Below are 72,089 nucleotides of genomic sequence, written 5' to 3' on the forward strand. Positions count from 1 at the left end.
CAGAGAATCCCCTCTCTATAAAAACGGCATTATGACACTCTAGTGGCCGCCCACTAGAGGCAAGGAATGTTATCATTCTTAAAGCCCCGCTGCGGAGGGGACGTCTAGAGGTCATCTAATCTATCCCCCTGCGTCTTGGCAGAGTTGAATCTGAGCCAAAACAGGGCAAAGGAGTTTAATTCATTCATTCATTCAATAGAATGACTCTGGCTGTGTGCACAGCACTGTACTAAGCGCTTGGGAAGTACAAGTTGGCAACATATACAGACGGTCCCTACCCAACAGCGGGCTCACAGTCTAGGATGGGGAGACAGACAACAAAACAAAACATATTAACAAAATAAAATAAATAGAATAAATATGTACAAATAAAATAAATAGAGTAATAAATACATACAAACATATATACATATATACAGGTGCTCTGGGGTGGGGAAGGAGGTAAGGTGTGGGGAGGGGGAGAGGAAGGAGGGGGCTCAGTCTGGGAAGGCCTCCTGGAGGAGGTGAGCTCTCAGTAGGCATTCAATAATAATAATAATAATAATAATGGTGGTTATGTTAAGCGCTTAATATGTGCCATGCACTGTACTAAGCACTGAAGTTAATCACTGAGGTTAAGCACTAAGCACTGTACTAAGCACTGAGGTTAGTCACTGAGGTTAAGCACTAAGCACAAGTTAATCAGGTCCCTCATGAGACTCCCGGCCTAAGTAGGATGGAGAATAGATATTGAATCCCCACGTTGCAGATGAGGGAACTGAGGCACAGAGAAATGAAGTGACTTTCCCAAGGTCACACAGCAGGCAAGTGATGGAGGCCGGGTTAGAACCCAGACCCTCTGACTCCTAGGTCCCAGTTCTTTCCTCTAGGCCACTCTGCTTCCTCAACCACTCCATAACCACCCTGGATTAGGCAACCCAGTGTCACAGATTTAAAGCCATTTTTGCAGGATTTTTTCTTGCTCTCTGTGTGACCAGTTACGCTGTGGGGCCATTGAACTCCTAACCTTGGCTCCTATTTTTTTAATGGTATTTGTTAAGCACGTACTATGTGTCAAGCCCTGTTCTAAGCACTGAGCACTGTTCTAAGCTCTGAGCATTAGAGCCACTTTCCATTCACCTAATGTATAGATGGCGGGGAAGTCTAAACCTCCTACTGACCTCCACTGGACTCTCCTGGCACAAAGAGGTCCGCGTTACATCCGCTGTTACAAAGTCTTGAGCTTTTCAACCTTCCTTTCCCTCCCTCTATTCCCTGCTAGAGAATCTAAGATCCAAGCCCTTATTCCAAACCTGAAAGAGCAGGCCCTTGGAAAATATGAGGACCTATGGGAAGCAACGCGGCCCAGTGGGAAGAGCCTAGGCCTGCGAGTCAGGAGACCTGGATTCTCATCCCAGCACTCTTCCTTGCCTGCTCTGTGACCTAGAACAAGTCACCTAACTTCCTTGTGTCTCAGGTTCTTCATCTCTTAAATGGGGTTCAGTATCTGTTCTCTCCCTTCCCCTTAGACTGGGAGCTCCATGTGGGACAGGAACTGTGCCCAGACTGATTTCCTTGTCTTCTGTGTGACCTTGGACAAGTCACTTTTCCCCTCTGTGCCTCACTTCCCTCATCTGTAAAATAGGGATTAAGACCATGAGACCCATGTGGGACCTGGACTTTGTCTATACTGATTATCTCGTATCTACCTCAGGGTTTAGTACAGTGCCTGGCACATAGTAAATATACAACATACATCACAATTATTATCATCCCAATCTCCAGTACTTTCATTTGCACTTCATTTCTACAGTCAACACAGTTGTGTTCATCGATGAGAAAGTGTCTCTGCCACTGAAGAAGAATAGAAAAACTTGAGAAAATGATCCTGTTTTCAAATAAACAATCATGATGTAACAGACCATAATGGCATAGACCATGCTCAGAAGATTGGATTAGCCATATATTGAACAATAAATGGGCCATAAATCTGAACATCACCATGGCCCTGCTTTTTTGTGTGTGAAATGTGTGTGTCAAGAGGTCTTTGACGAATGGGATTTCCATACTTAAATTGAGCCCTGAATTGAAACTAGCAAAAGGAAGGGAAAAGAGAATATATTCTGGAGTTGTCTCTCTTAAATTGCTTTAGCTATTACCAGATCTCTCCCCAGCTAAAAGCAATCCCAGAGACCTAGAAGGCGTGAGCTGAGACAGCGGGTTCTAATTTAATCAGTAACGTCTATCATTTCATGTGAACTGTATGAGTCCACGGTAATCTCTCTGTAGAAAAATTAAATGAAGTTTAGATGAACGTAGGCGGATCGATGGGGACCCGATACTGGCCTGAAAGAGTCCTTGGCACTCCTGAGAAGCACATCTTACAGAGGAAAGGAAATAGGGGCTCTGTGCAAAGGGGATCTTTTTCCAGTAGTATTTCCTACATTCGTGACATAGGATGGATGATCTTAAACTAGATTGATTAGGTTGAAGAAGGACTGACCTTCCTAAATCTGGCTTCTGCCTAAACATTCCATAACAATAATAATAATAATAATAATAATAATAATAATAATGTTATTTGTTAAGGGCTTACTACATGCCAGGCACTGTACTGAGCGCTGGAGTGGATACAAGCAAATCGGGTTGGACACAGTCCCTGTTCCATGTAGGGCTCAAATTCTTAATCCCCATTTGACGGATGAGGTGAGTGAGGCCCAGAGAAGTGAAGTGAGTTGCCCAAGGTCACACAACAGACAAGTGGTGGAGCCAGGATTAGAACCCAGATCCCTCTGACACCCAGGCCCGGGCTCTATCCACTATGCCATGCTGCTTCTAATAAGAATAGCAATAATAATATTTAAAAAGCACCTAAACACCAAACCCTGTACTAAGCACTGGGGTAGACACAAAATAAGCAGAACACTAACAGACCCAGCACCATATAGGGCTCGCAGTCTAAAGACAATCAAAGGGAGAGGAAGAACAGGTACTCGGACAGTAAGGTCCCTGTGGGAAGGGATCATTTCTACTGTACTCTCCTAAGTGCTTAGTACAGTGCTCTGCAAACAGTAAGTGTTCAATAATCAATCAATCAATCAATCAGTCGTATTTATTGAGCGCTTACTGTGTGCAGACCACTGTACTAAGCGCTTGGGAAGTACAAGTTGGCAACATATAGAGACAGTCCCTACCCAACAGTGGGCTCGCAGTCTAAAAGGGGGAGACAGAGAACAAAACCATACAAACAAAATAAAATAAATAGAATAGATATGTACAAATCTATAAAAAACAAATCAATAAATAGCACTGATCTAATCCCCATTGTACAGATGAGATGAAACAGCATGACCTAGTGGAGTCAGAGGACCTGGGTTCTAATCCCAGCTCTGCTACATGTCTGCTGTGTGACCCTGGGCAAGTCACTTTGCTTTTCCATGTTTCAGTTACCTGATCTGTCAAATAGGATTAAGATTGTGAGCCCTATGTGGGACAGGGACCGTGTCCAACTTGATTAGTTTCTATCTGCCCCAGTGCTAATTACAGTGCCTGGCACATAGTAAGCACTTAATAGATACCACTAAAAAAAGATGAGGAATCTGAGACACAGAGAAGTTCAGTGACTTCCCCAAGGTCTCTCATCAGGCAAATGGAGGAGCGGGAATTAGAACCCACATCCTCTGACTCCCAGGCTTGTGCTCTTTCCGCTAGGCCATGATGTAAGATACCTCCATGCAAATACAAAAAGGGATGAGATCTTACAGAGGGAATTAAGGATGAGACAGCCAACTTTGGCATTTCGCCTCCTGAAGTTCCCAGACAAACTAGATTTGCTTATCGTCCATGTGGGCTTCTGGAAGGGAGAAGAAGGGGGAGTTCACAATCCACAAACCAATTTGTGTTGTTTCTGCAACACTGCAAAAGTGCAATTCATGAATATGCTAATGAAATTGCAATGAGAGCTTTGGCACTATTTCATCTCCTCAACTAGATTAGCGAGTAATAGCACTACTGGCTTACCTGGCTTCAGAAACTGCTGGGGTAGTGGAAAAAAAAAAATTTGATCTGAAATATTTATAATTCAACAAAAATTACAACAGCACTATCATAAAATGATGATAATGATTTCATTTGCACAGAACAGGTTGTAGAGTGTTTGAGCGGGGAAAGAGGATTTGTCTCAAAGTTGGGTTCTACTGCAATTGCACCTGGGCATGACTGTAAGTCTAGTAGCTCCTTTAGGTCAGTGATAATATCTTCTACTTCTCTTGAACTCTCCCGAACACTTAGCACAATGTTCTGAACACAGTAGATGATCAAGAAGTACCACCGATGGATTGGCTGAAAGATTCTTGTCAGAAGGTGGGCAAAAGGGCATTAATAAGGGCAAACATGGAAGTTTGGGGAATGCTTGCTTCTTGCTTTGTAAAGTGCCATGGAAAGATGGGCTTGTAGTGGAAGCTGTTTGAGTTTGGTGTTTGGGGTTAATAAAGGAGCAGTGTGGACCAGTGAAAAGGGCACAGGCCCGGGAGTCCAAGAACCGTGGTGACTCATAAGGTCATCGCGGGCAGGAAACATGTCTACCAACTCTTTCCTCTCTCTCTCCCCCCATCCCAGCCCAATCCAGTCAACACTTCACTCTGCTGCCTTGCTCATTTTTCTACAAAACAGTTAAGTCCATGTTTCCCCACTCCTCGGGAAGCTACAGTGATTGTCCATCCACTTCCACCTCAAACAGAAACTCCCTACCGTCTACTATAAAGCATTCCCCCTACTTTACCTCCCTGATTTTCCTCCACAAGCCAGCCCATGCTCTTCTTTCCTCTAATGCCAATTTATTCAATGTACCTCCATCTCATCTGTCTCTCCACCGACCTCTCTCAACTCCATCCCTCTTCAAATCCTACAGATCAATCAATCAATCAATCAATCATATTTATTGAGCACTTACTTTGTGCAGAGCACTGTACTAAGCGCTTGGGAAGTACAAGTTGGCAACATATAGAGACAGTCCCTACCCAACAGTGGGCTCACAGTCTAAAAGGGGGAGACAGAGAACAAAACCAAACGTACTAACAAAATAAAATAAATAGAATAGATATGTACAAGTAAAATAAATAAATAAATAAATAGAGTAATAAATATGTACAAACATATATACATATATACAGGTGCTGTGAGGAAGGGAAGGAGGTAAGATGGGGGGGGGATGGAGAGGGGGGCGAGGGGGAGAGGAAGGAAGGAGCTCAGTCTGGGAAGGCCTCCTGGAGGAGGTGAGCTCTCAGAAGGGACTTGATGAGCCCTCTCCACATCTTTAAAGCCTTATTCAATCAATCAATCAATCAATCAATCGTATTTATTGAGCGCTTACTATGTGCAGAGCACTGTACTAAGCGCTTGGGAAGTACAAATTGGCATCACATAGAGACAGTCCCTACCCAACAGTGGGCTCACAGTCTAAAAGGGGGAGACAGAGAACAGAACCAAACATACCAACAAAATAAAATAAGTAGGATAGAAATGTACAAGTAAAATAAATAAATAAATAAATAAATAGAGTAATAAATATGTACAACCATATATAGATATATACAGGTGCTGTGGGGAAGGGAAGGAGGTAAGACGGGGGGATGGAGAGGGGGACGAGGGGAGAGGAAAGAAGGGGCTCAGTCTGGGAAGGCCTCCTGGAGGAGGTGAGCTCTCAGCAGGGCCTTGAAGGGAGGAAGAGAGCTAGCTTGGCGGATGGGCAGAGGGAGGGCATTCCAGGCCCGGGGGATGACGTGGGCCGGGGGTCGATGGCGGGACAGGCGAGAGCGAGGTACAGTGAGGAGATTAGTGGTGGAGGAGCGGAGGGTGCGGGCTGGGCAGTAGAAGGAGAGAAGGGAGGTGAGGTAGGAGGGGGCGAGGTGATGGACAGCCTTGAAGCCCAGGGTGAGGAGTTTCTGCTTGATGCGCAGATTGATCGGTAGCCATTGGAGGTTTTTGAGGAGGGGAGTAATATGTCCAGAGCGTTTCTGGACAAAGATAATCCGGGCAGCAGCATGAAGTATGGATTGAAGTGGAGAGAGACACGAGGATGGGAGATCAGAGAGAAGGCTAGTGCAGTAGTCCAGACGGGATAGGATGAGAGCTTGAATGAGCAGGGTAGCAGTTTGAATGGAGAGGAAAGGGCGGATCTTGGCAATGTTGCGGAGCTGAGACCGGCAGGTTTTGGTGACGGCTTGGATGTGAGGGGTGAATGAGAGAGCGGAGTCGAGGATGACACCGAGGTTGCGGGCTTGTGAGACGGGAAGGATGGTAGTGCCGTCAACAGAGATGGGAAAGTTAGGGAGAGGACAAGGTTTGGGAGGGAAGACAAGGAGCTCAGTCTTCGACATGTTGAGCTTTAGGTGGCGGGCGGACATCCAGATGGAGATGTCCTGAAGTCCCATGTATTGATGTATTGAAGTCCCATCTCCTCCAAGAGGACTTCCCTGACTAAGCCCTCCTTTCTTCTTCTCCCACTCACCTCTGCATTGCCCTTGCCCTAGGATTTGTACCTTTTATTTACCTCTCCCTCAGCCCCATAGCACTTGTATACAATATCCATAATTTATTTCTATTCATGCCTGTCTCCCCCTCTGGACTGTAAGCTCATTGTGTTCAGGTAATGTGCCTACCAACTCTCTTATATAGTAATAATAATAATAATAATGGCATTTGTTAAGTGCTTACTATGTGCAAAGCACTGTTCTAGGTGCTGGGGAGGATACAGCGTGATCAGGTTGTCCCACGTGGGGCTCACAGTCTTCATCCCCATTTTACAGATGAGGGAACTGAGGCCCAGAGAAGTTAAGTGACTTGCCCAAAGTCACACAGCTGACAAGTAACAGAGTGGAATTAGAACCCATAACCTCTGATTCAAAAGCCCAGGCTCCTTCCACTGAGCCACACTGCTTCTCTATAGTACTCTCCCAAGCCCTTAGTACAGTGCTCTGCACATCATAAGCACTCAATAAATACTACTGATTGATTGGAACGTGTCTTCCAACTCCATTGTATTGTATTCTCCCAATCACTTAATACAGTTCTCTGCACTAAGAAATTGCTCAATAAATATCATTGATTCATTCATTCATTCACTCATTCAATCATATTTATTGAGCGCTTACTGTGTGCAGAGCACTGTATTAAGCGTTTAGGAAGTACAAATCGACAACATATAGAGACGGTCCCTACCCAACAACAGGCTCACAGTCTAGAAGGGGGAGACAGACAACAAAACAAAACATGTAGACAGGTGTCAAAATAATCAGAACAAATAGAATTAAAGCTATATGCACATAATTACCAAAATAAATAGAATAGAATGTGCAAGTAAAATAAATAGAGCAATAAATCTGTACAAATATATACAAGTGCTGTGGGGAGGGGAAGGAGGTTGGGCGGGGAGGATGGGGAGGAGGAGAGGAAAAATGGGGCTCAGTCTGGGAAGGCCTCCTGGAGGAGGTGAGCTCTCAGTAGGGCTTTGAAGGGAGGAAGAGTGCTAGCTCGGTGGATGTGTGGAGGGAGGGCATTCCAGGCCAGGGGAAGGACGTGGGCCGGGGGTCGACGGCGGGACGGGTGAGAATGAGATACAGTGAGGAGGTTAGCGGCAGAGGAGCGGAGGGTGCAGGCTGGGCTGTAGAAGGAAAGAAGGGAGGTGAGATAAGAGGGGGCGAGGTGATGGAGAGCCTTGAAGCTGAGAATGAGGAGTTTTTGCTTGATTCGTAGGTTGACAGGCAGCCACTGGAGATTTTTGAGGAGGGGAGTAACATGCCCAGAGTGTTTCTGCACAAAGATAATCCAGGCAGCAGAGTGAAGCATAGGCCTAAGTGGGGAGAGACAGGAGGATGGGAGATCAGCGAGGAGGCTGATGCAGTAATCAGGCTGATGCAGTAACATACACCACGAGATGCCTTTATGCAAGGTACTTTTCTTTTTAAATTCCCAGTTTCCATCCTCCTCAGTTCCCATTTCAGGGTTCCATGCTCAGATGAGGAACACAGATCCACACAGATGGGGGATAGGGATGTTATGACTCCCTAGCGAGAGTCTGTGTTGGGGTGGGGGGAAAAAGGGGTTGTTGGGGTGTGCTTTCGGGGGCACACAAAATTTGGGTTGGTTCAAATGGACTTTCACAAAATGGTGCAGATGATGTACTGTACTCTCCCAAGTGCTTCATACTGTGCACTCTGCACAGTAAGCGCTCAATAAATACCATCGATTGATGGTGCCATACATGACACAAGTGACATGACCAGTATCTGTTTCTGGTATCCGCAAAGGTCACGTTAGTTGAAACCATCGATCCATCAGTAGTATTTATTGAACACCTCTTGTCCACACAGCACTGTACCAAATGCTTGGAAGAATACAATAGAAATTTAAGAGACATGATTCCTCCCCTCAGGGAGTTTCCAATCAATCAATCACTTACTTGATGATTTTTATTAATTGTCTAATGTGTGCAGAGCACTGTATCAAATACTTAAGTGAGTATAGTAGAATTATCTAATTGTAATTTGAAAGGGGCTTGAATCATTCTATCATATCAGTAGGAATACTTCAGATAGTGCAGAGAGGAGGTGTTCAAAGTTAACTTTGCAGTGTTATCTCAAATTGAGAAAGTGTTGTAAGAAAAATACCAGCAATAAAATTCAATGAGGCTGTCAGAAAATAGTGCTAGAAGAAGAGCTTTGTAGCCGAGGAAGGCTGGTCTCCCAGATACCTGGATTCTAATTCCAGCTCAACCACTTGCCTGCTGTTTGACTTTGATTTTGTCACTTAAATTTTCTGGGCCCTAGTTTCCTCATCTGTAAAATGTGGAATAAATACCTGTTCTGACTTTGAGACCACTGTGGGACAGTATCTGCATCTAACATTACCTTGTATCTACCCCAGTTCTTAGTACAGTGCTTAGTATAAAGTAAGCTTTATTTTTACTGATGGTTGTTTACTTGTTTTGATGTCTGTCTCCCACACACACACCCCCAAGACTGTAAGCCCATTGTGGGCAGGGATTGTCTCCCTTTATTGCTGTATTATAGTTTCCGAGAACTTAGCACAGTGCTCTGCACACAGTAAGCGCTCAATAAATATGATTGAATGAATAAATGAATTAGTAGACATGCTCCCTGCCCTCAAGGAGCTAAAAACTCAGGAGGGAAGACAGACGCTTAAGTCAATTAGAGGTAGGAGGACAGCTTGTACAAGATATTTCCACTGTAACCTCCTTATGGGCAGAGATTGTACCTACCGACTCTCTTATACTCTCCCAAGTACTTAGTACAGTAGTAAGTGCTCAGTAAATATCACTGATTGATTGGTGCATAAGTGCTGCAGGGGGTTGTAAGTATTTAAGTGCTTAGGTGGCACAGAAGTGCTGATAAGGGACTTGGGGGAAAGAAACTGGGGAGATTAGAGATTAATTGGGGAAGGATTTCTGGAAGAGTTGTGATTTCAGAAGGGTTAAATGACCTAATTTTCAATCAGCCTTACATCCGTGGAGATAAAACAAATCATTTAGCCAAGCCTAATACAATTGCTTCATTCTCAATATGCAGGGTATGACAGTCATTGAAACAAATAGCAGATCTTTAAGCCAATCAATGTAATCACATCCCAAATGAGACAAAGCACTCACACACCCACACACATACATATACACATGCACGCGCGCACACACACACACACACACTCATACACGCACTAAATGAAGGTCGCAGCTCATCATCTCTGCTGAATTGCATCAAGGAGCAGATGGTCAGATTCAGTAGAAAGGCTGACTCCTAGAAAGCCAATCAATCAATCAATTGTATTTATTGAACACTTATTGTGTGCAGAGTACTATACTAAGCGCTTGGGAGAGTACCATACAACAGAGTTAGTAGATACATTCCCTGTCCACAGTGAGCTTACAGTCTAGAGGGGGAGATAGAGGTTAATATAAATAAATAATGTTCCCCTCCCACTGTGGCACTGGCTACAGAAGGAAATTATCCTCGGTTTATTTACTAGCCACTGGAGCTATTCTTTCATTACCTCCCGAATGTAATGGTTATTTTATGGAAGCTCATTAAATTTAATGAGACCCAACAGTGTTTATTGCCTTCAAATAAAAGGAGCAGGGGGGGCTGGGGGTGGGGAGGAGGATGTTTTCTTCCTGGTTCCTGCTTCCCAAGGGCCCAAAGATTCAAGTTGAGGATTTCATCCCTTAGTTATCACCTGGAGGAATTGGGAGGTTAGCAACAGTATGGCCTAGTGGAAAGAGCACGGACCTGGAAATCAGAAGTCGTGGATGCTAATCCCGGCTCCACCACATCTGCTGTGTGACCTTGGGCAAGTCATTTTCCTCCTCTTTGCCTCATCTATAAAATGTAAAATGAGCCCCCTGTGGAACAGGGACTGTCTGTGTCGGGCCTGATTACCTTGTGTCTACCCCAACACTTAGAACGGTGCTTGGCACATAGTAAGCATGTAACAAATATCACGATTATTATTGTTTGGAAACACTCAGTCCTCAGGAAGGTGGGCTACAAGTTCCAGAGGCTACTGAGTAATCTTGGTGTAAACTTGGCCTCTCGGTGCTTGATGGTTGAGGGACGCAGGCTGGGAACCCCCTCAGAATCCCGGATTAGCCTTGACATCACCCTGCCCGATCCGGGTGGCAACAGTTACCGGGAGACGGCCGAGCCTGCAGCCCCCTTAGAACTATGCACCTGTTTGCCCTAAAAAAAGTCCAGGCCTTGGGGCAAATCCTGGGGGAGCCAAAATCCAATCCTCAATCAGTGCTATTTCTTGAGTGCCTTCTAGGAGCAGGGCACTGTTCTAAGCACTCAATCGTCATGCCTCTTCCTACCTCGCCTCACTGCTCTCCTACTAGAGCTCTGTGCTCTCCACGCTAGAGAAGCAGCGTGGTTCAGTGGAAAGAGCACAGGCTTTGGAGTCAGAGGTCATGTGTTCGAATACCGACTCCACCACATGTCTGCTGTGTGACCTTGAGCAAGTCACTTAACTTCTCTGAGCCTCAATTACCTCATCTGTAAAATGGGAATTAAGACTGTGAGCACCACGTGGGACAACTTGATCACCTTGTATCCCCCCCAGCGCTTAGAACAGTGCTCTGCACATAGTAAGTGCTTAACAAATGCCATCATTATTATTGCTATTATTACTACCGGCCAGCCAGCGCACTTCGCTCCTCTAATACTGACCTACTCACTGGATCTCAGACCCGTCTATCTCACTGCAGACCTCCCATCCACGTCCTGCCTCTGACCTGGAATGCCCTCCCTCCTCATATCCGACAGATGATCATTCTCCCCACCTTCAAAGCCTTACTGAAGGCACATCTCTTCCAAAAACCTTCCCTAACTCAGCCCTCATTTCCTCTTCTCTCTCTCCCTTCTACATCACACTCACAGTTGGATTTGACCCCTTTCATTCTTTCATTCAATTGTATTTATTGAGTGCTTACCATGTGCAAAGCACCTCACTAAGCCTTGGGAAAGTAAAATAGAACAACAGACACATTCCTGCCCACGACGAGCTCACAGTCTACCTTTATTCCTTCCTCCCTCAGCCCTACAGCACCCAAGTCCTTATCCATGATGGATTTATTTATATTATTGTCTGTATCCCCCTCTAGACTGCCAGCTCGTTGTGGCATGTTCTACCAACTCTGTTATATTGTTGTATTGTACTCTCCCAAGCACTTAGTACAGTGCTCTGCACACAGTAAATGCTCAATAAATACGATTGGTTGAGTGAAGTGCGTAGTAGTAAGGGACCTAATCCCCGATCTGGAGGAGCTGACCATCTAATTGAAGACAGGTAGTGTTTTACAACTATCAAACCCCATGACTTCGCCACAGTCAATACTCAAGTGCTGAATACACTTTTTTTTTCTTTTTGACAGTATTTGTTAAATGCTTACTAAGTGCCAGGCACTGTACTAAGCGCTGGGCTAGGTCCAAGCTAATCAAGTTGGACACAGCCCACGTCCCACATGGAGATCACAGTCCCCATCCCCATTTTACAGATGAGGGAACCGAGGCACAGAGAAGTGAAATGACTTGCCCAAAGTCACAGCAGACAAGTGACTCAGCCAGAGTTAAAACCCGGGTCCTTCTGACTCTCAGGTCCGGCTCTGACTACTAGGCCACACTTTCCCAGCCCCATTTTCCCAGACTGCCCTTCTTCCCCACCTCCAAGCCGGTAATGAACCATTAGACTGGACACCTCTTGAGGGCATGAAGAAGCATTGTGGCTCAGTGGAAAAGAGCCCGGGCTTTGGAGTCAGAGGTCATGGGTTCAAATTCTGGCTCCACCAATTGTCAGCTGTGTGACTTTGGGCAAGTCACTTAACTTCTCTGGGCCTCAGATACCCCATTTGTAAAATCGAGATTAAGACTGTGAGCCCCCCACGGGACAACCGGATCACCTTGTAATCTCCCCAGTGCTTAGAACAATGCTTTGCACATAGTAAGTGCTTAATAAATGCCATTGTTATTATTATTATTATGTCTTGTTTCTGTTTCACTTTTCCAAGCACTCAGTACAGGACTTCATGCTTAGTAGGTGCTCAGTAAATATCACTGATGGATTGTCTCCCCCAAACTTCATGAACCCCAAAGGCCAACGGCTTTGGAATGATCAACAGAAGTACAATGTTGTGATGAAAAAGAATCAGACTGAAAGCATTTCCAGTTTCAGGAAACATTATTAGCAGGGTTGGCCCCATTTTCCTTATCTGTAAAACAAGAATAGTAAGATAGAATGTGAACCTTGTGTGGGAGACTGTAAGCTCATTGAGGGCAGGGAATGTGTCTATTTATCATTGTATTGTACTCTCCCAAGCACATAGTACAGTGCTCTGTACACAGAAAGTGCTCAATAAAAAAATTTGTTTATTAATTTATTTATATGAATGTCTGTCTCCCCCTCTAGACTGTAAACTCATTGTGAGCAGGGAATGTGTTTCTTTATTGCTATATTGTACTTTCCCAAGCACTTAGTGTAGTGCTTTGCACACAGTAAGAGCTCAGTAAATACGATTGAATGACTAAATCTGATTGAATGAAGTGAATGAATGAGTGTCTGAATTGATAACCTGGTAGATACTGTGCCCATAGCAAGCACTTAATAAACGCCGCAGTGATGATAATAATGATTATCTTCACCAGAAAGATGGGCTGATGGGAAGTCCAACAGTGTTGAACTGTTAGCCCAGTACAAACCGGGAGGAATCACTTGAACAAAGTAAACCGAAAGAAGACTGTGTGTTCTGCCCCTGGAAAGATTTAGTGACACCTCAGACGAGGGACAGGTTAATAGCCAGATGAAACAAATAGAAAACAATACAGTGGCTCTCTATCGAGTCTGAATACAAAACTCTTCCAGACTCAGCCAGGAAATAGCCCGGCGGAGAATGTGTTTTTTGGAGACGATTATTAAGTCAGGATTTCCAGCAGGCCAAGAAACGCACTGTGAGTTAACTCAACTGTGCAGGACACATCCCCGGCCAAAATCTGTCTCTGGGAAACAGCGTGGCCATCAGAAAGAGCCCAGGCCTTGGAGTCAGAGGACCTGGGTTCTAATCCAGGTTTGGTTCTGTTTGGTTCTGTTCTCTGTCTCCCCCTTTTAGACTGTGAGCCCACTGTTGGGTAGGGACTGTCTCTATGTGTTGCCAATTTGTACTTCCCAAGCGCTTAGTACAGTGCTCTGCACATAGTAAGCGCTCAATAAATACGATTGATTGATTGATTGATTAATCCCAGCTACACCACGTGTCTGCTGCGTGACCTTGGGCCAATCACTTCACTTCTCTGGGCCTCGGTTCCCTCATCTGTAAAATGGGGATTGAGACTGTGAGTCTCACGTGGAACAGGGACTGTGTCCAAATTTGATTTGCATGTATGCATTCCAGCGTTTAGAACATTGTCTGGCATATAGTAAGCACTTAACAGATACCACAGTTGTTATTGTTATTGTTAAAATGGAGATTAAGAGTGTGAGCCCCGTGTGGGACAGGGACTGTGTTCAACCTGATTATTTTGTATCCACCCAAGTGCTTAGTACAGTGCCTGGCATATAGTAAGCACTTAACAGATACCACAGTTGTTATTGTTATTGTTAAAATGGAGATTAAGAGTGTGAGCCCCATGTGGGACAGCGACTGTGTCCAACCTGATTATTTTGTATCCACCCAAGTGCTTAGTACAATGCCTGGCATATAGTAAGCACTTAACAGATACCATAAAAAGGGCAGAATAACTACAAATCTTTATGACAGTAAGAACCTAAATAAGTATATGCAAAGAGAACACTGACAACAGTGAGGCAGCTTGCATGGATTTGAGCTCTTTGCTGAGAATCTGTACAATGTGCCCAGGAAAATGTAGTATCCATTCAATTCATTCATTCAATTGCATTTATTGAGTGCTGAACACTGTACTAAGCATCTGGGAAAGTAGCCTATAACAATAAACAGACACATTTTCTGTCCACAACAAGCAATGGGAGCCCCATGTGGGACAGGGACTGTGTCTAACCTTGTATCTACCCCAGCGCTTACTACAGTGCCTGGCATATAATAAGCACTTTTCTGACCTTCTGGGCCCTTGCCACTCAGACTGCGCACTGCCCAGACAACTTTGGTTAAGAGAGGAAAGTTATATCATATCATCAACAGGACATGCACTCTGCTTATTTTTGCAGAAGTGGTGATTACTTGCACTGAGCTATCCACACTCTCTGGGCGGTCCTCCTCTGCTTTTCTTTTTATGGTATTTTTTAAGTGCTTACTACATGTCAAACAGTGTTTTAAGTGTTGAGGTGGATTCAAGTTTGGTTAGGTTGGACAGAGATCCTGTCCCACGTGGGTCTCACAGTCTAAATAGGTGGGAGAACAGGAGAACTGAGGCAGAGAGGAGTGAAGTGACTTACTCAAGGTCACCCAGCAGGTAAATGGCAGAGCTGGGATTAGAACCCAGGTCCTGTTATTCCCAGGTCCGTGCTCTTTCCACTAGGCCATGCTGCTTCTCTAGTGTACAATCCCTGTCATACAGATGAGGAAACTGAGGCACAGAGAAGTGAAGTGACTTAATAAGAATAATAATGGTACTTGTTAAGGGCTTACTATGTGCCAAGCACTGGGGTAAATACAAGTTAGTTTGGACACAGTCCCTGTCCCACATGGGGTTTACAGTTTTAATCCCCTTTTTACAGATGAGGAAACTGAGGTGCAGAGAAGTGAAGTGACTTGCCCAAGATCACACAGCAGACAAGTGGCAGAGCCGGGATGAGAACCCAGGTAATTCCCACTCCCAGGACCGGGTTTTATCCACTAGGCCACACCCAGTTCTCCAGTTCACTTTCAGCTTAATGTCCTGCAAACACCTCCGAAGGCCTGCTGAAGGATGCCTGGAGAAGCAGGCTGCTGGCCTAGTCTGCTGTGTGACCTTGGACAAGTCACCTCTCTTCCTCTGTGCCTCAGTTACCCCATCTGCAAAATGGAGACTAAGAACGGGAGCTGAGGTGGGACAGGGACTGTGTCCAACCTTGTCTCTACCTCAGAGCCTGGTTTAGCACAGTGACTGGGCCATAGTAAGCGCTTAACAGATAACATTAAAAAAAACCGAGAAGTTTTGAGATGTCAGAGATGCGTGTCTGTATTTAGTCGAGCAGAGCTGAGTAAAGTCTATTCTTTTAATGCAGTGATCTAATTAACCTCTCGGCAGAATTAAAATGACCTTGAATTGACCTTGTGACCACAACCGCTGAACATGTTGGATTTGAAACGGGGTTTGGGGAGGGTCGAGAGCAGGCATCTGCTGAAATGAGCAGAAGGTCAAATCTATTTCCTTAGGAATAAACGGGCAAATACATTTTAGATCCACGGCTCTGAAAACAGCAGGAAATGCACTCTGGAAGGTATAAAAGGAGGACGCGGCCTAAAAGATCTGTTATCGAGCATCGAATTAAAAAAAAATAAAATAAGTAAATACTCCATCGCCGCCCACCTCACCCTCACGCCCCTTTGGTTGTGACGATTAGTCTTTGGTACCGAAAGGATATTAAGTTCTTCATTTGCTCCCAGTGTAAATTGCGACCAGAAAACGTTTTTTTTTTTTCCATTTTATCTGCCGCTTCGTGATGAATGGCAAACAATATCTCCCATATTACAAAAACCAGCTAACGTATCTCGGAGATGGATCTGAAACTAGGCCACGGACCTCAAACCGTGAAAATGTAAAACAAGCCACCCAACACAGCTGTCGAGATGCAAATGGGAAAATCTGGGAGACGGCGGCTCTGAGAAATATTACTCTAATCTCCTTCTTCGTGTCTGTTATTCAAGTAGCATGTTAGGTGGCCTCGTGGCGGCCTGGGGCCGATCCCTTGACAACGTGCCACTGCAAGTTGAGCTTCGTCGGGGGGCAATAATCACAATTAACCTTCCCTTGGCTCGGTCAGCCCCCATCTTTTCACTGAAAAATTCCATTCATCAACCCGCAGGTCCATTTCCTTGCCCGAAGATCGCCCCAAGGAAGGCGGAAAATAATTGGGGATCTTTCGCTAGCCCTTTATTCGGAAAGAAATCAAGTTCCCACGCCTGCGTGCTACGCATTGTTAAGAAAGATTTATACGGCAACCCCTCATTGGAAATGTATCCAAGCTTCTCCCTCTTCTCGGGAATGATTGTTAAGCTATTTAGTCAATATTTGACTTCTGAAGCTAATTCTTCACATTATGCGGGACCATTTTTGTGTCTGCAATAATCATAGGCGGCCAGCGCTCTACCGCCTGGCCACTCCTCACCGAAACGTTTGTCTCTCCAAAGAGGGATCATTCGGTTATCATTTATACACTTTATGTGCCCTGGGCAGCCTACTCTCCGTCTTCCAGAAATGTATTTATTTATCCCTCCGAGCGTCGATCGAACCTCTTTTTTCAGGGGGATTTTCCCATCCCTCTCCGGTCCCTTCTTCCTGCAAAAAGTCAAACCAGAAATGCCAGCTCTCTGAAGTGCATTAACATAGTACATTAACATTTGTAATGCGCCAATTATTTTACATAATCGATAGCATCAAGTCCCTTTTCCTGGGGACTTCGTGTTTATTTACATTTTATTCCACCGGCGTCAGTTCCCATCAAGAGCAGAAACCGATTTTCTCGTCCTCCATCTGCTCTAACCTTAATTCACCAGAAATCTATCTGGGTTCTCCACGTAGTTAGAGCCCCGTCTATGCCGCTGCTGGGAATTTCGGGGCCAAACGGGTTTTGATCTGCAAAACGAGTCTTTAGCCGAATAAAGTAGGAGGATCTGCCGCCTGCCACAATTCCGGCTGCGATTTTAGCCTTTCCTTATTGTTGCTATTTTGCAGGAGTTTCTGTTTATGATGTGATACATTTGACCTCCAGCGCGTTAGAAGCATTATTCATGGGTTACATTTGTCAGAACATGCATGTGTATAAAGAACTAATGATCCATATTAAATGAATGGCGCTATAAAAAAGAAAAATCCTCCATACATGCATCGATGACGGAAACTTCAGACTTTGATAAACCACGGAGAAGACCTAATCAGATGACGCATTGGACGGTTCCGTCGCGAAAATTACATTTCTCGAAATGTACTTGTACACAATGTTGGTTTTATTAAAACAAATTAATTCAGTCATTAAGGAATCATACGGCAAGTGTCTCATAAGTCAGGACCTCCAGTGTAACAAATTGATTAAATGACTGTGTAATAGTCTCTTTAAACAAATCTAGTGTAACAAGTTAATAGATCTGCTCAATTACCATGCTGGGGTGATGGGATTGTGGGCTGTCCTCTCATTAAATCTGGGAGATTATGCTCCGGAGGCTGGTTTGGGTATTTTTTTTTTTGGTTTCTCTTTTTTTTCTTTTGTTTTTTTTTTGTTGTTGTTGTTGTTGTTTTAATGTCTAGTGATGGGATGGGGTTCTGCTCTTGTATTTGTGTTTTTAGCCCTGCGGACATTGATTTCTGGGCCGCCGATTTGATAAAAAACCGAATTTGATGTCGATTTTAATGGGGGAGTGGATTTCTGCTTCGCTGACAGGGCGGGATCCGGGGGGAGGAGACTCCCCCATTTATTGGTGCCCGGCCATGAGTTCTAATCCCGGCTCTGCCACTTGTCTGCTGTATAACCTTGGGAAAGTCACTTCACTTCTCTGGGCCTCAGTTCTCTCATCCGTAAAATGGGGCTTAACCCTGCGAGCCCCTCGTGGGACAGCCTGATTACCTTGTATCTACCCCAGCCCTTAGAACCGTGCATGGACTGAGAGCCCCTTGTAGCACAGGGACTGCGTCCAACCTGATTTGCTTGTATCTACCCCAGCGCTTAGTACAGTGCCTGGAACACAGTAATCGCTTAACCAATACCAAGATTATTTGTTATTATTATTATTATTACTGCTAATATATACTAGTGCTTCTAGGTGTGATTGTGGAATGGAACAAGGAGGAGGATGGTAAAGGGTAGCATTGCAGTAAAGGCTTAACAAATACCACAATTATTATTATTATTATTATTATTATTATTATTTGCTCTCTGGGCCTCAGTTACCTCATCTGTGAAATGGGGATGGAGACAGTGAGCCCCGCGTGGAACAGGGACTGCGTCCAACACGATTTGCTTGGATCCACTCCAGCGCTTAGTACAGTGCCTGGCACATAGTAAGCGCTTTACAAATACCACAGTTTGTATTATTGTTAGACTTCTGGCAAATCAGGAGCTGTTGCAACGGCAACGGCAAAATGTTTATTGCACGCCTTGTCGCGCGCCGAGCACTGTACTAAGCGCTCGGGACTAGGCACTTGGGAAAGCACAGAGGAAAGACGGAAGCCCTCCAGTTGCTTCCAATCTAATGGGCATAATTTCATCCTGGAACCCCAGGAAGGCGAGTTATCAGGCAAGCTGGGAGCTAAACGGCCCTTTAATGAATAGAATAAGGATCGACGAAGGATAGAAAATATATAAATACATATTGTACGTCCGTGGATGAATAGATAGAGAAGATAGATAGATAATCCATTACCTCTTAGCAAATTCATTTGGCTTTTCTCCCTCAATCAATAAACCCTGAAATCGAAGTTTCTCAAGCTGTTTTTGCTCCAAAGAAAACGCTAACGATTTTCCCGACGGGCCGTCGAGAAAGGGATGGAGGGGAGAGGTGGCGTTAAGATCCCAGGCGGCGATAGACCTTGGGCGGAGGGTCGGGGCTGGGAATGATGCCTTTCCCGCCCCCCTCCCCTCCAAACACTGGGAGAAAATCCCGTCCCCATTTGTTAAGTGTGTGCCCCCCCCCCCCAACGTTATGACCCTGCCATTTTATCCGTTTTGGGGTTTTTTTACTTATATTTTCTGAGTGCGACGTTGCCCATATGTTATTCTAATAGTTGCTATAATTCTTGAGCAATGGGGCTCGTATTTTATGGCGCTGAATTAAAAAGAATGCACTTTAATAAAAACCTGAGCAATACACTAATGGCTTGACATTGATGTATTTGCATAGAGATGAATTATAGGGACTGGCCTGACGTGACTTTTAATAAATGATTGAGGAGGTTATTATAGGGATGCACTTTGGTGTGTTGTTAACAGGTTATTTTAGTACATCCAGCGCCAAATCTGGGAGCGATATAGTCCGGTGATAGAGCCCCTTATAAGCGCGGGGTCCTTTTTGAAGTCTTATATCTTGTGGCATTTATTGGACTGTCTCCATCTCCATATTCCATGCGCAAACTCCATTTTATTAACCATTAAGGACATTAGGCAGGGATGGGATGGAGAAATGGAAGGAGAGGCAAATCCCAGGCGCTCCGCCTTCCCATCACTGGCCATCGAGGGGACGAATAATGGAACGTTTTCCTAGATCGGGAGGAAAGGGGAGGGGGCTCTGGGATGTATTATTATTATTATTATTATTATTATTATTATGGTATTTGTTAAGCGCTTACTATGTGCCAAGCGCCAGTCTAAGCGCTGGAATAGATACAAAGTAATCGGGTTGTCCCACGTGGGGCTCACAGTCTTAATCCTCATTTTACAGATGCGGAAACTGGGGCACAGGGAATAATAATAATGATCATAACAATAATGATGGTATTTGTTAAGAGCTTACTATGTGCCAAGCGCTGGTTTAAGCGCTGGGGTAGATACAAAATAATCGGGTTGTCCCACGTGGGGTTTACAGTCTTAATCCCCATTTTACAGATGAGGTAACTGAGGCACAGAGAAGTGACTTGCTCAAAGTCACACAGCCGATAAGTGGTGGAGGCGGGACTAGAACCCATGACCTCGGACTCCCAAGCCCGGGCTCTTTCCACTGAGCCACGCTGCTTCTTTATATTATTATTATTATTATAACTATGGCTTTTGTTGAGCGCTTACTATGTGCCAGGCCCTGTACTAAACACTCTGGTGGATACAAGCAAATCGGTTTGGATGCAGTCCCTGTCCCGCATAGGGCTCACAGTCTTCATCCCCATTTTCCAGATGAGGGAACTGAGGCCCAGGGAAGGGAAGTGACTTGCCCAAGGTCACACTACTGGCTGTACCTCCGAATCAATTTTTCCAGCCTATCTAGCCCGTGTCTTATTCGGCGGTGTCTCTTATAGTGTGATGGTCCACTCTTCCAAGCGCTTAGTACAGTGCTTTGCAGACAGTAACATCTCCATAAATACGATTGATTGATTGATTGATTGATTGCGGGGGAGCAGGCCGGCAGGGAGTCACGCACCCCCCAATATCCATTAACCGGGTGGGATCGGAAGGGGTTATAGTTAGGACGTGGGTTCTAATCCCGGCTCTGCCACTTGTCTGCTGTGTGACCTTGGGTAAGCCACTTCACTTCTCTGTGCCTCAGTGACCTCACCTGGAAAATGGGGATTAAGGCTGTGAGCCCCACGTGGCTCAACCTGATTATCTTGTATCAACCCCAGGGTTTAGAACAGTGCTTGGCACATAGTAAGCGCTTAACAAATGCCATCATTAGTACTAAGTGCTGAGGTGGGTATAAGCAAATTGGGTTGGACACAATCCCTGTCTCATGTGGGATTCACAGTTTCGATCCCCATTTTAAAGATGAGATAACTGAGGCACAGAGAAGTATTTGTTATGCGCCGAGCACTGTGTTATATCCTGGGGTAACATAGCGGATATTGTCTCCGAAGCTAAATCTAACGGACTACTACTACCAATAATAATAATGATAATGATAATTTTGTTAATAATAATAATGATGGTATTTGTTAAGCGCTTACTATGTGTCAAGCACTGTTCTAAGCGCTGGGGGGGATACAAAGTAATCAGGTTGTCCCACGTGGGGCTCACAGTCTAAATCCCCATTTTGCAGATGAGGTAACTGAGGCCCAGAAATGTTAAGTGGCTTGCCTAAAGTCACACAGCTGACAAGTGGCGGTGTCGGGATTAGAACCCATGACCTCTGACTCCTAAACCCTTGCTCTTTCCACTGAGCCACACTGCTTCTCTAAGCCCTTACCCTGTGCCACACCCTGTACTAAGCGCTGGGATAATAAAAATAATAATGGCATTTGTTAAGCGCTTACTATGTGCAAAGCACTGTTCTAAGCGCTGGACAGATACGAGATAAACGGGTTCCCTATAGAGCTCACCATCTAAGTAGGAGGGAGAGCAGGTATTAAATCCCCATTTTATAGAAAAGGAAACCGAGGCACAGAGAAGTTAAACGTCTAGTCCAATGTCACTCAGCAGATCTCCTGACTCCAAGCTATTTTCACTAAAGCAGACTCCTCCAGCGTTTAGAACAGTGTTTGGCCCATAGTAAGCGCATTATTATTATTATTATTTTATTATTATTCCCACCTGGTCCATCCCTCTGCCTCTGCGCTGAAATGTCCCACTTCCACAGACAATAATAATAATAATGGCATTTATTAAGCGCTTATTATGTGCAAAGCACTGTTCTAAGCGCTGGATAGATACGAGATAAACGGGTTCCCTATAGAGCTCACAATCTAAGTAGGAGGGAGAGCAGGTATTAAATCCCCATTATATAGAAAAGGAAACCGAGGCACAGAGAAGTTAAACGTCTAGTCCAAAGTCACTCAGCAGATCTCCTGACTACAAGCTCTTTTCACTAAAGCAGGCTCCTCCAGCGTTTAGAACAGTGCTTGGCTCATAGTAAGCGTATTATTATTATTATTATTATTATTATTATTATTATTATTATTATTATTATTATTATTCTCACCTGGTCCATCCCTCGGCCTCCGCGCTGAAATGTCCCACTTCCCCAGACAATAATAATAATAATGGCATTTATTAAGCGCTTACTATGTGCAAAGCACTGTTCTAAGCGCTGGATAGATACGAGATAAACGGGTGCCCTTTAGAGCTCACCATCTAAGTAGGAGGGAGAGCAGGTATTAAATCCCCATTTTATAGAAAAGGAAACCGAGGCACAGAGAAGTTAAACGTCTAGTCCAAAGTCACTCAGCAGATCTCCCGACTCCAAGCTCTTTTCACTAAAGCAGGTTCCTCCAGCGTTTAGAACAGTGCTTGGCCCATAGTAAGCGCATTATTATTATTATTTTTAGACTGTGAGCCCACTGTTGGGTAGGGACTGTCTCTATATGTTGCCAACTTGTACTTCCCAAGCGCTTAGTACAGTGCTCTGCACACAGTAAGTGGTCAATAAATACGATTGATTGATTGATTATTATTATTATTATTCTCACCTGGTCCATCCCTCTACCTCCGCACTGAAATGTCCCACTTCCCCAGACAATAATAATAATAATGGCATTTATTAAGCGCTTACTATGTGCAAAGCACTGTTCTAAGCGCTGGATAGATACGAGATAAACGGGTGCCCTTTAGAGCTCACCATCTAAGTAGGAGGGAGAGCAGGTATTAAATCCCCATTTTATAGAAAAGGAAACCGAGGCACAGAGAAGTTAAACGTCTAGTCCAAAGTCACTCAGCAGATCTCCTGACTCCAAGCTCTTTTCACTAAAGCAGGCTCCTCCAGCGTTTAGAACAGTGCTTGGCCCATAGTAAGCGCATTATTATCATTATTATTATTATTATTCTCACCTGGTCCATCCCTCGGCCTCCGCGCTGAAATGTCCCACTTCCCCAGACAATAATAATAGTAATAGCATTTATTAAGCGCTTACTATGTGCAAAGCACTGTTCTAAGCGCTGGATAGATACGAGATAAACGGGTTCCCTATAGAGCTCACCATCTAAGTAGGAGGGAGAGCAGGTATTAAATCCCCATTTTATAGAAAAGGAAACCGAGGCACAGAGAAGTTAAACGTCTAGTCCAAAGTCACTCAGCAGATCTCCTGACTCCTAGCTCTTTTCACTAAAGCAGGCTCCTCCAGCGTTTAGAACAGTGCTTGGCCCATAGTAAGCGCATTATTATTATTATTATTATTATTATTATTCTCACCTGGTCCATCCTTCGGCCTCCGCGCTGAAATGTCCCACTTCCCCAGACAAGGAGAGCCTCGGGCGACAGAAAGTGGTTCCAGAGTGCAACACCTTTGTCACAACGTAGTGGAAGCCCCCTCCCCTCTCCCGCACCTCCAGCCCCCTGGGTTTGGCTCCTGGGCGCGGAATTTCCGCGGGGCGGCTCATCAGCCTCAAAGGGCAGCTCATCAGAGGGCAGCCCGTCCTCACCTGGACTTCTCGCTTCTGCCCCTGGGCCCCTAAATTGATACCGGGGTCGTTTGCCCCCACCCCGGACAATCCCCCTCCCCCCCCCACCCGACCCCCAGAAGAGGGGACCCACCCCCCCAAAAAACAAACCCAGCTGGGCGGGCCCGAAGAGGGCAGAGAAAATTCAGGGGAATAGAGAAGCAGTCTGGCATAGTGGACAGAGCCCGGGCCTGGGCTCAGAAGTCGTGGATTCTAATCCCGGCTCCACCACTTGTCTGCTGTGTGACCTTGGGCAAACCACTTCACTTCTCTGGGCCTCAATTCCTTCACTTGGAAAATGGGGATTAAGACTGTGAGCCTCACGTGGGACAACTTGATTACCTCGTATCTAACCCAGTGCTTAGAACAGTGTTCAGTACGTAGTAAGCGCTTAACAAATATCATAATTATTATTATTAATAGAGTGCCTGGCACATAGTAAGCACTTGACAAATACCATTATTACTATTATTAAACGATTGCAAATAATTGTGACTGGGGCCTGTGTCCTGGAGTGGGCGGATTCATCTATTTAATCTGTCACTCAATCATCAATGACACCTAGGTTGTGAGCTCATCTCTGGCCTGTGAGCTCGTTGTGGGCAGGGAATGTGTCTGTTTGTTGTAGTATTGAACTCTCCCAAGCCCTTAGTACAGTGCTTTGCAAAGAATAACTGTCAATAAATACGATTGCATGAATGAATTTACTGAACCCTTACTCTATGCAGAGTGCTGAACTAAGCACTAGGGATTTGGAAGACACAGTCCCAATCCTCAAAAAGTTTACAATCTGTCTACAAAATTACAACATTTTCTGCCGTTACAGCAGAGTGCTAGTACCTACAGCCTAGAGTTAGAGGGGTAGTATTCATATTGACAGTTTTGTGAACCTATAACAATAATGATAATAATAATAATAATAATGGTATTTGTTAAGTGCTCACTACATGCCAGGCATTGTACTAAGCACTGGAATTGATACAAGCAATTATCAATCAATCAATCAATCGTATTTATTGAGCACTTACTGTGTGCAGAGCACTGTACTAAGCGCTTGGGAAGTACAAGTTGGCAACATATAGAGACAGTCCCTACCCAACAGTGGGCTCACGGTCTAAAATTAGGTTGAACACAGTCCCTGTCCCACTTGGGGCTCACAGTCTCAGTCCCCATTTTACAGATGAGGTCACTGAGGCACAGAGAAGGAAAGTGACTTACCCAAGGTCACACAGCAGGCAAGTGGCAGAGCGGGATTAGAACCCATGACTTTCAGACTCCCGGTACAGACACTAGCCATTACACCAAGCTACTTCCCCTAATATACAACATTTTCTGTAATATGGATTCTGCTGGATTGTAAACTGCTTGAGGACAGGGATAATGTCTACTTACTCTGTTGTACTCTCCCAAGTGCTTAGTTCAGTGATCTGCACACACAGTACACCATAAACTCCTTGAGATCTACTAACTCAACTGCACTCTCCCAAAAGTTCATAGGACAGTGCTTTGCACACACTAAGCCCTCAATAAATTATTATCATTATTATTATCGCATTTGCTAAGAATTTACCAGGTGTTAATTCATTCAATCGTATTTACTGAGCGCTTACTGTGTGCAGAGCACTGTACTAAGTGCTGAGCTATGTAGATACAAGTAAATCGAGCCGAACACAGTCACAATCTAAGTAGGATGGAGAAAAGGCATTGAATCTCCATTTTACAGGTGAATAAACTGAGGCCCAGAGAAATTAGGTGACTTGCCCAAGATCACACAGCCAGCAAGTGGAAGAGCCAGGATTATAACTCACAAGCCCATGCTCTTTCCACCAGGCAACACTGCCCCTGAATAAATGAGTGATCGATTGATTAACATGGCATAGGGTAGTACTTCTATTTGTGCAAGTGTAGTATTCATTCGTTCAATCATTCAGATTTATTGAACGCTTCCTGTGCACAAAGCACTGTACTAAGCACTTGGTAGAGTACAATGCAACAGCAGACACATTTCCAACCCACAAGGAGTTCACAGTTTAAAGGGAGATACAGACATTAATAAAAATAAATAATGAATATGAATAGTATAGCATGGCATTTGTAGAGTATAAAGTTAATTCAGGGTATGTTGGAGAAATATATTAAGGCTGGTATTTGATATTAAATTGCAGAGTTGTCCTCCAGTTTGAAGGAGATGTGATCTGAAAATCAATCAATCCATCGGGGGCATTTATTGAGTGCTTACTTTGAGCAGAGCACTGTACTAAGAGATAGGGAAAGAGAAGCGGCGTGGCTCAGTGGAAAGAGCACGGGCTTGGGAATCAGAGGACATGGGTTCTAATCCTGGCTCCACCACTTGTTGCTGTGTGACCTCGGGCAAGCCATTTCACTTCTCTTTGCCTCAGTTACCTTATCTGTAAAATGGGGATGAAATCTATGAGCCTCATGTGGGACAACTTGATTACCTTGTATCTACCCCAGTGTTTGAACAGCGCTTGGCACATAGTAAGCGCTTAACAAATACCATCATTATTATTAGAAGCATGGCGTAGTAGATAGACCTCGGGCCTTGGAGTCAGAAGGTCGTGGGTTCTAATCCCGGCTCCACCACTTGTCTGCTGTGGGACCTTGGGCAAATCACTTCACTTCTCCGGGCCGCAGTTTACCTCATCTGTAAAATGAAGATCGAAACTGTGAGCCCCGCATGGAACAGGGACTGTGTCCAGCTAGATTTGCTTGCATCCACCTCAGCGCTTAGTACAGTGCCTGGCACATAGAAAGTGCTTAACAAATACCATTAATATTATTATTACTATTATTTGATCTGAGTTGTTAAATAAGATCCTACTGAGTCTTATCTCTTGCATATGGTGTCCATGAAAATACTTTGAGCAGAGCACTGTAATAAGAGATTGGGAAAAGTAGAAAGTTGGTACACAAGATCCCTGCCTTCAAAGAGTTTACCATCTAACGGATGAGTGTGTCTTATTTCTTGTAATTTGGTGCCCATGAAAATGCAGCAGGCCCCTCTGCCTAGGCCCTGGCTATTTGGGAGATGCTAATGGCTACCAGGAGAAAGGAATGCACAACCATCAGTGGGATAGTAGAAGTGACATAGATAATATAATATAGGTGTAATCCAGAAAAGTAATACTTCTTAAGAGAAATAGTGTATGATGTTTGTCCTATTTGTTAAGTGCTTTTTATGGTATTTTTTTAAATGGCATTTATTAAGCACTTACTATGTGCAAAGCACTGATCTAAGTGCTGGGGAGGTTACAAGGTGATCAGGTTGTCCCACGGGGGGCTCACAGTCTTAATCCCCATTTTACAGATGGGGGAACTGAGGCACAGAGAAGTGAAGTGACTTGCCCAAAGTCACACAGCTGACAATTGGTGGAGCCGGGATTTGAACTCCTGAGAAGGAGGGAGGGGGAAGGAGAGAAGGAAGGAGGGGGGGAAGGAGAGGGGAAGAAGGGAGGGGAGAAAGGGGGGGAGGGAGGGGAAAAGGAGAGTAGAAGGAGGGGGGAAAGAGGGGAAGGAGGGAGGGGGAGAGGGAGAGGAGAAGGAGGAAGATGGAAAAGGAGAAGGGAAAGAGGAAGGGGGAAAGAGAGGAGAAGGAGGAAGAGGAAAAAGGAGAGGAGAAGGAGGGAGGGGGAAAAGGAGAGGAGAAGGAGGGGGGGAAGGAGAGGAGAAGGAGGGAGGTGGAAAAGGAGAGGAGAAGGAGGGAGGGGAGAAAGGAGAGGGGAAGCAGGAAGGTGGGAAAGGAGAGGGAAAGAAGGAAGGGAGAAAAGAAGGAGAGGAGAAGGAGGGAGGGGAGAAAGGAGAGGAGAAGGAGGGAGGAGAGAAAGGAGAGGAGAAGGAGGGAGGGGGAGAAAGAGGGAGAGATGGACGCGGGCAGCAGGGCGGGGCCGACATTAAGGGATGGGCCTGCGGGATGGGCCTGCGGGGAGCGAGACCAGAACCTGCTGAGGCGGAAGGAAGCTGAGCTGCTGGCTCTTTGCCCTCGGCTTCCTCCAGGAGGCCTTCCCAGACTGAGCCCCCCATTTTTTCCTCTCCTCCTCCTCCCCTCCCCGTCGCCCCCCCGCCATACCCCCTTCTCCTCCCCTCAGCACTTGTATATATTTGTACATATTTATTACAAATTTACTTCATTTGCCCATATTTACTACTCTATTCATTTTATTAATGATGTGCATATAGCTATAATTCTATTTATTCTGACGGTACTGACACCTGTCTACTTGTTTTGTTTTGTTATCTGTCCCCCTTCTAGACTGCGAGCCCGTTGTTGGGTAGGGATTGTCTCTATATGTTGCCGACTTGTACTTCCCAAGCGCTTAGTACAGTGTATATAGCTATAATTCTATTTGGTCTGATGGTATTGACACCTGTCTACATGTTTTGTTTTATTGCCTGTCTCCCCATTCTAGACTGTGAGCCTGTTGTTGAGTAGGGACCGTCTCTATATGTTGCCGATTTGTACTTTCCAAGCGCTTAGTACAGTTCTCTGCACAAAGTAAGCGCTCAATAAATCCGATTGAATGAATGAATGAATGAAGCCTTGCAAAAAAATCCGAATTGAAGAGAAAATAATAGTCAGGTTTGAGGGCGGCGGATAATCCATCTCTTCTCATGCTCCTTCAGCGTCCTGCTCATTAATAAGTGGTTTTCATTCATTCATTCATTCAATCGGATTTACTGAGCGCTTACTGGGTGTAGAGCACTGTACTAAGCGCTTGGAAAATACAATTCGGTAACAGAGACAGTCCCTACCCAAAAATGGGCTCACAGTCTAGAAACGGGAGACAGACAACAGAAAAAAACAAGTAGACAGGTGTCAATACCATCGTTAACACCCGTGTAGATGAGGCTTCCCACCCAGCCACCAAGACTCTCCGAAGCGCTTAATACAGTGCCTGACACACATGAAGCGCTCAATTAATGCGATCATTATTATAATAATGATGACGGTATTTGTTAAGCGCATACTATGTGTAAAGCACTGTTCTAAGCGCTGGGGGCATACAAGGTGATCAGGTTGTCCCATGTGGGGCTCACAATCTTAATCCCCATTTTCCAGATGAGGGAATTGAGGCCCAGAGAAGTTAAGTGATTTGCCCAAAGTCACACAGCTGACAATTGGCGGAGCTGGGATTTGAACCCATGACCTCTGACTCCAAAGCTCGGGCTCTTTCCACAGAGCCACGGTATGATCAAGGAGAATGATGACGATAGGCAGAAGCAGCCCGGATTAGTGGAAAAAACCTGGGTTTCGGAGTCCGAGGACGTGAGTTCTAATCCTGGCTCCACCACTTGTCTGCTGGGTGACTTTGGGCAAGCCATTTCACTTCTTGGTGCCTGAGTTACCTAATCTGGAAAATAAGGATGAAGACCGTGAGCCCTAGGTGGGACAACCTGAATCTACCCCAGCGCTTAGAACAGTGCTTGGCACATAGTAAGCGCTTCTCCATCCGGATGTCTGCCCGCCATCTAAAACTCAATATGTCCAAGACTGAACTCCTTATCTTCCCTCCCAAACCCTGCCCTCCCCCTGCCTTTCCCATCACTGTTGACGGCACTACCATCCTTCCCGGCTCACAAGCCCTGCAACCTCGGTGTCATCCTCGACTCTGCTCTCTCGTTCACCCCTCACATCCAAGCCGTCACCAAAACCTGCCGGTCTCACCTCCGCAACATCGCCAAGATCCGCCCTTTCCTCTCCATCCAAACGGCTGCCCTGCTGGTTCAATCTCTCATCCTATCCCGACTGGATTACTGCATCGGCCTCCTCTCTGATCTTCCCATCCTCCTGTCTCTCCCCACTTCAATCTATACTTCATGCTGCTGCCCGGATTATCTTTGTGCAGAAAAGCTCTGGGCATGTTACTCCTCTCCTCAAAAATCTTCTGTGGCTACCAATCAACCTACGCATCAGGCAGAAACTCCTCACCCTGGGCTTCAAAGCTGTCCATCACCTCGCCCCCTCCTACCTCACCTCCCTTCCTTCCTTCTCCAGCCCAGCTGGCACCCTCCGCTCCTCTGCTGCTAACCTCCTCACTGGGCCTCGTTCTTACCCGTCCCGCCGTCGACCCCCGGCCCACGTCCTCCCCCTGGCCTGGAATGCCCCCAATCCCTCTGCCCATCCGCCAAGCTCGCTCTCTCCCTCCCTTCAAAGCCCTACTGAGAGCTCACCTCCTCCAGGAGGCCTTCCCAGACTGAGCCCCCTCCTTCCTCTCCCCCTCCCCATCCCCCCGCCCTACCTCCTTCCCCTCCCCACAGCACCTGTATATATGTTTGTACAGATTAATTACTCTATTTTATTTGTACGTATTTACTATTCTATTTATTTGGTTAATATGTTTTGTTTTGTTGTCTGTCTCCCCCTTCTAGACTGTGACCCCGCTGTTGGGTAGGGACCGTCTCTATATGTTGCCAACTTGTACTTCCCAAGCGCTTAGTACAGTGCTCTGCACACAGTAAACGCTCAATAAAAAAGATTGATTGATTAGTACAGTGCTCTGCACATAGTAAGCGCTCAATAAATACGATTGAATGAATGAATGACTTTGGGCAAGTCACTTAACTTCTCTGGGCCTCAATTACCTATCTGTACAATGGGGATTAAGACTGTGAGCCCCCCGTGGGACAGCCTGATCACCTTGTAACCTCCCCAGCACTTAGAACAGTGCTTTGCACGTAGTAAGCGCTTAATAAAGACCATCATTATCATTATCACCTTGTATCTACCCCAGCGCTTAGAACAGTGCTTGGCATATAGTAAGCGCTTAAAAAATACCATTATTATTATTATTATTATTATTATACCATTATACTGTGGGTCTCCCTCCCTCGACCTCCCAGCTCGTCGGGGTTTGGCGGAGGGTGGTCGCCCCCTGATTTAAAGTCCCTGCAGTAGTGTGGAAAACGGGGAAGGGGCTGTCACGGGGGTCCCAGCCCCCTCCGGGTCTCCCATTCGACCATGCAACCTTCAGCTCCTAGTCCCCTGCCCATCTTGGGGTGGCTTGCCAGAATATTCATTCGATCGCATTTATTTAGGGCTTACTGTGTACAGAGCACTGTACTAAGCGCTTGGAAGGTACAATATAGCAAATAAAGAGAGGCAATCCCTGCCCACAAAGGGCTCACAGTCTGGAGGTGGGGGAGACAGACCACTTGTGGATGATTTCTTGCCGAATTGTACTATCCAAGCGCTTAGTACAGTTCTCTGTACACAGTAAGCACTAAATAAATACGATTGAATGAATGAATGAAAACAACATGGCGTAGTGCCTAGAGCCCGGACCTGGGAGTCGGAAGGTCATGGGTTCTAATCCCGGCTCCTCCACTTCTGCTGGGTGACCTGGGACATGTCACTTGATTTCTCTGAGCTTCAGTTCCCTCATCTGGAAAATGGGGATGGAGACTGTAAGCCCCACGTGGGACAGGGATTGTGTCCAACCTGACAATAATAATAATAATAGTATTTGTTATGAGCTTACTATGTACCAAGCACTGTTCTAAGCGCTGGGGGAGATGCAAGGTGATCAAGTTGTCCCACGTGGGGCTTACAGTCTTAATCCCCAATTTAATAATAATAATAATGGTTATTATTATTAAACCCCAATTTAATAATAACAATAATGGTGGTATTTGTTAAGAGCTTACTATGTGTGAAGCACTGTTCTAAGCGCTGGGGGGGGATACAAGGTGATCAGGTTGTTCCCCGTGGGGCTCACAGTCTTAATCCCCATTTTACAGGTGAGGGAACTGAGGCCCAGAGAAATGAAATGACTTGCCCAAAGTCACGCACTTGACAGGTGGTGGAGCCGGGATTAGAACTCACGACCTCTGACTTCCAAGCCCGGGCTCTTTCCACTAAGCCACGCTGCTTCTCTTTGCGATTTGCTTGTATCCTCCCCCAGCACTTAGTACGGCACAGAGTAAGAACTTAGCAAATACCATAATAATAATAATTATTCCATAATAATATAATATCATTAGTATCAATAGCCGACCCTCACCCCGCAGCCCCGGGTTTCCCCCCGCAATAGAAACCGGACTGGACTGTCACTTTGAGCCGTCAGCTTTATTAACGCGCTCACTCAGCAGACGTCTTCAAACTGCTTTTAATTGATTTAGTCTTCGGATCAAAGTGCATTACATTTAACTGGTCCTGCAAAGGGCCTTTACTTCTCTTTACAAACCGAAGGGTTGTGGGGTTGGGTTTTCTTTTTTTAAAATATAAATTAATAAAGGTTAAGGACGCTAACAGATCGTACATTAGCTTAAAAAGAAAGGAAACCATTTACATAGTCTATAGTTTTCTTTATGATACAAAAACACAGGGGAAACTCCCTTAGGGTCGATCCGATTACAGGCCCGAATCCGCGCGGCTAACTTGAACCCGCGTTTTCGGGGAAAGGACCGGTCGGAAATAAACACCAATTGCTTTCCCCTGCCCCCTTCCTCCCCTTTCCTCTCCTGGGTCGGGGGGCTATCTGTTGCTAGACACCCCCAATAAATAGCAGGGTTCGGTGCCGGAGGAGGAGGAGGAAGAGAGGGGGGCTCGGTAAAAAGACAGGGCAGGGCTCTGGACTCCTGGGTTCCGGCTCTGAGCTCAGTCGGTCTCCCCACTACCCCCGGCCTTCCGCGAGAGATGGGCAGAGGGGGCATCTAAAGAGAAGGGGGTCTTGGGACTCCCTCCCTCAAAATCCTCCAAACCTCTTTTGGAGGGAGAAGCGGATCTGAAAAACGGATCGGGGGAGGAAAAGGAAAAATAAAAAAAGACCCACATTTTCTATACAAAAAAAGGGAGGGAGGTTATTTTACATTTTAAATATTCACAGTAAAGTCACTTCTAGGCAGTATGACTCACGATTTATTTACAAAGAGCCTCTGCCAGCCGTCCAGGGTTGGGGGGGGGACACGCCCTCCACTCGACCCCCTCCTCCCCCCAGACCCTAATTCCGCTCTCCCGGGAGAGAAACAAGAGGCCACGACCCTCCAATAACATCTGCCTCCAGTCCGGTCAGTTCCACGTCTCTTTCCTTCCTTTCTCTCTCCCTGCACCAACAGGGATCCTAAGAAGGACCTGCGAGTGAGCTGGGATTTTTTTTTTGGGGGGGGGGGAGTGTTCTTAGGGGTGGGGTGTGATTTAATGCACGTGTGTGTGTGCGTGTGTGATCATGTGTAACTGCGGACCCCTCCCCTTTTTCTAGTTTACACTTGGAATCTCCCCCCCCCCCCTCTTATTTTTTAGGGAGTTTAGAAAAATATATATATATGTACATCTCAGAAAATAGCAAATGTCCACTGTCCCCTTCCCCTCGGCGGGGTGGGGGTGGGAGATGGGGGTGTGGGTGGAGGGGAGGGGGCGGTTTAGGAGCTCTCGGGCTCGGAGGTGTGAAGGAGAAGGGGTCCGCTCCCGCCCCCGCCCCCGGACTTGTGTTTGTTGAGGAGCCGCGTGATCTTCTCGTCGTCCGAATTGGGGTCCAGGGGCTTGTTGTAGAGGTCATCCTCCTCCTCCTCGTTGTCCGAGGCCCCTTTGAGCCGCTCCGTCTCCGAGTCCTGCTTCTTCTTGGCCGTGGCCATCTCGGCCGCGTGTTTCTTCCGCCACTTGGTCCGGCGGTTCTGGAACCAGACCTGGCCCAGCCCGGGAAACGCCGGGACGAGGGAGCGGGAGCGGGACCGCGGGATGGAAAGACGGAGGAGAGAGGGAAAGACAGGGCGAGCGGGAAACGGACAGAGGCAGAGACGTCGGAGAAACGGGGACAGAAAGACGAGCGACCGGAGAGAGACACGGAAAAAGAGAAAGGGAGAGGGGGTGAGAGGAGAGAGATAGAGGAGAAAGGGAGGGGCAGAGAGCGATCGGAGAGGGATGGGGAAAAACAGAGAGACAGAGTGACCAGAGAGAGACAGAACCCGAGCGCAAACAGAGAAACAGAGAGACAGAAACAGAGAGTGACCAGAGACAGAGAAACAGAGAGACAGAGTGACCAGAGAGAGACAGAACCCAAGAGCAAACAGAGAAATATAGGGACAGAAACAGAGAGTGACCAGAGACAAACAGAGAGACAGAGTGACCAGAGAGAGAGAGAACCCGACAGCAAACAGAGAGACATAGGGACAGAAACAGAGAGTGACCACAGAAAAACAGAGAGACAGATTGACCAAAGAGAGACAGAACCCAAGAGCAAACAGAGAAACAGAGGGACAGAAACAAAGAGTGACCAGAGACAGAAAGAGAAACAGAGAGACAGAGTGACCAGAGAAAGACAGAACCCGAGAGCAAACCAAGAAACAGAGGGACAGAAACAGAGAGTGACCAGAGACAGAAAGAGAAACAGAGACAGAGTGACCAGAGAGAGGCAGAACCCGAGAGCAAACAGAGAAACAGAGGGACAGAAACAGAGAGTGACCAGGGACAGAAAGAGAAACAGAGAGAAACAGAGGGACCAGAGAGAGACAGGGGAAGACAGAGAGAAAGAGAGATTAGTGACAAAATCGGGGGCAGCGTAATGCAAACCCCCAGCTCCCAAAGATCCCCCAAGCCCCTACTCCATGGAACTCTCTGCCCTCTTGTCCACTGAAGTTCCAGCATCGGTCCACCATCCCAGTCCCACGCAGTAACTGACAAACTTACTTCCGTTGCCATAGCGACGAGGAGCGGCAGGATATTGATAGCGCCACTAATCCTTTCCCAGAGGAGAACAAAAAATTAAGTAACTTTCAAAAAGCGCCTTTTTAAAAGTTTCTGAACTTCCTCCTCTCTGTCCGAAAAGTCGGTATTGAATTTCAGTTTGTGTGTGTGTGTGTGTGTGTGTGTGTGTGTGTGTTTTATTTAGTTATATATTTTGCTGTTGTTTTCCTGTTTGGGAGACTTTCAAAACCAACCGAAGTTGGTAAAAGAGAAAAAGACGTGGGGGGTGGGGGGGGAGCTGGTTGTGGGGAGGAGTGCAACCTGTTTCGTTTACCTCTCTATCTCTCTTCCCTTCTGCTCATCTGTCGACTTGATTCGCCTAATCAGAAGTCGGATAACAGGCAAAGATTGTCGACAACTAACCTCCCCCCTCTCCCGCGCCCAACACAAAAAGTCAGACATTGGAGAGTGCTCTCCGTCGATCTTCCTTCCTGAAGCAAATCAAACAAACTCGGGGCCCAGGAATTCCCTTCTCTCGTCAACTCAGATTTTTTTACTTTATCACTCAGTCGTAACGCGCTTCATTCACTTGAAGGCTGCCGGGGTGTTCGTTTCCAGCTTTAGCTTCAAGTCAAACTTTGAAATTCTAAAATTCTGATTCAATAAATGTATTCCTGCGTTTCAACCTCTTCGTGCAGCGTCCCAGATCCGGCCAAATTATCGTTTTAACGCCGCCTAAACCCCACTTAATCCCCAGGGCAAGAATTTTCCATCCCCTCCATTTTGGACCCAATTTCGGATGGATTGATTTTTCGTTCTTGCCTTCAGCCCACGCCAGGAGCGATCTTTCTTTATGCTCCCCCGGCTGTTCCGAATTCTTTCCTGAGAATCAGCGTGGCAAGGAGAGGGGACGGGGGATTCGATTGTGCAAACTGCGATCATTCATTCCTCTTCGTTTAGACGTATTTACAGTGACAAATGAGGACCTGAGGATTAGTGTGGTCGGATGTGAAACGTTCTCTGCCCAGGCCCCCGTAATTCCACCGATTGTAAAATGTGTTATAACTAAGGAGGCTGTGCTGACCCTTGAAAATAATATTACCACCTAAACGAATTCTACTGACCCTTGTATATAATATTACCACCTAAACGAATTCTTAGCGTGCCTGTTGAACTCGCCAAATATCTCGGGCAGAAATATTTTATTCTAGCGCTGTGGGGTTGGAAGAACAAAGAGGAAAACTCGAACAAAACACCGCAGCCTGGAATTCAGCTGGAAAAAAAAATACTTTCCAACGAATCGAATCCGTAAAACAAAATCTAAAAACGCCCTCACAGCAAACTCTATAAATCTTTATAAGACTCGTCCTTATCTTCCGAGCAAAAGTCTTTAGAATTTGACCACGATAACGGACTCCAAACACAGGTGGTATTTTAACTAATGATTCCTAGTTAGCTGTCAGGAAAGTACCGATTGTCCAGCCGGAAAATTCAGTGAATTGGTTTGCTTGCTCTTTTAGTAATAAGTAATTAGAGAAAGAGTATTTCTAGACATTGCTTTTCCCAAATACTGTCCAATCACTAGCGAAATGAAAACTTCAATTAAAGAAAACTTACATCTGCGCCCCTGCCAGCTCGGAGTTCCAACAGAAACTAGGGTATTGGTGGGTTGCCCCCTTCGATCGGAAGGAACTTCGATGAGACAACACCCCCCCACACCTCACACACCCCCACCACCATACTGAGCTTCCCAATTTGCGGAAAACCACGTGTACTTAAAAACCCGTCTGCGAGGCAGTTTCCACCAAGGTCCCCCGCCGCCACTGCGGATGGGAAAATAATTATGATGGTATTTGTTAAGCGCTTACTAGGTGCAAAGCACTGTTCAAAGCGGGGAAAACGGAGCTTCCCCAAAGCGAGGATCTAAGCAGACTACTAATCGCAGGCATCAGGTGCTTACTGTGTGCCAAGCGTGGTGCTAAAAATAAAATTATATATATCATCCCGGGCCTGTGAGCAATCTCAGCCCCGGCTTTGTTCTCCCACCGGCGGGAGAGGTTCGGATCTCGGTGAGTTGGGCGCGAAAGGTTTTTCACGGCTCCTTGACAGTTCCCACGGGTTCTTCCTCAGGGGCCCGGCCCATTGTCCGCCCATCTCCCCAGGCCCGAAGCCCTGAGCCTCTTTTGGGTCGAACTTTTTCCCTCCCACGCGTGACCCGGCCCCTCACCTTGACCTGGCTCTCCGTCATGCCCAGGGAATAGGCTAGCCTGGCCCTCTCGGGGCCCGCGAGGTATTTAGTCTGCTCAAACGTCTTTTCTAGGGCGAAGATCTGCTGTCCGGAGAAAGTGGGTCTCGTGTGTTTCCTTTTCCCGTCCTTGTCCAGCAGGATTGAGCCTTGATCTGCGCGAAGGAAAAAGGCGCAGACGATAATTTATTTATTCTGACGGTATTGACACCTGTCTACATGTCTGTCTCCCCCTTCTAGACCGCGAGCCCGTTGTCGGGTAGGGACCGTCTCTATCTGTTGCCGACTTGTACTTCCCAAGCGCTTAGTCCAGTGCGCTGCATATAGTAAGCGCTCAATAAATACGATTGAATGAATGAATGAATAACGGATTAAGCGGCGACTTCGAAACGGGACGATTAGGCGCGCACACGCACGAGAAAATCGCAACTTGGTTTTGCGGGGAGGGGGCGGGGAAACCTCACTTTTAAAATCAATCAATCACTGGTATTTATTGAGCGCTTGCCGGGTGCAGAACGCTGTACTAGACGCTTGAGACGGGAACAATAATAATAATGATGATGATGGAATTCGTTAAGCATTTACTGTGTGCCAGGCGATACACTAAGCGCTGGGACAAACAAATCGGATTGGACACAGTCCCTGTCATATTTCCCATTTTACAGATGAGGTAGCTGAGGCCTAGAGAAGTGAAGTGATTTAGCTAAAGTCATCCAGCAGACAAGTGGTGGAGCCGGGATTAGAACACTCCTACCCATACGCGGCGACAAAATGAGCAGACGCGTTTCCTGCCCTCTACGAGTTTCCAGTCCAGAGGACTGGATTTTTTCATACTTTGTTCCTCGAAAAAGCCCCCAGGAGCAGGGTCGGCGGGTGCGAATCGAACCACAACACGTTTTACTTCCTCCATCCACTTGCATTTTTAAATAACGCTGGGCATTTGAAACGCGCAATAAATAATCCTCCACCGAGCCTGCAAATCAAGCCCGGGCAAAGAACCGTTTCTCGTTACGGAAAAGTTTGCCGGGGCCAAATTAAGGGAGGTTTCTTTCAGAAGTCAGAAGAGGCTCCTGAAATCCCCGCAAGCAAGATCTAAAGCAACACGCTGTAGTCGACTTTCGGTGCGCATTTTGGTGCGTATTTTGGTTAATTTGGCTAATCTCGGGCTCGCTTGTGGACGCTTCCCCCCTTCTAGACTGTGGGCCCGTTGTAGGGTAGGGATCGTCTCTATCCGTTGCCGAATTGTACTTTCCAAGCACTCAGGACAGTGCTCAGTACGCAGTAAGCGCTCAACAAATATGACTGATTGAACGAATGACTTAAAGACGCGCGCGTCCCGGTGGCATGGGATGAGATGGGGGACATAATGGGGCGTGGGAATGGGGAGGAGGGATAAGATTTCCTGAGGAACGATGGAAACCGTTTCCAAACCAGCCCGCGACCCCCTCCCCTTCCTCTTTGGGGCAAGGGGCTTCCTGGGATGCTTGGGGCCGGGGTTTACTCTTGGTCCAAAAACTTGACCTCCTTGGAGAGACGGGAAAGGACCCAGGAGCGCGAGAAGCTTCCCCTATCGCCCCCAGAAAGAGGGCAGGGCAGGATAAAGATGGAGAAGCAGCAGCTTAGATTTTTCTCAGGGGAAAATGTTTGGAGATGCCATCATTTCCTCTCCCAGTTTCTTCCAGCTGTTTGTTAGTTTCCCTCCCTTCTCCTTTCTGTCCCTACGCATCTCTCTCTGACTCTGTCTCTCTTTTGGTCTCTGCCTCTCTTTCTGCCTCCATCTCTCTCCGACGGTCACCCCTTTCGTCTCTGTACCTCGTTCTGCCTGTCTCCTTTGGTCTCTTCCTCTCTTTCGGCCTCTATCTCTGCCCCTCTTTTTGTCACTATATTTCTCACTGTCTGCCTCTCTGTCTCTGTATCTCTCTGCCTCTTTTCGTCTCTGCCTCTCTTTCGGTCTCTATGTCTCTCTCTCTGACGGTTTCCCCTTTTTTCTCTGTCTATACTTCACTCTGTCTTCGTCTTTTCGTCTCTGCCTCTCTTTCGGTCTCTATCTCTGCCCCCTTTTTGTCACTATATTTCTCACTGTCTGCCTGTCTCTGGATTCATTCAATCGCATTTATTGAGCACTTACTCTGTGCAGAGCACTGTACTAAGCGCTTGAATCTCTCTGCCTCTTTTCATCTCTGCTTCTCTTTCTGTTTCCTCCTCTCTCTGACGGACTCCCCTTTTGTCTCTGTCTATACTTCGCTCTGTCTTCCTCTTTTCGTCTCTGCCTCTCTTTCGGTCTCTATCTCTGCCCCCTATTTTGTCACTATATTTCTCACTGTCTGCCTCTCTGTCTCTGTATTCATTCAATCGTATTTATTGAGCGCTTACTGTGTGTAGAGCACTGTACTAAGCCCTTGAATCTCTCTACTTCTTTTCGTCTCTGCCTCTCTGTCTCCGTCTCTCTCTGACGGTCTCCCCTTTTGTCTCTGTCTATACTTCGCTCTGTCTTCGTCTTTTCGTCTCTGCCTCTCTTTCTGTCTCCGTCTCTCTCTGACGGTCTCCCCTTTTGTCTCTGTCTATACTTCGCTCTGTCTTCGTCTTTTCGTCTCTGCCTCTCTTTCGGTCTCTACCTCTGCCCCTTTTTTGTCTCTACAACTCGCTATGCCTGCCTCTCTTTCTGTCTGTATCTGCCTCTCTTTTCCTCTCTGCCTGTCTTTCTATCTCTGTCTCCTTTTTTGATTCTACATCTCTCTGCCTCTCTTTCTCTGCATCTCTCTGCTCTCTTTTCGTCTCTGCCTCTCTCCCTGTCTCTATTTCTGCCTTCTTTTCTGCCGTCTGCCTCTCTGTATCTCTCTGTCTCTCTTTCCATCTCTGTCCTTCTCTTTCTCTGTCTCTCCCATCCCCGACACGAAACTCTCTCCTCCCGCAAAGGACTCGGGGTTCGGGTCGCAGTGACAGCCACACGGATATTTTTCGGGGGGGGGGGGGGGGGAGGGTGACAGGCTGAACTGTGAGCCCCATGTGGGACCTCCTGATTAGTTTATATCTAGCCCAGCGCTTAGAACAGTGCTTGGCACGGAGTAAGCGCTTAATAAATACCATATTAAAAAAAAAGGAAGCCAGATCCAAAGGGCCTCCTCCAAGGACCGAGAAGGGGCCCGCAAGAGCCTCCTTTCTGGAGGTCAGAGGGGTCAGGGTCACCTCTCCCCCCAGGACCTGCGGGGGGCCTAGCTTCGTTAGGGGGGGATGAAGGTCACAAGGGTCAGGGTCGCCCCTCCCCCAGGACCTGAGGGGGATCTAGCTTCGTTAGGGGGGGATAAAGGTCAGAGGGGTCAGGGTCGCCCCTCCCCCCAGGACCTGTAGGGGGTCTGGCTTCGTTAGGGGAGGGGCGGGGATCCGTCCTGGAGGGCGGGAGGAAGTGGGAGAGCCCCCTCCCCAGCTCGGGGGCAGCCTGAGTCTGAGGCCCGGGGGGCGGGGAGGTTGGGGGGGGGACTCACGGGGTCCGCAGGCCAGGCGCGCATCCCTCCAGGCGGGGCTGGTCATCACCCCCGGCCAGAAGAGGGGGGTCCTGCCGGGCAGCTCGGCCAGGGGCTTGGGGTAGCGGCCCAAGGAGGCCGCGGCGGCCGCGGCCGCGGCGGCTGCGGGGCTGAAGTAGAGGCCGGGGGGAGGAGGAGGAGGAGGGGGAGGAGGAGGAGGAGGTGGAGGAGGGGGAGGACTGAGGCTGCCGAACCGGGGCAGGCCAGCCAGGAGCCCCCCGGCAGCGGCGGCAGAGGAGGCGGTGGAAGAAGAGGTGGAGGCCGCGGAGGAGGAGGAGGAGGAGGATGGAGAGGTCAGGGTGGCACCCGCGGGCAGGGGCAGGGGCACGGCCGGCCGGCTGAGGATGTCGTTGATGCCATGCGGGGTGGCGGCCGCCGGCTGCTGCGGGGGGCTGCCCAGGGGCGAGAGACCCCCGGGGCCGGGGGGCTTGGGCGGGGGGCCCAGAGGCGGGGACGGGGACGAGGACGACGACGACGAGGAGGACGACGACGACGAGGACGACGACGAGGAAGGTCCGGCCGGGAGCTGCGGGAAGGAGGCCGGGTAGAGGGGGCTCTTCATCTCGGCCAGGCTGTGCAGGGCGGCCAGGGGCGGGCAGCTCAGCAGGAAGGGTCTGGGCCGGGGTCCCTCCATCGGCCCCAAGGCCAGCATCCCCCGCCGGGGCCGGACCCGGGCGTCCCGAGCCTCCCCGCCCGCCCCGGAGCCTCCCGGGGGCAGGGACCGGCCGAGGACCAAGACGAGGAGGACGAGGAGGACGACGACCGCGAGGAGGGAGGCCGCCACCAGCCTCCACCCCTCCGGGGGGGTCTCTCCCGCTCCCGCCGCGTCACTTCGCCTCCATCCCGTCCAGTCCCGGTCTTCGCCGCCTCCGCCGGGCGGCCCTCCCGGATGGCCTGGGGCCGGGGGCCGGGGGCCGGGTCTTGCTCTTCCTCCGGGCCTGGGCTAAGCGTTGGGGCCCAGGGATTCGGCCGGTCCGAGGAGCGAGCCCTCGCCGGGCCGTGGGGGGAAGGAAGGTCAGGAGGAGGTGGAGGAGGAGGAGGAGGTGATGGAAGTAGTCAAAGGACGGGGGTGGGGGGCCGGGGGGCAGATAACGGGTGCCAGGGATGCCAAGGCTGGCAGGCTCGGGGGCTGGGCGGGGAAGGGTCCGGCCCAGGCCCAGGAGGAGCCCGCAGCCCCGCCGGCCGGCCCCGGACCTTGTCTCTGCCCTCCTCCTCCTCCTCCTCCTCCTCCTCTGCCTCTGCCCGCTTGCTCTGCCCTCCTCCTCCTCCTCCTCTGCCTCTGCCACTGCCCGCCTGCTCTGCCCCGGCGGCTGACAGCGACCATCCACCGCTCAGAGGTACTAAAACCCTCCCAACCCGCCCGGACTCCCTTTAGCCGCCGGGGAGGGAAAGTGGGGCGGGGGGCGGGGAGATGGGGGAGGGGGCGGGGAGCTGGAGGAGGGGACTGGGAGGAGGGGGAGGGGACTGGGGGACGGAGGAGGGGGCTGGGGGATGGAGGAAGGGGCTGGGGGATGGAGGAGGAGGCTGGGGGGTGGAGGAAGGGGCTGGGGGCTGGAGGAGAGGGATAAGGGATGGAGGAGGGGGCTAGGGGATGGAGGAGGGGGCTAGGGGATGGAGGAGGGGGCTGGGGGGTAGGGGAGGGGGCTGGGAACTGGAGGAGGGGGCTGGGGGCTGGGGGCTGGGGGAAGGCTCTGAGGGCTGAGGGGAGGCAGGAGAAAACTTTGAGAGACGTCACTGCCCAAGGGAGAGGGGGCACGGGGGAGAAGGGGGCTTAGGGGGAGAGGAGGGGAGGGGGGCGAGGGGGGAGGCAGGAGAGAACTTTGAGAGACGTCACTGCCCGGCGGAGAAGGGGGAGAAGGGGATTAGGGGGAAAGGAGGGGCGGGGGTCGAGGGGGAGAGGAGGGGAGGGGGTCGGCTGGGGAAAGCAGGAGAGAACTTTGAGAGACGTCACTACTCGGGGGGGGGGGGGGGGGGAAGGGGCGTATTGAACGGCCCCGGAGGGGTGGGGGGCGCCAAGCGGTGGTTTGCATATGGGGTCCGGTCCCGCCGGGAAAGGGTGAGACAGGCCTGGAAGAGGTCGGGGGGCTTTTGGGGGACTTTGGGGGGGGGGCGAGGTGTGCATGGAGGCTCGTTGGGGGCGGGGAAGGTGCTGCTGATTGTCGGGTGGTCCTCTCCCAGGCGCTTAGTCCAGTGCCTCCCTCACAATAAGCGCCCAATAAATAGGATTGGAGAAGTGGGGAGGGGGCGACAGGGCGTAGGAGGGGCTGGATTGTCCGCTGCCCTAACGGGGAGCGAGAAGGACCAGCAATTAATTATGTTAAATCAAACAGGGACAGGGGAGGGGGAAAGGGAGGGAGGGGTCCTTTTTCTTTAGGGGAGAAATAAGGAAAATCCAGGCCTGCCCAGGGCCCAGGGCCCACCGCCCGCTGCCTACCGCCCAGCTCGGACAGACTCCCCCGGCAGGTCAGTAAAACAGCTATTGCGGCAGCAGCCGGGGGCGCAGGGCTGGTCCTTTTTCGAAGAGATTAATTAAGAGCCATATGGGCGCCCCCAGAATTGTGTAAATTAATTAGTTGCTCTTTCAACAAACCTATAGAAGTCCCGAAAGCCCTGCGGGGCCGAGGCGAGCAGCTTCCTCTTCTCTTTCTCCCCTCTCGGATGCCAGTTTCCCTTCCCTCGCCCCGTCCACTTTGCTCCTCGCCCTAGCACCGGTTTCCCTCCTCCTCCTCCTCCAATAATTAATAATAATAATAATAGAAGCAGCGTGGCTCAGTAGAAAGAGCACGGGTTGGGGAGCCAAAGGTTGGGGATTCTAATCCCGGCTCCGCCACTTGTCAGCTGTGTGACCTTGGGCAAGTCACTCAACTTCTCTGGGCCTCAGTTCCCTCATCTGTAAAATGGGGATGAAGACTGTGAACCCCACGTGGGACAACCTGATTACCTTGTATCTACTCCAGCCCTTAGAAGAGTGCTTGGCACATAGTAAGTGCTTAACACATACCAACATTATTATTATTGTTGTTTGTTAAACGCTTACTATGTGCCAAGCACTGTTCTAAGCGCTGGGGTAGATACGAGATAATCAGATGGTCCCACGTGGGGCTCACAGTGCTAATCCCCATTTTACAGATGAAGTAACTAAGGCACAGAGAAGTTAAGTGATTTGCCCAATTCACCCTTCACTCTCTTCATCTAGCTGGAATTTGCCCCTTGCTTTGCTTTGGTGGAAGGATCCAATTCATTCTTTCATTCAATCGTATTTATTGAGCGCTTTCTATAGTAATAATAATAATAACGATGATGGCATTTGTTAAGCGCTGGGGAGGATACAAGGTGATCCGGTTGTCCCACGTGGGGCTCACAGTCTTAATCCCCATTTTACAGATGAGGTAACTGAGGCACAGAGAAGTTAAGTGACTTCCCCAAAGCCACACAGCTGACAAATTTGTGTGTGCACTGTACTAAGCGCTTGGGAAGTACAAATCGGTAACATGTAGAGACGGTCCCTCTCCAACAACAGGCTCACAGTCTAGAATCTCTCCAAGGCCACGTTTCCTAGTTTGGAGGATTTTTTTTTCTCCTTCATTTAATTGGTGTGTTTAGACTCGGGTGGGAAGGTTTCCCCCGGGCCTGGTGGGATCCCAAAGCATGCCCCCTCCTCCTGTTAGGACCCTAAAAGCAGTGTGGCTCAATGGCAAGAGCCCGGGCTTGGGAGTCGGAGGTCGTGGGTTCTAATCCCGGCTCCGCCACTTGTCTGCTGTGTGACTTTGGGCAAGTCACTTCACTTCTCTGTGCCTCAGTTACCTCATCTGGAAAATGAGGATGAAGACTGTGAGCCCCACGTGGGACAACCTGATGACCTTGTATCTACCCCAGCGCTTAGAACAGTGCTTGACACATAGTAAGAGCTTAACAAAAACCACCATTATTATTATTATTATTGCTAATAATAATAATAAAAGTGGCCCGGGACCCCAAGATTAAATAGCCCGGCTCAGCCCCCCCCGAAAAAAGCCCAGGGGAGGGTGGAGCGAGGCTCTTATATCCAGAGGACGGTGGGGAGCTTTCCTGTTGCATCTCCAAGCAGGACAATAATCCTGGTATTTGTTTAGCGCTTACTAGGCGCCAAGCACTGTACTAAGCGCTGGGTGAGGTGGGCGGCCGACGCCCAGGGGAGAGACAGGAGTGCCAACCTTTCAGGAGGAAACAGCGTGGCTAGTAGTAAGATCGCGGGCAGGGGAGTCCGAGGATGTGGGTTCTAAATCAACTAAGCACCTGTCTGCTGGGTGACCTTGGGCAAGCCGCTGAACTTCTCTGTGCCTCAGTTACCTCATCTTTAAAATGGTGGGGGGAAGACTGTGAGCCCCACGTGGGACAACCTGATTACCTTGTATCTACCCCAGCGCTTAGAACAGTGCCTGGCACATAGTGAGCGCTTAACAAATATTATTAAAGGATCTGCCTTTGGCGAGGTCATTCCACAACGAGTCCACAACGGGAATGGAGGTGGGAGAGTGAGAGTAGGGGGCGGAGGGAGGTGGGCGAGAGGGCGTTGTGGGAGGAAGAGCAGGGGTGGAGGGCGTTGGAGGAGGAGGAAGGGCGTTGGGGAAAGAGGAGCAGGGGTGAAGGGCGTTGTGGGAGGAGGGAGGGCGTTGGGGAAGGAAGAACAGTGGTGGAGGGCGTTGGAGGAGGAGAAAGGGCGCTGGGGAAAGCGGGGCAGGGGTGGAGGGCGTTGTGGGAGGAGGGAGGGCGTTGGGGGAGGAAGAGCAGAGGTGGAGGGCATTGGGGAAAGAGAAGCATGGGTGGAGGGCGTTGTGGGAGGAGGGAGGGCGTTGGGGGAGGAAGAGCAGAGGTGGACATTGGAGGAGGAAGAAGGGCGTTGGGGAAAGAGGGGCAGGGCTGAAGGGTGTTGTGAGAGGAAGGAGGGCGTTATAGAAGCAAGAGTAGGGGTGGGGGAGAGGGAGAGGGAGGTGGAGAGAAAGTCCGATGCCGTATCTGATGTGTCCGCCGGGAGCGGGGATGAGAGGATTGGGCCGGGGGCTGCGGATTTAATAATAATAAAAAAATAATAATACTTGTGATATTCGTTAAGCGTTTACTATGTGCCAGGCACCGTATTAAGCGCTGGGGTTGATATAAGCTAATCAGGTTGGACACGGTCCCAGTCCCACCTGGGGCTCCCAGTCTCCATCCCCATGTCGCTGAGGTACAGAGAAGTTAAGGGAGTTGTCCAGGGTCGCACAGCAGACAAGTGGCGGAGCCTGCTCAGGGTCAAACAGCAGGCAGGGGGTGGAGCCGGGATTAGAACCCATGACCTCCTGACTCCCCAGCTTGTGCCTCCATCCCAGGGGGACCGGAGAGGAAGATGGACCTCCATCCCGGGGGGGGTGGGGAGCACAGGATGCGATGAGAAGCACTGTGGTTTGGGCAAGTCACTTCACTTCTCTGTGCTTCAGTTCCCTCATCTGTCAAATGGGGATGAAGACTGTGAGCCCCACGTGGGACAACCTGATTACCTTGCATCCACCCCAGCGCTTAGAACAGTGCTTGTCACTTAGTAAGCACTGTTCTAAACTACTCTATGCCTCAATTCCCTCATCTGTAAAATGGGGATGAAGACTGTGAGCCCCACGTAGGACAACCTGATTACCCTGTATCTACCATAGCGCCTAGAACAGTGCTTGGCACATAGTAAGCGCTTAACAAATGCCGTCATCATCATCATAACAGAAACAGACATACTCCTGCCCTCAGCGAGCTCACAGTGGGGGAGACAGACATTATTAGAAGTAAATAAATGGGTAAATAAATGAATTTAGAGGGATGTCCGGGGTCTCTAATTCCCTTCTCATGGTGCCAGTGTAGACCCGTGTAGCCGTGGGTTTGCGTTTTGGACGGAGAGATAAAGGGGGGGAGGGGGCAGACCCAGGGGACCCCCGGCCTACATTTGAGGGAGCTAACGGGGTGGGAGAAAAATGGATGATTATCCTCCCCCGCCCACCGAGGCTATAATAATGGTATTTGTTAAGCGCTTACTATGTGCCAAGCACTGTTCTAAGCGCCGGGGTAGACACAAGGTAAGCAGGTTGTCCCACGTGGGCTCACACTCTTAATCCCCATTTTTCAGAAGAGGTAACTGAGGCACAGAGAAGTCAAGTGACTTGCCTAACGTCACACAGCGGACAAGTGGCCGAGTCGGGATTAGAACCCACGACCTCCGACTCCCTAGCCCGGGCTCTTTCCACTAAGCCGTGCTGGTTCTCTAAGCTCCAACTCTCTGTCTCTGCCCGCCTCTCACTTTTTCATTCAATTGTATTTAAAGGGTTTACTGTGTGCAGAGCACTGTTCTAAGCGCCTGGGAGAGGACAATTCAACAATAAACAGACACAATCGCCGCCCACGACGATCCCCCCCCCCCCCCCCCCGCCCCCCGGCTCCTCTCTGAGGGCCAATTCCAGCGCAGACACTTGCCTGCTGTGCGACCGGGGGAAAGTCACTTGACTTCTCTGTGCCGCTGTTTCCTCATTTGTAAAAGGGAGATAAAATATCTGTTCTTCTTCCTCCATGGCCTGTGTCTAATATAATGATCTTGTATCTAGTTTTTTTTAACTGTTACTATTAACACTATTAGTATTGATTATATAATAATAATAATTGTGGTATTTCTTTAAGCACTTACTGTGTGCCAGGCACTGTACTAAGCGCTGGGGTGGATACAAGCAAATCGGGTTGGACACAGTCTATGTTCCACATAGCGATCATAGTCTTCATCCCCATTTTGAAGATGAAAGAACTGAGGCCCAGAGAAGCGAAGTGACTTGCCCAAGGTCACACAGCAGATAAGTGGCGGGGCTGGGATTAGAACCCATGACCTTCTGCCTCTAAGGCCTGGGCTCTAACCATTACGCCACGCTCCATCTGCCCAGATAAACGCTTAATAGAAGCAGGAGTGGCTCAGTGGAAAGAGCCCGGGCTTGGGAGCCAGAGGTCATGGGTTCTAATCCCGACTCCGCCACTTGTCAGATGTGTGATTTTGGGCAAGTCACTTAACTTCTCTGTTTCTCAGTTACCTCATCTGTAAAATGGGGATGAAGACCGTGAGCCCCACGTGGGACAACCTAATCACCTTGTAACCCCCACCCCCAGCACTTAGAACAGTGCTTCGCACATAGTAAACGCTTAACAAATGCCATTATTATTATTATTCATCATCATCCTCATTATCATTATTTATTTTTTTGTGACTGGAAGGACGTTGCCTGGCCTGGGCCGGCTTGGGAATTTCGCAAACACTTGGGAATTTCTCTTCCCCCCGACTCCCGTCTACACAGGCCCTAGAGCTCCGAGGGACAAACTCCTTCTGGGAAAAATGGATCTTCTTGGAAATAACTGTCCACAAACCGCCCTCCCCGAAGCAACTGGCGCCACACCAGAGATTTCCAGAGGAAGGGAAAAGGAAATCGAATCGAAATCCTTGGCGTCCCCACACCCCCAAACTGGAATTTCGGGATTCCAGGGGCCTCATCGGCCGAGGAAAGACCCGGCTTCCTTAATCGATCAATCATCCATCCATCAATCGTATTTACTGAGCGCTTACTGTGTGCGGGGCACTGGATTAACCGTTTGGGAGAGGACAATGTAAAAATTATTATTATTACTATTATTAGGGTATTTGTTAAGCGCTTACTATGTGCCGAGCATCATCATCATCAATCGCATTTATTGAGAGCTTACTATGTGCAGAGCACTGTACTAAGCGCTTGGGAAGTACAAATTGGCAACATATAGAGACAGTCCCTACCCAACAGTGGGCTCACAGTCTAAAAGGGGGAGACAGAGAACAAAACCAAACATACTAACAAAATAAAATAAATAGGATAGATATGTACAAGTAAAATAAATAAATAAATAAATAGAGTAATAAATATGTACAACCATATATACATATATACAGGTATACATGTATACAGGTATATATGTACTGTTCTAAACGCTGGGGTAGATACAAGGTAATTGGGTTGTCCCACGTGGGGCTCACAGTCTTCATCCCCATTTTACAGATGAGGGAACTGAGGCACAGGGAATAGTAATAATGATCATGATAATAATGATGGTATTTGTTAAGCGCTTACTATGTGCCAAGCTCTGTTCTAAGCGCTGGGGTAGATTCAAGTTAGTCGGGTTGTCCCACGTGGAGATCACAGTCTTAACCCCCATTTTACAGATTAGGGAACTGAGGCACAGAGAAGGGAACCGGCTTGCCCAAGATCACACGGCAGACAGTCGGGATTAGAACCCAGGTCCTCTGACTCCCAAACCCGGGCTCTTTCCACTAAGCCCCGCTGCTTCCCCCCTATAATGGATACATTCCCTGCCCACAACGAGCTCCCAGGATAAGGGGGAGACGGACAGGAATAGAAATGGAAGCAGCATAATTTAGCGGAAAGAGCCCCAAGAGGGACAACCTGATTACCTTGCATCCACCCCAGTGCTTAGAACAGTGCTTGGCACATAGTAGGTGCTCAACAAATACCATCATTATCATCATTATCATTATTATTCCCTGTGCCTCAGTTCTCTCATCTGTAAAATGGGGATTAAGACTGTGAGCCCCACGTGGGACAAACTGATTACCTTGTATCTACCCCAGCGCTTAGAACAGTGCTTGGCACACAGTAAGCACTCAAAAAAAATACCATCATTATTATCATTATTAGTTCCCTCATCTCTAAAATGGGGATTAAGATTGTGAGCCCCACTTGGGACAACACGATTACTTTGAATCTACCCCAGCGCTTAGAACAGTGCTTGGTACATAGTAAGCGCTTAACAAATACCATAATTATTATTATCAGCGTGTCTTAGTGGCAAGAGCGCTGGCTTCGGAGTCAGAGGACGTGGGTTCTAATCCCGGCTCCGCCACTTGTCTGCTTTGTAACCTTGGGCAAGTCACTTCACTTCTCTGAGCCTCAGTTACCTGATCTGGAAAATGGGGATTAAGACTTTGAGCCCCATTTGGGACAACTTGATTACCTTGTAACTACCCCAGCGCTTACAACAGTGTTTGGCACATAGTAAGCGCTCAACAAATACCATCAGGATTATCATTACCATCATTCCCTGTGCCACAGTTCTTTCATCTATAAAAACGAGATTGAGACTATGAGCCCCATGTGGGACAACCTGATTACCTTGTAACTACCCCAGCGCTTAGAATAGTGTTTGGGACATAGTAAGCGCTCAACAAATACCATTAGGATTATCATTACCATCATTCCCTGTGCCACAGTTCTCTCATCTGCAAAAACGAGATTGAGACTATGAGCCCCATGTTGGACAACCTGATTACCTTGTAACAACCCCAGCACTTAGAACAGTGTTTGGCATATAGTAAGCGCTCAATACCATTAGGATTATCATTACCATCATTCCCTGTGCCACAGTTCTCTCATCTGTAAAAAGGAAATTGAGACTATGAGCCCCATGTGGGACAACCTGATTACCTTGTAACAACCCCAGAGCTTAGAACAGTGTTTGGCACATAGTAAGCGCTCAACAAATACCATTAGGATTATCATTACCATCATTCCCTATGCCACAGTTCCCTCATTTGTCAAAAGGAGATTAAGACTATGAGCCCCATGTGGAACAACCTGATTACCTTGTAACTACCCCAGCGCTTAGAACAGTGTTTGGCACATAGTAAGCGCTCAACAAATACCATCAGGATTATCATTACCATCATTCCCTGTGCCACAGTTCTCTCATCTGTAAAAACGAGATTGAGACTATGAGCCCCATGTGGGACAACCTGATTACCTTGTAACAACCCCAGCGCTTAGAACAGTGTTTGGCACATAGTAAGCGCTCAACAAATACCATCAGGATTATCATTACCATCATTCCCTGTGCCACAGTTCTCTCATCTGTAAAAAGGAGATTGAGACTATGAGCCCCATGTGGGACAACCTGATTACCTTGTAACAACCCCAGCTCTTAGAACAGTGTTTGGCACATAGTAAGCGCTCAACAAATACCATCAGGATTATCATTACCATCATTCCCTTTGCCACAGTTCCCTCATCTGTAAAAAGGAGATTAAGACTATGAGCCCCATGTGGGACAACCTGATTACCTTGTAACAACCCCAGCGCTTAGACCAGTGTTTGGCACATAGTAAGCGCTTAACAAATACAATATTATTGGAGTCCGTTTTTGGGTAGGGACCGTCTCTAGATGTTGCCGATTTGTACTTCCCAAGCGCTTAGTACCGTGCTCTGCACCCAGTAAGCGTTCAATAAATACGATTGAATAAATGAATTATTATGGTTATTATTATGATTATTATTAGTGCTTGGAGATCCGTCCCGTTCCCTGGCTCCACATGGACGAAAGCGCGCCAAAGCCTGAACCGCTGCCGCCCCCGTGTGGATAAACGCGCTGAAAAGTTTCTCAGCGCTGCGTTCCTGCTTAAAAAAGTAATAATAATTTATAATAATAATAAAGATAATAATAATAATGATAATGCTGTTTGGGGATAAGAGAAGCAGCGTGGCTTAGTGGAAAAAGCACGGGCTTGGGAGTCAATCAATCAATCAATCAATCGTATTTATTGAGCGCTTACTGTGTGCAGAGCACTGGACTAAGCGCTTGGGAAGTACAAGTTGGCAACACAGTCCCTACCCAACAGTGGGCTCACAGTCTAAAAGGGGGAGACAGAGAACAAAACCAAACATAGTAACAAAATAGAATAGAATAGATATGTACAAGTAAAATAAATAGAGTAATAAATATGTACAAACATATATACATATATACAGGTGCTGTGGGGAAGGGAAGGAGGTAAGATGGGGGGATGGAGAGGGGGACGAGGGGGAGAGGAAGGAAGGGGCTCAGTCTGGGAAGGCCTCCTGGAGGAGGTGAGCTCTCAGTAGGGCCTTGAAGGGAGGAAGAGGTCATGGGTTCAAATCCCAGCTCTGCCACTTGTCAGCTGTGTCTTTGGGCAAGTCATTTAACTTCTCTGTGCCTCAGTTACCTCATCTGTAAATGGGGATTAAAATTGTGAGCCCCACGTGGGACAACCTGATCACCTTGTATTAGCCCCAGCGCTTAGAACAGTGATTTGCACATAGTAAGCGCTTAACAAATGCCATCATCATCATCATAAATGAGGTTTTCCAAGGCTCCTGATCCCAGACTAAGCCCCCCTTTTCCTCAGCTCCTCCACACCTCACCCCAACTCGCTCCCTTTGCTCTATGCCCCCTCCCCGCCCCACAGGACTTGTGTGTATAATATTATGGTATCTGTTAAGCGCTATGTGCTAAGCACTGTTCTAAGCTCTGGGGTAGATACAGGGTAATCAGGTTGTCCCACGTGGGGCTGACACTTTTATTCCCCATTTTCCCGAAGAGGTAGCTGAGGCACAGAGAAGTTAAGTGACTAGCCCAAAGTCACACAGCTGACAAGTGGCGGAGTGGGGATTATTCATTCGTTCATTCATTCAATCGTATTTATTGAGCGCTGTGTGCCGAGCACTGTACTAAGCACTTGGAAAGACCTCTGACTCCCAAGCCCGTGCTCTTTCCACTAAGCCACGCTGCTTCTCACAGGGCTGGGGTAGATACAAGATAATCAGGTTGGACACAGTCCCTGTCCCACATTTTAATGATAACAATGATGATGATGATAGTCTTTATTAAGCGCTTACTATGTGCCAAACACTGTTCTAAGAGCTGAGGTAATCAGGCGGTCTCACGTGGGGCTCCCAATTTTAATCCCCATTTTCCAGATGAGGGAACTGAGGCACAGAGAAGTGAAGTGACTTGCCCAAAGTCACACAGCTGATAAGTGGTGGAGCTCCCAATCCATGGGTTCCACCTCTTCGATTTCATTTCAGGGGATGAAGTTGCTTATTTTCTCCCGTCTCTGCGGCTCTTCTTCCCGAAGTTCCTAGACATCGGGGCCACCGGGTGTGAAGGAGCAGGATGGCAGATTGAGGGTTGGATCGGGGAAGGAGGCTGGGAAAGGAAGGGTGCATCAGTTGTGAGGTGTGAATAGCCACCCTGGACAATTCCAGTTCAGGACCTCCATTTTTTTCCCTCAGTTATTCAGCTAACTCCCACGATTCGACTTGGCTTTAAAGCATTGCCAGCCTAGATCTTTCGGATCATCGATTTGCAAGGGATAAAAACAGGGTATTTTTTTTAAAATATGGTATTAGTTAAGCACCTACTCTGTTCTAGGCACTAAACTAAGCACCGGGGAAGATGCCAGATAATCAGATTGGACACTGTCCATGTCCCACATGGGGCCCACAGTCCTAACCCCCATTTTACGGATGAAGTACCTGAGGCCCAGAGAATAATAATAATAATAATAATACTTTATTATTTATTAAGCATTTATTAAGTGCTTACTGTGTGCAAAGCACTGTTCTAAGCGCTGGGGATAATACAAGGTGATCAGGTTGTTCCATGTGGGGCTCACAGTCTTAATCTTACCTCATTTTACAGATGAGGTACCTGAGGACAAGAAAAGTTAAGTGACTTGCCCAAAGTCACACAGCTGACAAGTGGCGGAGCCGGGATTTGAACCCATGACCACTGACTCCAAAGCCCATGCTCTTTCCACTGAGCCACGCTGCTTCTCCAGTGATGTGAAGTTACTTGTCCAAGGTCACACAGCACACAAGTGGCAGAACCAGAATAGTAATAATACTACTAATAAGAGCATTTGTTAAACGCTTACTATGTGCCAGGCACTGTACTAAGCACCGGGGTGGATACAAGCAAATAGGTTGGACAAAGTCCCTGTTCCACCTGGGGCTCACAGTCTCAATCCCCATTTTACAGATGAGGTAGCTGAGGCACAGAGAAGTGAAGTAACTGGCCCAAGGTCACACAGCAGATAAGCGGCGGAGCCAATATTAGAATCCAGATCCTTCTGACTCCCACACCCGCTCTCCGTCCACTAGACGATGCTGCTTTTCTTGCTTTTATTTAGGACAAGAATCAAAGCAAGGAAAGCAGCATCGTCTAGTGGACAGAGTCCAGGATATTCCAAAATGTTCCAGGCAGGGTGCAGTTTGGGGAAACAGGGATGAGTAATCGATCCTACCTCATAATCTGGGCTGTGCATTTATTAAGAAAAGGGCTGCCAGTAATCTCTCACTAGACAGAATCTGAGCGGGCTGGAATGAGGGCGTTATTTGACCATCTTTTGGGACTAGAATCATCTATCCATCCATCCATCCATCCTTCCCTCCACGCATCCCTCCATTCATTCACCCATCCATCAACCCATTCACCACTGCATCCATCTCGAGCGAATCATGCGGCTTTCCGACTCCGTTATTTTGTACTCTCCAAAGCACTTAGTACAGTGCCCTACCCACATTAAGCGCTCAATAAATGATTGACTAAGTGTTTACAAAGTGCCAGGCACTGCCCTAAGCACTGGGGTAATAATAATAATAACAATAATAATGGCATTTGTTAAGCGCTTACTATGTGCAAAGCACTGTTCTAAGCGCTGGGGGATACGAGGTGATCAGGTTGTCCCACGGGGGGCTCACAGTCTATTTATTTAATTTATTTTATTTTGTTAGTATGTTTGGTTTTGTTCTCTGTCTGCCGCTTTTAGACTGTGAGCCCACTGTTGGGTAAGGACTGTCTCTATATGTTGCCAATTTGTACTTCCCAAGCGCTTAGTACAGTGCTCTGCACATAGTAAGCGCTCAATAAATACGATTGATGATGGTGATGATGATGATTGACTGAATGATTGATTTTCCCCTTCACTTGGGATGGGAAGACGTGGTCTAGAGAGATGATCGAAGAAAGGGAAAGGCTCCATTGGATTTGGGTGGAATTTGCAGTTGGGAGAGATTGGGACGAGGAAAGCCTTTTCAGACCCTTTGAAGGGGCAGACAAGGTTTTCACAGATTCCCACCAACTCTTTGGGACCCTCTTTTCTCTATCTTGAAAGGAGGGAACACAAACTCGACATAAACATTTGCCGAGCTGCAGAGAGTGGGGCGGAGAGTCTCTGGCCTCTGGCACTTCAAAGAGCCCGTGCGGTCGGCAGATATCGGGTCTGAAAACAGAAGAAGGTGGAATGGACAGAAAATCCACGTTCAACAGCTGCTTTGGCCCCTAGCAAGCAGGCGACCCTGGTCAGAAGCGGCGTGGCCTAGTGGCTACAGCACTGGCCTGGTAGCCAGAAGGACCTGGGTTCTAATTCCGACTCTGCCACTTGTCTGTGGTGTGACCTTGGGAAAGTCACTTCTCTGTGCCTCAGTTCCCTCATCTATAAAATGGGGATTAAAACTGTGATCCCCATGTGGGACATGGACTGTGTCCAACCCGATTAACTTGTATCTACCCCAGAGCTTAGTACAGTACCTGGCACATATCAAAAACAATTTAAAAAAATCCGTAAAGCAGGAATTCAATACTTGTTCTCCCTCCCGCTTAGGGTCTAAGCCCCGCTGGGGGAGGGCTGTGTCCAATCTGATTAGCTTGTATCTACCCCAGTTCTTAATACAGTGGCTGGCACACAGTAAGCACTTAACAAATACCATAAAAAATTTCTGTAAAGCAGGGATTCAATACCTGTTCTCCCTCCCCTTTAGACTCTGAGCCCCTTATGGGACAGAGACTGTGTCTGAAGTCTATACACTGCATCTCTGCCAGCACGTAGTAGTGTTCCGCATACAGTAATCACTTTACAAATACCACAATTATTATCATACCACACTCCTTCCGGGCAAATTTTGCTCTGGAGAACTTGCATGCAGCTCTCCGAAAACTTTCAGATCTTCCACAACTTTTCCAAATGATCCCACGATACGTTATCTCGGGCGGCACTTTTGAACTCTCCAACGGAAACTCCACGGAAGTTGTTGAACACGCGATACTCTTCCGGGATTTATCTAATTCTGCACACAGAAGAGGGCCTGGGGAGCCATCTCCAAACAGGAAGCCCTGACAGGACTTGTTTAATTTTTAACCCTCTAGCTTTCAGCATCTTTTATCCTCTCGTTCAAGCTGGAACTCCTCTGGCTTGGAACTCCTTCCTTCCCCACATCAGATAGACCCCAGCTCTCCCCATATTCAAATCCCTCCTAAAATCTCACCTCCTCCAACAAGCCTTCCCTGATTAATTTCCCAAAACCCTTAGCCACATCATCCCTTCAGCCAGCTCTAGTGTGTGTGTGTGTGGTGGGGGGTATTTGTGCCAGGCACTCTACTAAGCACTGAGGTGGATACAAGCTAATAATAATAATAATTAATAATAATTTCGCTATTTGTTAAGCACTTACTATGTGCTGAGCACTGTTCTAAGTGCTGGGGTAAAAGGTAATCAGGTTGTCCCACATGGGGCTCACAGTCTTAATTCCCACTTTACAGATGAGGTAACTGAGGCACAGAGAAATTAAGTGGCTTGCCCAAGGTCACACAGCAGACAAGTGGCGGAGCAGGATTAGAACCCATGTCCTCTGCCTCCCAAGCCTGTGCTCTTTCCACTTAGCAATGCTGCTTCAATCAAGTCGGACTCAGTCCATGTCCAACATGGGCTCACAGACTTAATCCCTATTTTACAGATGAGGTCATTGAGGCCCAGAGAAGTTAAGTGACTTGCCCAAGATCACACAGCAAGTAAGTTACTTAGCTTATTAAAGCCCTTCCTTATAACTTATAATAATAATAATAATTTCCCAAGATCACACAGCAAGTAAGTTACTTAGCTTATTAAAGCCCTTCCTTATAACTTATAATAATAATAATAATGATAATGGTATTTATTAAGTGCTTACTATGTGCAAAGCACTGTTCTAAGCACTGGGGAGGTTACAGGGTGATCAGGTTGCCCCACGGAGGGCTCACGGTTTAAATCCTCATTTTACAGATGAGGTAACTGAGGCACAGAGAAGTTAAGTACTTGCTCAAAGTCACACAGCTGACAAGTGGTGGAGCCGGAATTTGAACCCATGACCTCTGACTCCACAGACCGTGCTCTCTCCACTGAGCCACGCTGCTTCTCTAAATATGTAAATGTAAATATGTAAATATGTCTGCTCAACTTATTTATTTCCACTATTTGAGTCGTATTTTTTATGTCTTTTATGGGAAGCAGCAGGGCCTAGTAGAAGGAGCACAGGTTCTGTTGTCAAAGGACCTCGGTTCTAATCCCAGATCTGCCACTTTCCTACTGTGAGACCTTAGGCAAGTCACTTAACTTCTCTGGGCCTCAGGTCGCTCATCTGTAAGATGGGGAGTTCAATACTTAGACTGTGAATCCCATGTGGGACTTGACAATCTGATATCTGCCCCAGAGTTTAGTACAGTGCTTGGCATATAGAAAACACTTAACAAATATTATTGTAATAATAATAATTATTATTATTATCATCATTATTGTCTTCCCCATTAAAATACAAGCTCCTTGTGGTCTGGGAGTGTGTCACTTCACTATTCTGTAATTCCCAAATTTCAAGTATAATGTTATACACCAAGTGGGCACTCAATAAATGCTACTACTGCTAATAATAATGATGGCATTTATTAAGCACTATGTGCAAAGCACTGTTCTACGTGCTGGGGAGGTTACAAGGTGATCAGGTTGCCCCACCGGGGGCTCACTGTCTTAATCCCCATTTTACAGATGAGGTAACTGAGGCACAGAGAAGTTAAGTGACGTGCCCAAAGTCACACAGCTGACATGTGGCAGAGCTGGGATTTGAACCCATGACCTCTGATTCCAAAGCCTGTGCTCTTTCCACTGAGCCACTCTGATTCTCTTGCTTACTACTACTACTACTACTACTACTACTACTACTACCACCACCACCACCACCACCACCACTACTACTACTACTACTACTACTACTACTACTACTACTACTTTGGAGTTTTTTTATGGTATTTGTTAAGCACTTATTAAACACCAGGCACTGTCCTAAACTCTGGGATAGATACGCGCTAATCAGGTTGGACACATCCCTGTCCCACATGGAGTTCACAGACTTCACCCCATTTTTCAGATGAGGTCACTGAGGTTCGGAGAAGTGAAGTGACTTGCTTAAGGTCACTCAGGAGTCAAGCGGCAGAGCCGGGATCAGAACCCAGGCACTTTTGATTCCCAGGCCCGTGCCCTGCCCACTAGACGACACTGCTTCTTTCATTCATTCATTCAAACATTTATTGAGCACTTACTGTGTGCAGAGCACTGTACTAAGCACTTGGGAAGTACAAACTGGCAACATATAAAGACAGTCCCTACCCAGCAACGGGCTCACAGTCTAGAAGGGGGAGACAGACAACAAAACATGTGGACAGGTGTCAAGTGGTCAGAACAAATAGAATTAAAGTTAAATGCATAAATGCTAAGTGGGAATAAGGGGGAAAGTATAAAGAAGTGGAAGGGGGGAGCAGGAGGAGCTGGAAGAGAGAAGGGGTAGGAGAAGGGACGCAGCGTGGTCTAGTGGAAAGAGCCCAGGCTTGGGAGTCAGAGGATGTGGGTTCTCATTCCAGCTCTGCCACCTGTCTACTGTGTGACCCTGGGCAAGCCACTCAACTTCTCTGGGCCTCAGCCACCCTATCAAATACGACTGAATGCTTCTGATTTAAGGGTGAACTCCTCTTCCCCACTTGCCCAATGGCCCGGGGATGGCAATGTAGGCGCGTGGCCCGTGGAAACCAGTCAGGACTCGCGGTTGGTAGCCTGCGGGCCCACAGGCTGGGCTTCCTGAGGCCCAGTCTGGACGTTCATTCATTCAATTGTATCTATTGAGTGCTCGCTGTGTGCAGAGCACTGTACTAAGCACTCAGGAGAGCACAATGCAATAATAAACAGACAGATTCCCTGCCCACAACGAGCTCACAGCCTAGAGGGGAAGTTGCCGAGCCCTTCGGCAGCCGACCAGCCCGGCGCCCGTCCCACTTTGGCTTGGAGACGTGGGGCTCGAGCTGGGAGGAGCATATTTTTAAGGTGACGGAGTTTACATTGAGGTGATTGATTACAGCCCAGGTTGTTCTGGGAGCCGTTCATTTCTGCGGCCTCCAAGACCCGTCCGTAACAAGGAGCCGTTCATTCCGAATAATAATAATAACTCTCAGCAGGATTCTTTCAGAATCGCGCAGGCCGCGGAAGGATTAGGGAGCCACAGGCCCCCTCTGCCCCCTCACCTGGGACGGTCGGGTGCGATGGCGGCCTGCTCTGGCTTCAGGGCTCTGCTGTACAATAGGTATTGAATAAAGCCAAAATAAATAACAGTATTTGTTAAGTGCTTACTATATTCCAGGCACTGTATTAAGCACCGGTGTGAATACAAGCAAATCGGAATACATACCACTGACCGATCCTTTATTCATTCATTCTTTCATTCATTGAATCGTATTTATTGAGCACTTGCTGTTTACTCAATAAATACCACTAATTGACTGAGCATTCCACTGGAACCCATATTAACTGAAGTTCCTGGGTTCTAGCATCAATGGAAAGGTTAGGAATGCTTATATCAAAATATTTTGTCTTTTGAATGCCCTTTTTTTTTTCTGGCATTTGTTAAGTGCTTACTATATGTACAATACAACAATAAACACATTCCCTACCCACAGCGAGCTTCCAGTCTATCATCATCATCATCATCAATTGTATTTATTGAGCGCTTACTATGTGCAGAGCACTGTACTAAGCGCTTGGGAAGTACAAATTGACAACACAGTCTAGACTGTGAGTCCTGAATAGGATAGACAGGGTGTCTGATCTGATTAGGGTGTATCTACCCCAGAGTTTAGCACAGTACTTGGTGCATGTTAAACACTTAACAAATTCTAGGGAAGCAGCACTGCCTCGTGGAAAGACAATGAGCCTGGGAGCCAAAGGATCTGGCCCCTAATCCTGGATCTGCCACTTGTCTGCTGTGTGACCTTGGACAAGTCATTTAACTTCTCCGGGCCTCAGTTAACCTCATCTGTAAAATGGGATTAAGATGGTGAACTCATGCGGGACACGGACTGTGTCCAACCTGATTAGTTTGTATCTACCCTAGTGCTTAGTACAGTGCCTAGCACGTAGTAGGAACCTAACAAATATCATAAATAGATAAAATTGAAAAAATTATCATCATCAAAAAAGGACTCTTCTCACCAGAGCAGGAAACTGAAGGAATTACCCCCCATCGCCCCTCTTCCCTGATGTATAGCCCCCTTTGTTAGTTGCCATAGTTACCATACCATTAGCCTGGATCTTTATAATAAAATCTTCTCATAGGAGGGGATTCCAGCCCTGCCATTCACGGGAGCTTCTGGCAGCAGAAACAGCCCATTTGAAAAGGAAAATGTCTGGAAGATGAGAAGAAAAGGGGAAAATCCAAATAACACCCAGAATGCCATTATCCTGGGGGGCATAAAAAGGAAGAAACCAAATTAGTCACTTTTCCATCTGTGCTTTGCCATTGCCATATGCTCTATATGGCCGGCGTGAAGTCATTCACTTTCAAAAAGTGACAAATGGCTATTTAGATATCTTTTTGTTGTTGCAAATCCATAAAGTCCATGAATCATTGCTGTTTGCCCTAGATACTTAGAGGAGACATGCGAAGGATTCAAGCCAAAATATCCTGATGTTCTTCTGGGTGCTAATTCCAACTCTTAATCAAGATCTGATTACCAAAAAGGAAGATGGAACATAAAAATGCTATAAAGATTTAAAATTTTTCAGCCTTCTCCATAACTCACGCCATAAATGTGCCCATTACGACATTCACTAGAGCAAGAAAATTGTGATGTTGTTGCAAGATTCCATTCAGAAGAAACCCTGCCAATTACCATGAATAATCTGGGCCCATATGCCTTATTCTCTAAAGGCTGTGCCACAGCAAGGTACTCTAATTTCCTCCCTATTTTCTCCGCAGCCCACAATAGCCGAAGAACTGTAAAATGCAATTAAAAATAGTTAATAGGTTAATCACACTTGGTCTTATATTTATCTAATGGAGACACAGGTTCTTGTAGGGATGTAGCTGGGTGGCGTTACCTTCAGCCAAGAAAATGAATCAGCTATTTAATGGAGATGTGGAAGCGGAAATTTTCTTGTAAAATCACTGCCGGCCAGCCAATGATATACTAAACTCTCCTAAAGTTGCCATTAGGATTCTGGGCAGGGAGTTCCAAACTTGATGTCCTTTTCCTTCTGGAAGAGTGAGGTTGAGGCGGAGTGATTAGCATGAGTTTAGAAAGCGCCAGACCTGGACATATTTCTAGGCTGACATAGCAGGGGTGAATTCCCTTGCAAATATATAAGATTCCCCCAACCACCTCCACAATTAGAGGGGTGTGTTTGCTTCTTTATTTCCTATTGAGTTACGATCCATATGGAACGATTTATCATTAGTATCTATCAATATGTTCGTTCAACAAATCGCCCATTCGTTTACCCTGTCTACTGTCTTCTCGGGCGAGAGATTGGAAACCCCTTAAGGGCAGGGGCCTTGTCTTTTCCTTAGTGTGTTTACCAAGCACCTACTAGAAGCTCCACCACTTGTCTGCTGTGTGACCCTGGGCAAGTCACTTCACTTCCCTGTGCTTCAGTTACCTTGGCCATAAAATGGGGATTAAGACTGTGAGCCCCATGTGGGACGTGGACCGTGTCCAAACTGATTAGCTTGTATCTACTCCAGTGCTTAGTACAGTGCCTGGCACAAAAGTAAGAGCATAACAAATACCAAGTCCACTCTTCCTTTTCCCCCAGATTATAAACTACCTCAGGGGTTACAGCATTATGGGGCTGAGGACAGAGCGAAATCTGCTACAGGACAACCTCCTCGTGGGCAGGAAATGGGTCACATCTTTATTCGGATCTAATACAGTGCATCACATCAAGAAGCTCAATCACCTCTGCTACTACTATCTGTTTCCATCCGCCTGCCTCTTCCCTCCACCCTGTCTTCCACCCGTTTTCCTCTTTTCCCCCCACCCTTATCTGTCTTCCACCTGCCTGCCTCTTTCCTCCACTCTTACCTGTCTTCCGCCTACCTTCCTCTTTCCTCCATCCCTACCTCTCTTCCACCCACCTCCCTCTTTCCCCTCGCTTACCTGAACCCAATCCAGAGTAGGTGCTGGGGAGGAGGAAACCAACAGGTGCAACTCTGGCAACAGGCCTGGAATACAGACCCTTTCCAGCCCCAAAGGCGGAGATTATTAAGGAGGCAGGCCCGGAGGCTGTCAGGGGGTGGAAATTCTTTTGGGATTTCTTTGTGATCCTAAATATCTTCCAGGTCCTAGAGAGGAGTCCCTTTCAGACCCGCATGACTCCTGGTTCATTCATTCATTCAATCGTATTTATTGAGCACCTACTGTGTGCAGAGCACTGTACTAAGCGCTTGGGAAGTACAAGTCGGCGACATATAGAGAAGCAGCGTGGCTCAGTGGAATCAGTCAGAGGTCATGGGTTCAAATCCCGGCTCTGCCAACTGTCAGCTGTGTGACTATGGGCAAGTCACTTAACTTCTCTGGGCCTCAGTTACCTCATCTGTAAAATGGGGATTAAAACTGTAAGCCCCCCGTGGGATAACCTGATCACCTTGTAACCTCCCCAGTGCTTAGAACAGTGCTTTGCACATAGTAAGTGCTTACCAAATGCCATCATTATTATTATTATTATATAGAGACGGTCCCTACCCAACAACGGGTTCACAGTCTAGAAGGGGGAGACAGACAACCAAACAAAGCATACAACAAAACAAAACATGAACACTGTACTGGTGGCTTTGCATCGGGTCATTCTGACCCAGCAAGGTGTGGCAAAAGATAATTCTGGTGGCTAGGGATCTTTTCTATACGTAGTCTACCGACAAGCCCAATTATTTTGCTGATTAGAATTCCATTTCTGCTCTCGCCTCCCTGTGTCAAGATGGCATGAAAAAAACCACGGAATTGCTGGAATAGGATGGGAGCCAAACCCCTTCCCAGGGCCCCTCTGAAAACCCTATGCAGGAAAATCCAACTAGAAATCCTTAATGTTCCCCACAGAAAGGAAGATAGAACAGAAAATCCCGATAAAGATCGAAAGAATTCTCTCAGATCCATAATGGACACATGCCGTGAATCACTCCCGAAGTTCCTAAACATTTCGCCTGCCTGAGAAGGTACTGTGGAGTCTATCCACATGGATTCCATCACCTAATTCCCAGCAGTCTGATTCCTGTCCCCTCTTTCAGTCTCCACTCCAGAACAATGCCACACTCAGAAATAAAAGCCTTTACTGCAACCCTAACTTTTACCATCCTCCTCCTTGTTTCAGCCCATTATCACACCTGGAAGCGGTAGTATTACTAGTGGTAATAATGATAATAATAATAATAATAATAACAATAATCTTGGTATTGGCTAAGTGCTTACTATGTTCCAGGCACTGTACTAAGCACTGATGTGGGTACAAGTAAATCACGTTGGACACAGTCCCTGTCCCGCGTGGGGCTTGAAGCCTTAATCCCCATTTTACAGATGAGGTAACTGAGGCACCGAGAAGTGATGTGACCTGCCCAAGGCCACAAGCAGGCAAGTGGTGGAGCCAGGATTAGAACCCATGACCTTCTGACTCCCAGGCCTGAGCTCTAGCCACTATGCCGTGCTTGTGGTGGTGGTTAAGTACTTCCTACAAGCTAAGCGCTGTATTAAGAGCTGAGGTAAATACAAGTAAATCAGGTTGGACATAGTCCCCATCCCAAATGGGGCTCACAGTCTTAGAGGGAGGGAGAATGGGTAATTCAGCCCATTTTACAGATGAGGAAATGAAGACCTGGAAAAGTTAAGAGACTTATCCAAGGTCCCACAGCAGGCAGGTGTCAGAGCCGAGATTAGAAGCCAGATTATTTAACTCCTGGGCCTGTGCTTTTCCCACTAAGCCTCACTGCTAGTAGTATTCATTCATCCATTCGTTCAATCATCATCATCATCATCAATCGTATTTATTGAGCGCTTACTGTGTGCAGAGCACTGTACTAAGCGCTTGGGAAGTACAAATTGGCAACATATAGAGACAGTCCCTACCCAACAGTGGGCTCACAGTCTAAAAGGGGGAGACGAAACCAAACATACTAACAAAATAAAATAAATAGAATAGATATGTACAAGTAAAATAAATAATTAAATAAATAAATAAATAAATAGAGTAATAAATATGTACAAACATATATACATATATACAGGTATATATCAATCATATTTATTGAATGCTTACTGTGTGCACAGCATTCATAAATTCATTCAATCGTATTTACTGAGCACTTACTGTGTGCACAGCACTGTACTAAGCGCTTGGGAGAGTGCATTATAATAATAAATATACACATTCCCGGCTCACAATGACCTTGCTAGTAGTAGTAGTAATAGTATTTATTAAGTTTTTACTGTGTGCAAAACATCTACAAAGTTTAGGGAAAAGGTACATAGGTGCATAGCTAGACAAATACAGTAGCTGACTCCCAGTAGTAGAAATAGTAGGAAGGGTATTTATTGAACACCCACGAAGTGCAAAGCACTATACTAAGTGCTTGGGAAGTACGGAACAAAAAAGGGACATATTCCCCAGTCACTAGGAGCTTACACTCTAATGGCAGAGACAGACATTAAAATATTTACCGGCAGAATAAATATTCTGCCTCACAGATATTCTGAGTGGGATGAACACATCCTGTATTAGCCGTTCGATACTTCTATCAGGTCTTAGATCTAGGCCCCCAACCATGCAAAAATGTGAGGTCCTTGCACCCTGATTCCTTTGCTTTGTTTCAGAACTCAGACACACAGTGAATTTTTTTTTTTATGGCATTTGTTAAGCACTTACTATGTTCCAGGTACTGTACTAAGATCTGGGGTAGACACAGTCTAAACAGGTTGGCTGCCGTCCATGTCCCATAAGGGTTCACAGTCCTAATCCCCATTTAGAGATGAGGAAACTGAGGCCCAGAGAAGTGAAGTGACTTGGCCAAGGTCACACAACCAATGAGTGATGGAGCCGGAATCAGAACTCAGGTCTTTGTGACTCAACTCTAAAAGGGGTATTCTGTTCTCCCTCCCTATTAGAATATGAGCCCCATGTGGGGCAGGAACTGTGTCTGACCTGATTGTATTATCTCTACCTTAGCGCTTGAAATGTACTAAGCATTTAACAAATACCACAATTATTACTCTTAGACCAGTGTTCCCCTGGCAGCCTTCTCTGGAATAAATGGGAGCAGGCAGTAGCAACTAAAAAGGGACTCTCTAGGGCGAGCTTGGAATCTCCTTTCCCCAAAGCGGAATATTGGACAAAATTACCCTGCCTTTCCTGGGACAGAGCCCTTTCTGAGGCCCTCCAGATTTCGGCAGCACCTTGCCTTCCTAAAGAGCCTGCAACAAAATTGAATTCTTCTCTATGCATGATTTCAGTTTTCAGACACGGTGTTTACTTTTCTTCGGCTTGAAATTTCTGGGATACTGAATGGCTTTTTTTGTCCATAGACGTTCGAGACTTCCCAGCCTACCCAGACATTTTCTTTCCCTAGGTTTATATTATTTTTGTAAGGATTGAAATACACCAGTGAAAAACAGAACAATCCAACAGGTTCCAGGGACTTGGGGAACTGAATAATATTTTTCACAACCTTCCTGGTTTTGCCGCATGGGGCTTTGGCAAAGCAATGTAAAGCAGCATGGCCTAGTGGAAAGAGGACAAGATTAGGAGATAGAGCACTCGGGTCCTAATCCCAGCTCTGCCGCTTGCTTGCTCTGTGACCATGAGCAAGCCAATTAATTTCTTTCTGCCTTAATTTCCTCATCTGTAAAGTGGGAATCCCATACCTGTTCTCCTTCCCACTTCGGCTGTGAACCCCACGTGGGACAGGGACTACTTCTAATCTAATTGCATTGTATCTACCCTAGAGCTTAGTACAGTGCTTGGCACAAAGTCAGCAGTTAAGAAATACCACAATCATTCATTATTAATATCTGGACACTAGATTTAAATTTAAAAGTCTTCTAGACGGTTAGCTCGTCGTGGGCAGGGCATGTGTCTACCAACTCTTATTGTTATACTGTACCATCCCAAGTGCTTAGTACAGTGCTCTGCATATAGTAGGTGCTCAAAAAATGCTCAAGTGCTCAGAGAAGCAGTGTGGCCTAGTGGATAGAGCATGGGCCCGGGAGTCAGAAGGACCTGGGTTTTAATCCTGGCTCAGATACGTATCTGCTGTGTGACCTTGGGAAGGTCACTTTGCTTCTCTGTGCCTCAGTTCCCTCATCTGTAAAATGGGGATTAAGACTCCATGGGACATGGACTGTGTCCAATCTGATTAGCTTGTATCTTTCCCAGCACTTAGTACAGTGCCTGTCACATAGTAAGCGCTTAACAAATACCTTAAAAAATAAATAAATACAATTGATTGATTTTTCATTAGTTTAATATTAGTGAGCCCTAGGTGGGACAGGGACTGTGTCCAATCCGATTCCCTTGTATCTTCAATTAATAATAATAATAATAATAATGGTATTTGTTAAGCGCTTAGTATGTGACAGGAACTGTACTAAGCACTGGGGTGGATACAAGCAAATCGGGTTGGACAGTCCCCGTCCCACATGGGGTTCACAGTCTTAATCCCTATTTTACAGATGAGGGAATTGAGGCCCAGAGAAGTGAAGTGACCTACCCAAGGTCACACAGCAGACAAGCGGCGGAGCCGGAATTAGAACCCACGACCTTCTGACTCCCATGCCCAGGCTCTAGTCAATAGGCCATGCTGCTTCTCCCCCAGTTCTTAGTAGAGTACCTGGCACATAGTAAGCACTTAACAAATACCACAGTTATTTAGGGCCCAAGAGTCCATGCCTCCTGTAGACCCGGTGGTGGTCCAGCCCGAAGGCCGTATTTCAAAGCACCTCGTCGTCCGGACCCAGATCGGGCTGGATTGTGCTCTGAAGTCAGGGCAGGACAGGAGGAAATAGTCTTAACCGCCAGCAGGAAGGATTTAGATTAACTGTAAAGAAGAATGCCCTGACAGGGAAAGTTGTTAAGCACTGGAATCGGAGATTGGGGAAATCTGGGAGATCTTTAAAAATAGAAGAGAGTCTTATCTCTGGGGGAATGGTCTAGGAACTCAGGAGGAGACTAAATGGATTTTCCGAGTCTCCTAATAATAATGATGGTATTTCTTCGGTGCTTACTATGTGTCAAACACTGTTCTAAGCACTGGAGTAGATGCAAGCTAATCAGGTTGGACACAGTCCCTGTCCCACCCAGGGCTCACGGTCTCAATCTTCATTTTACAGATGAGGTAACTGAGGCACAGAGAAGTGAAGTCACACGCCCAAGGTCACACAGCGGACAAGCGGCAGAGCCAAGATTGGAACCCGGGTCCTTCCGACTCCCAAGTCCAGGTTCTAGCCACTAAGACGGGCTGCTTCCCTCTTCCAGCTCTGTAATTTTATTTTTTCTAAATGGATTCCTCAAGCACCACAGAATACAGCCTCGCCCCTGGACTCCGATCTTCTGAGGTAATCCCCAACTTCACTCCCCCGATGTATAAATTGGTAACTGTCTTCAAAAGCATCAAACCTACAAAAAAAATACTCCATACAAAACGTGCTCTTAGGGTAATTGATAAAGCGCAGGGCACTGCAAAAAGGATGAAAAGAAAGTGAAAGATAAGAGCAGATTCTCTGCCCTGGGATACTTAGAGCTGAAACTCCAGGCAGATTTTAATCGGTGTCATTCTTTGAGTCCAAACGAACCCAAATTGACTCATCTTTCCTGAACTGGATATCGGTTATTTTGCTCCTGAAATAGGAGTAGCAGGCCACTGGAAATCGATGCATTGATTTAAATATTATGCAAAAATGGAGCTATTACTATGGGCACATTTTTATGATTTAAAAATCACATTTCAGCATTTTCTCCCCATCAGGGGCCATGACAGGGCGGCATTGATTAACACGTTCGAGCCAAATCATAAAGAAAATGTCTTGGAACTGCAGATTTCTCAGGTCAGAAATGCATCTTTAAGGCAAAGAACTTGCTTTCTTACTCCAGCTTATGACCCGAGTTATTTCAGAAATGACATTTGGGGGCTGAGTCTTTTGGTGTTTTAGGGCCAGGATGGAGAGACGCTATCGGAAAAGAGTTTGGGTATTACAGGAGAAACAGATGTTCTTTTGTAAAGTGGATACCCTGTGGCCCTATAATCCGCTACAGTGTATTGTAGCAGGGACAGGATGCAAAACGCCTTTCTCAATGAAGTTCCAGGGGGATGTACCAGAGCGCTGGGTCATTTTCGCCAGCACGCATCGCGAGAAAGGTCACGTTATTTGCGGGCTGTCAAACACCAGTCCGTTCACAGCAGACGGGAGATGGCTTGGTCGGAAAAGGTAAAGACTTAAAAACAATGAAAACAGCCTTCACGCACTGTGTGGTTTGGCTATGCAGAGCAAGATGCGGGCCATAAATTCTTGAAGATTTCAGAACGCAGCCGGTCCGAGAATTCCTTCGCTCAGCTCGGCCCTAAAATCGACTCTCTCGCTCCCGAAAGATACTTTTTTGTAGCACAGACATGTTGGAAATTTCCATATAGACAAATTATGCCTCTGACACAGATGACCATGAGGATTTGTGCGGCAAACAGATCGTCGACCTTCATGCCTTATTGAAAGTTAATTAAACCAAGTCAGAGCAAAACGCGGACATTCTTGTCCATAGAAATCTACCGGTAGCTTTCAGTTTTCAGGGAGGATTCTAGATTTCCACCCTAGGTGACTTCTTCTCTTGAAACTCTTCCATCCTTTTTCTACGTGAGAGAAAATTAGAAAAAACTGGATTTACCCTTTCTTCTGGGCATCCAGGTTGTCAAATTCAGGCTGCTGCTTATCTTTCCTATAAGATCATTATTCATCTTGATTGAAAAAAATCCTCAAGGGTGCTGGGAGAGACTGACCCCATCATTGCTTATTTCGTGTTTTTCCAACATCTGAGGAAATGTTTGAGAAGAAAAACTACGATGGATCCAGCTTTCAGTTCTCAGGATGCTTTATCAAATACTAAACTCCTCCCATTCATTGATTCAGTTGTATTTATTGAGCTCTTACTGTGTGCAGAGCACTGTACTAAGTGCTTGGAAAGTACAAGTTGACAATATATAGAGACGGTCCCTACCCAACAACGGGCTCACAGTCTAGAAAATGAATAGGATACTGTATTATTGATTTTGTTGTACAGCTCTGTTGGACTCTCCCAAATGTTTAGCTCAGTAATCTGCATATAATAAGCACTCAATAAATACTCTCAATAAATATATACAATTGATTGATTGATGCATCTTCCTACATATACATATATACACTTGTGGGTGTATGTCTAAGTATACATATGTACACACATTTCAATATTTCAATTCAATCGCATTTATTGAGTGCTTACTGTGTGCAAAGCACTGTGCTAGGCACTTAGGAGAGTACCACATAAGCTCATTGTGGGCAGGGAATGTCACTGTTTATTGTTGTATTGTACTTTCCCAAGAGCTTCGTACAGTGCTCTGCACACAGTGAGTGCTCAATAAATACGATTGAACGAATGACTATGGCAATGAACAGACACATTCCCTGCCCACGACGAGCTTACAGTCTACAGAAGGGCTTACAGTCGTTTGGTATACACCCATTTACAACAACCAGCTGAGATCTATGTTCTAGGGGTTTATTAAAACTTGCAGAAAAATAAAAATGCACTCTTCTACCCAAGACCAATAATCATCATCATCATCATCATCAATCGTATTTATTGAGCGCTTACTATGTGCAGAGCACTGTACTAAGCGCTTGGGAAGTACAAATTGGCAACACAATCATGCTTCAAAAATCCGGGAAAATTTACTAGTTTGTTATCATAGCTCCACCTAGTGACAATTCTTATTATCACTTTCTGAACACCCTTTAATTACTAGTCAGTAATAATAATAATAATAATAATAATAACGGCATTTATTAAGCGCTTACTATGTGCAAAGCACTGTTCTAAGCGCTGGGGAGGTTACAAGGTGATCAGGTTGTCCCGCGGGGGGATAACAGCCTTAATCCCCATTTTACAGATGAGGTAACTGAGTCACAGAGAAGTGAAGTGACTTGCCCAAAGTCACACAACTGGCAACTGGCAGAGCTGGGATTTGAACCTCTGTCTCCAAAGCCCATGCTCTTTCCATGGAGCCACACTGCTTCTCATCAATTCACTACCCAATCGCTACCCTCGCTACCCAAATCAACCGAGGGTATTTACTGAGCGCTTACTACGTACCGAGCACCGTGCTAAGCGCTTGGGAGAGTACAACACAGATGAACTCAAAGAGGGCTATGCTTCTCTTTCCTATCTCCCACCCAACTCCGGTTCCCATGCAACAAGCGGCATCTGCTTTTAGACTGTGAGCCCACTTTTTAGACTGTGAGCCCACTATTGGGTAGGGACTGTCTCTATGTGTTGCCAACTTGTACTTCCCAAGCGCTTAGTACAGTGCTCTGCACACAGTAAGTGCTCAATAAATAAGATCTATCTGCCTGCCCATTCCTGTTTGCTTTAGTCTAGGACTTCTCCCACCCCGGCAGTTTGTGATTCTCTGTCTTTCTGTTTCTCAGCCCCTTCTCCCTGTCACCTATCTCCCTCTCTCTCAGGCTTTAAGTCTCTCTTTATCTCTAAGGACTGCTGAGTTTCTGTCTCTGCACTTATGTTCCTTTCTGGGCCCCTGTCTCTGACTCTCTCAGGGTTCCTGATTCTGGCTTGCGTCTTGTTTCTGGGATTCAGTCAATCAACCGATCAATCCTATGTGCTGAGCACTTACTGTGTGTAGAGCACTGTATTTAAGCACGGGGGAGAGTGCAATAGAACAGAGTTGGGAGATGCGTTCTCTGCCCACGAGGAGCCTGCAGTCTAGAGGGGGAGATAGACATTTAATCAACTAAATTATGGATACGGACTTAAGTGCTGTGGGGCCGAGGGAGGGGTGAATATGGGGATCAAATCCAAGTGTGAGGGTAATGCAGAAGGAAGTGGGAGAAAAGGAAAGGAGGGTTTAGTCAAGGAAGGCCTCTTGGAGAAGTTGGGCCTTCGATAAGGCTTTTAAAGGTGAGGAGAGTCATTGTCAGACTGATATGAAGAGGGAGGGCATTCCAGGCCAGGGACAGGATGAGGGCGGGACGTTGGTAGTGAGATAGATAAGGCGGAGGTACAGTGAGAAGGTTCGCATTAGAGGAGTTAAACTTTTCTAATCCCGGCTCTGCAACTTGTCTGTTGTATGACCTTGGGCAAGTTACTTAATCTATCTGTGCCTCATTTCCCTCATCTGTAAAGTGCGGATTAAGAGTGTGAGCCCCATGTGGGGCAGGGACTGTGTCCAACTCAATTATTTCTATCTACCCCAGAGCTTAGAACAGTGCCTGGCACATAGTAAGTGCTTAACAAATACCATAATTATTATTGTTATGGGGCTGTGTGTCTCCTTTGGGAAGTCCACTCGATGGCTTGGATCGTGTTGAGCTTTGGGCACGTCTCTCCTCTGAGATACAAGTTCCATCTTCCTCAGGGAGACGGGCTGGCCTGCTGTTTGAGGCTTGTTGGTTGGTTTTCCTGTTTGTTTGATGTCCGACTTCAGTTCCTTTCTGCTTCTCCAGCTGAGAGACTCTTGCTCTTTCTCCTTGGTTTGGATCAGGAAACAACCTGTTTCCTTACACCACCGCAAAATGTTCGCTCTTTCTCTTGGAGGCTATGTTGGCCTTACAAATATGCACTCGCCCTCGGTAATTATATATCAGAGAAGTTATATATTATAGGGGAGCGTGGTCTAGTGGAAAGAGCAAGGGGCTGGGGGTCGGGAGTCATGGGTTCTAGTCTACTTCCAGTAAACTTTACCAGAAAACAAAGCCACATACATTAATGAGATAAGTGTCAGCAAAAAGCAAGTTTAGCTTAGTGGAAAGAACGCGACACTCGGGGTCGAGAGAGATGAAGCTTCTAGTCCCACCTCAGCCCCTGGCCTGCTCTGTGTCCTTGGGCAAGACATCTCTGGGCCCTAGTTTCCTCATCTGTAAAATGGGGATCCCAGACCCATTCTCCCTCCTACTTACACTGTGAGCCCTATCTGGGACAGGGACTGTGACTGGCCCAATTAACTTGTATCTACCCCAGCACTCAGAAAAGTGCTTGACACACAGTAAGCACTTGGCAAATATAATAACTAATAATATTAATTACAATAGTAGTAGTTCCAGCTCTACCATTTGTCACTGTGTGATCTTGAGCAAGTCGTTTAACTTCTCTGGACCTCGGTTTCCTCATCTGTAAAATGGGGATGAGACATCTGATGTCGTCCCTCCCTCTTGGACTGTGAGCCCAACATGGGGGGCTACGTCTGATTGGACAATATTGTAACTACTCCAGGGCTTGGAAAACAGTAAGCGCTTAAGAAATGTCATCATCATTGCATTTTGCCGGGTGCTTGAATTTTGGGGGCATAAATTTTGCCCTACAGGAATCACTGCCATCTGTAGCATGATACTTAAATGGAAAAGACAGCAGTCTCTAATAATCGTATTATCGGTTAAGCACTTAACTCTGTGCCAAGCACGATGCTAAGTGCTGGGATAGATACAAGATAATCAGATCGGATCTAGGCCCTGGTCCACATGGGGCTCAGAATCCATTTGGGCTCTTGTCTACAAACAAACAAAGTGGGGAACTAAGCAATGATCAAGGGAGTAGTGTAGACAGACTACTCAGAAAAATCTATCTAAATAACCAGCTTTGTTCAGGAGCCGATCGACTTGGGATTTTTTTCAGGACCTCTCGACATTTTCGGTGGGTTTGTTTTTCTAGTGGAGAAAAGGTCAGCTGATAGGAAGCGGGATGGATCGACTGATCGATACATGAATAGATGACACGCCAATGGGTAGC

The 72,089-nt window shown here is 47.1% G+C and overlaps 1 protein-coding gene across 2 annotated transcripts; it reads right to left on the reverse strand.

Moving 5' to 3' along the window:
- Positions 1 to 33,064: 33,064 nt before the first annotated feature.
- NKX6-1 (NK6 homeobox 1) lies at positions 33,065 to 40,775 on the reverse strand. 2 transcript variants are annotated; one of them, XM_038769312.1, is made up of 5 exons: positions 40,615 to 40,757; positions 40,454 to 40,515; positions 40,085 to 40,357; positions 36,585 to 36,757; positions 33,065 to 33,360 (listed from the first exon to the last, which is right to left on the reverse strand). In XM_038769312.1, exons 1-5 carry the CDS (start codon positions 40,755 to 40,757, stop codon positions 33,097 to 33,099), a joined length of 915 nt encoding a protein of 304 aa, XP_038625240.1. In that variant the 3' UTR covers positions 33,065 to 33,096. The 2 variants fall into 2 exon arrangements, with proteins under 2 accessions (XP_038625240.1, XP_038625239.1); XM_038769311.1 differs by having other exon boundaries at positions 40,085 to 40,775.
- Between the last annotated feature and the right edge of the window lie 31,314 nt (positions 40,776 to 72,089).

The sequence above is a fragment of the Tachyglossus aculeatus genome, chromosome X5, assembly GCF_015852505.1.
Source record: "Tachyglossus aculeatus isolate mTacAcu1 chromosome X5, mTacAcu1.pri, whole genome shotgun sequence".
Classification (NCBI taxonomy): Eukaryota; Metazoa; Chordata; class Mammalia; order Monotremata; family Tachyglossidae; genus Tachyglossus; species Tachyglossus aculeatus.

Excerpts from the sequence above, each read along its gene's own strand:
- NKX6-1 (XM_038769311.1), bottom strand. The coding sequence starts at position 40,775 with ATGCTGGCCTTGGGGCCGATGGAGGGACCCCGGCCCAGACCCTTCCTG. Across the intron at positions 36,758-40,084 it reads GCGCCTGGCCTGCGGACCCC|ATCAAGGCTCAATCCTGCTG; the intron begins GTGAGTCCCCCC and ends TCCTTCGCGCAG. Across the intron at positions 33,361-36,584 it reads TGACGGAGAGCCAGGTCAAG|GTCTGGTTCCAGAACCGCCG; the intron begins GTGAGGGGCCGG and ends GGGCTGGGCCAG.